Genomic DNA, 72,089 nt, shown 5'->3' on the forward strand with positions numbered 1-72,089 from the left:
GACCACCGCTGCCGTTCGCGCTGGCAGCACCAGAAGTGCCGAGTTCACCGGCATTCATCGTCTACAAGATCGGTGGCAATCCTAGTGATTACCAGTTCTTGTATGAGGCGCCTAAGGAGATCCCGCACGGATACACGTGCACATATGTGCCAGACTGCAGTAACTGGGCACTCACGAACCCGTCTGCAATAGCAGGGACTTCTGGAACAGCAGGAGGGGCTTCTGGATCAGATCTTGAAAAGCAGGCGTGGTTAGCTAAGTATGCCACTCCAACAAATCTTCAAAGCTCAACTCCTGCAGCTAGCTCAGATCTTGAGAAGCAAGCGTGGCTAGCTAAGTATGTCACTCCAGCGAATCTTCAGAGCTCGACTCCTGCAGCTAGCACTGCGGATAAGATCAGTACAATCTTGAGAGACCAGTTCGGCATGGTGCCGAAAAGGAGGGCAATCGGCTATTCCAAGCCATACCCCAACGAGTACGATTTGATCCCACTACCACCCAAATATCGGCTCCCTGAATTCTCCATGTTTAGTGGGTCAGATGGCTCCAGTTCAATCGAGCATGTGAGCCGATATTTGGCGCAGTTGGGCACGATCTCAGCATCAGACGCACTACGCGTGAGGTTCTTCGCACAGTCCCTCACAGGATCGGCTTTCGGGTGGTACACTTCGCTGCCACCAGATTCAATCCGGACTTGGAAGCAGATGGAAGAGCAGTTCCACATGCAGTATCACTCAGAGGCTTCCGAGGCTGGCATTGCCGATCTAGCACAAGTACGACAGAAGCGCGGAGAAACAGTGTCAGAATACATCCAGCGCTTCAGGACCATCAGGAACCGATGCTATTCGGCTCGTTTGACTGAAAAAGAAGCAGTCGAGTTGGCGGTAGTAGGTCTCGCATCGCCGATCAAGGATATGGCTTCCCAAGCAGAGTACGCTTCATTGGCGCATATGGTTCAGAAACTGTCATTATATGAACAGCGCCACCCAGAGTTGTACCAGGACAAGTTCAAGCGTGCGGTAGTCCTGGTAGAGACAGAGGAAGATGAAGGCTCTGCAGGAGATCAAGAGGTAGCAGTAGCTGAATGGACTCGGGGGGCAAGCCCCGTGTCCTGCAAGTGGGTTAAGCCACAAGGTCCTCCAAGAGGGTTTGACTTCGACGTAAGTAAAGCTGAAAAAATTTTCGACCTCTTACTCAAGGAGAAGCTGCTAAAGTTACCCGAAGGCCACAAGATCCCCACGGCACAGGAGCTGAACGGAAAGCCATACTGCAAGTGGCATAACACGTTCACCCATACCACCAACGACTGCAGGGTGTGGCGTCAGCAGATCCAAATGGCGATAGAACAAGGGCGTCTAATTTTCAGCCAGTACGCCATGAAAGTCGACACGCACCCCTTCCCCGCCGTTAACATGGTGGAGTGCGCTTACCCCGGGAGGTGCTAGCCAGGTTTCTCGTTCAGCATTAACATGGTCGGGCCTGTGCACCACTCTGGTAAGGACAGAGATGAGGGCAGCTGCTCTCGTGGTAAGGACAAAGAGGATGCCGTTCCACGCGATCAGTCCCGACACGATGGCAAGCGCTACATCACAGAGGGAGAAGTGAAGAATGTGCGATATCAGCGACCTCTCTCTGATCATCTCCTCAACAAATATGAGCGTCAGTATGACCAACGCCGGCGATACAACGACGACGACGAAAGAGATCGTTGGTCTAGCAGGGACAACAGGAAATATCGTCGGCATGATATAGACGATGTAAGATATGAGCGCCATGCCAAGGAAAAGTCAAGAGAGCAGGATGATGTGGACAGGCACTGGGATTGTCCCTTCTTCAAACACTGCTGGGATTCAGGAATGAGCCGATTGCCCACAATCGGCAACTGCCCAGAATGTAGACAGAAGAAGAAGGGCACGGGAGACGTGTCAGTATTCAAGCGTCTAGGACCTCTCCCATCTCGGAACAAGCAAGCTGAGTCCTCTCGGGTGGAAGATCTCGAGGAGTTAGAAGACGAAGAAGAAGAAGAAGATAAATACCACCGTCCAAGGTGGTGCCCTGATGGACTCAGCCACTCTCAAAAGCGTAGAGTTCAGCGACTACGTTGCTTGGAGGAAGCCGAAAGGTTATACCTGCATACGTTGAGGAAAGCGCGGCCTGATCTGGCCGCGAAAATTCAGCGAACTCTGGACGAGGAGGGTCGACCACAGAAGAAAGAGTGGCGCCCCAAACAAAAGAGAGCCGATGATGAGACATCGGCTGGCACAAACATGGTGTTCATTCTTCCGGCGGAGTTTTGTGCCCCTGGAACCGAAGAGGCACCTGTGGCACAACTTGACTGCGGCCCAAGGCCGGTTATCTTTGAGAAGCCACGAGAAAGAAGTTACAGACACCTGAAGGCCCTGTACTTACGAGGTTATATCAATGGGCAGCCGGTCAACAAGATGCTGGTCGACACCGGAGCGGCAGTCAACATCATGCCATACTCCATGCTACGTCGTCTGGGACGCTCTAGCTCGGATCTGATCAAGACCAATGTCACATTGAGCGATTTCAACGGCCAGGCATCAGAGGCACAAGGTGTTCTGAACGTGGATCTGACCGTAGGAAGGAAGACCATCCCTACGACATTCTTCATTGTCGATAGCAAGAGCACCTACGCTGTCCTGCTAGGGAGAGATTGGATCCACCCCAACTGCTGCATTCCATCCACGATGCATCAATGCTTAATACAGTGGGATGGAGATGAAGTAGAGATCGTCCACGCAGATGACTCAGCCGAGATCTCAACGGCTGGCATGAACGTTTGGGAGACGGCAGGCCAAGAGCCACTCTCCGGCATCACTTTGGACGACTATGAGCGCATCGACGTGACAAAAAACGGGGTGAGGCTGGTCTTATCCACCGGCCTGATCGTGTAACAAGAGCAAAGGCTATGGACGTACGTGGCAAGGCCGATCCCTGCGATCGGCCCCAAAAAATAAAAGGTGATGATCTTGTCTCAAGCATGTCACGTAGTCGTAGTAAAGCACGAACAAGATGTAAACCTTCATTGAGCAATGCAATCAAAATGGGGGCCGATTCCAGCAATCGGCCCATACTATCCTCGCCATACGTTTTGCCTGTGTTCAGCGTCGATCTAACAGGTGACGGAGAGCTAGGGTATGGGTTTACATCGTCTGATGAGCTGGAAGAAGTCGACATTGGTCCTGGGGATAAGCCACGACCAACTTTCATCAGCAAAAAGTTAGATCCACATCTCAGGAGCCAGATGATAGCTCTGTTAAAAGAATACCCAGATTGCTTTGCATGGGATTACACAGAGATGCCTGGGTTAGACAGGAGCATCATTGAGCATCGGCTCCCTCTCAAGAAAGGATTTCGGCCGTTCCAACAACGAGCACGTCAGATGAAGGACGAAATTCTGGAAGAAGTCAAGAAAGAGATCGAGAAAATGTTGGCCGCCGGGTTCATCAGGCCATGCAGGTATGCTGAATGGATCTCCAGTATCGTACCTGTAGAGAAAAAGAACGGCCGATGGCGTGTGGCCATAGATTTCTGAGATCTCAACAGAGCCACTCCAAAGGATGAATATCCAATGCCTGTGGCAGAAACATTGATCAATGCAGCTGCTGGCCACAAGGTGTTAAGCTTCATGGATGGCAATGCCGGCTACAACCAAATCTTCATGGCTCCAGAAGATGTACACAAGACTGCATTCAGAGTACCAGGATCGGTGGGCTTGTTTGAATATGTGGTCATGACTTTTGGGCTGAAGAATGCCGGTGCAACATACCAACGAGCCATGAATTACATTTTTCATGATCTGATCGGCAAGTTGGTGGAAATTTACATCGACGACATGGTGGTCAAGTCTGTCTCCATGGAAGGACACTTGGATGATTTGCGACGCATCCTAGACCGAACTCGAAAATTCGGCCTAAAAATGAATCCAAAGAAGTGTGCCTTTGGTGTGACGGCAGGTCAGTTCCTAGGTTTTTTGGTTCATGAACGAGGAATTGAGATCGGCCTGAAAAGTCAGGAGGCAGTACGTACCATGCAGGCGCCTACCACGAAGAAGGAACTCCAACGTCTTATCGGCAAGATCAACTTCGTCCGACGGTTCATCCCTAATCTGTCAGGACGAATTGAGCCGTTCATGGCGTTGGTGAAGATCAAATCTGATGACGAGTTTCACTGGGGGGCAGAACAACAGCGAGCGTTTGACGAGATTAAGCGGTATCTAACAACGCCGCCTGTGCTAGTTCCACCTCAGCAAGACAGGCCGTTCTATATCTACTTATCAGTAGCTGACACGTCCATCGCTTCAGTGGTGGTGCAACTCTATGAGGGTGTTGAAAAGGTCATTTTCTACCTCAGCAGAAGGATGTTGGATGCAGAGACAAGGTACCCTGAGGTCGAGAAGTTATGCCTCTACCTATTCTTCACCTGCACCAAGCTTCATCACATCCTTTTGACGGCGGAAATCATCATCATATGCAAGTCAGACGTTGTCAAGCACATGCTGTCGGCTCCTGTTTTGAAAGGCCGACTTGGTAAGTGGATGTTTGCGTTATCGGAATTCGATCTCCGGTATCAGCCTGCGAAAGCAGTCAAGGGACAAGCGTTGGCCGATCTTATAGCTGAACGGATCAATACTAATATAGCAGCACTATCTGTACGTGCATGGGCTATGTTCTTCGATGGATCAGCTTGTGACGATGGTTGTGGCATCGACATTCTGCTCGTGTCGCCTCGGGGGGCAACATTTTCTTTCTCCATCAGGCTATCTACCCCTTGCACCAACAATGTCGCTGAGTATGAGGCGATACGCAAGGGAATGGAGTTGCTTTTGGAAGCCGGGGCAGAAGCGGTGGAACTTTTTGGAGACTCGAAGTTGGTGATCTCCCAGCTCACGGATGAATACAAGTGCGAGAGTGAGTCACTCTTCCCTTATTGGATGGAATGCCGCGAGCTGATGGTGAAATTTCAGTACATCAACTTCAATTGGGTCCCAAGATCTCAAAATACCGAGGCAAACGATCTCGCACAGATGGCGTCAGGCTACAAGGACATACCAGACGGGTCAGAAGTTCAGGTGCAGTTCCTAGAACAGGATGATTGGAGAGCCGATATCTTCAATTACTTGAAGGATTCGGCTCGGGGGGCACCTAAACGGATAAGGTACAAGGCCATGAAATATGTCCTTATAGGAGATGACATGTTCTACAGGACGTTGGAAGGGTTATTACTCAAATGCCTGGGACCAACTGAGTCTAATCGGCTCTTACATGAGGTGCATGAAGGCGCCTGTGGAACTCACCAATCGGCTCATAAGATGAAGTGGCTGATCAGGCGATCAGGGTTTTATTGTCCCACCATGCTTGAGGACTGCTTCAAGTACTACAAAGGATGCCAAGCGTGTCAGATGTTCGGGAAGATTCAGATGGTACCCGCATCAGCAATGAACCCCATCATCAAGCCTTGGCCATTTCGAGGTTGGGGCATGGATATGATCGGCAAAATCCATCCTGCGTCGAGCAAAGGCCACGAGTGGATTTTGGCCATTACGGATTACTTCACTAAATGGGTGGAGGCCGTCCCTATGAAGAAGGTAAAATCAGAAGATGTTATCAAATTTGTGAAAGAACATGTCATTCATAGGTTCGGGATTCCTCAAACCATCACGACCGATGGAGGTTCGGTCTTCATCTCTAAAGAATTCAGAAAGTTCTGCGATGACATGGGAATTAAGCTGATCCGATCATCTCCATACTATGCTCAAGCCAACGGGCAAGCTGAAGCGTCCAATCAGAGCCTGATCAAGCTGATTAAGAGGAAAATTGACGAGAACCCTAGGGTTTGGCATGAAACATTGTCAGAAGCTTTGTGGGCCTATCGCATGTCATGCCATGGAGCTATAAAAACTTCGCCATACCAGCTCGTCTATGGGCAGGAAGCCGTATTACCTTGGGAAATTACGGCTGGATCGAGACGTGTTACGTTTCAGAATGACCTGACAGCTGAAGAATATGCAGCCCTGATGAGTGATACTATTGAGGATGCAACGGAACTTAGACTTTGGTCCTTGGAGAAGATTAAAGAGAACAAAGCCAGGGTAGCTCGCGCATACAATAAGAAGGTGAGACCAAAGGAGTTTCAGGTTGGTGATCTAGTATGGGAAGCCGTGTTACCATTAGGAACTAAGGATAAAGCATATGGCAAATGGTCTCCTAATTGGCACGGTCCGTACAAAGTCGATCAGGTATTGAAGGGCAATGCATACATGCTCGAGCAGCTGGACGGTGTTAAATTCCCAGTAGCCGTCAATGGTCAACACCTCAAGAAATATTTCCCAAGCATGTGGGACGATGGACAGTGAAACATGGGGGCCGATGTATAAAATCGGCCAGTAAAATTTTTTTTATATGCAAATCACAGCCGATGCACAGACATCGACTTTAGGAACATGGATACCAGTACAGCCGATGCTCGGACATCGACTTTAGAATAATAAAAAGCCGATGCATAGTCATCGACTCTAGAGGAACAAGCTCAGTTGAGCAGGTTAACAGATCAGTTTTAGGCCAGAGACCAGGGCATTTGAGATGTTTCTCCCATTGGACTTGGTGAGGAGTTGAATCTGCGTGTTTGAGATTGGAGGATGGCATGGACACGGATTGGATCTGTTTGACCGTGTGAATAGGCAACTGATTTGGCCTAAAATCGCGTTTTATGGAAAAGGCCGATGCCCTGACATCGGCTCTTTACGCGTTGACTTCGTTTGGCAATCGGCAAATTTGACGAGAGAGCAAAATCAATAGAGGAATATTTTCTTCATTAATAAGGGGGATTTCTTACAAAGAAAGAGCCGATTGCTCAAAGGAGGAAGAACAAAAGAAAGGTCTATTGACCAATCTGCTACTACTACTAGACCTATACTAGTAGACGCTACCCTATGGGCCATCGCCACCTTCGTCGTCGCCATCGGAGCTCTCGTCGGCGCTGCTGCCGGCGGGCTCCTCGTCGCTGCTCCAGTAGCCCTCATTGGGGGCCTCCTCCTCTTCATCGTCGTCGTCGTCGTCATCATCATCCGACCCGGCGCGGAAGCGCTTCGCCGGCGGGTAGTCCTCGAGGGAGTCGTCGTCCTCCTCTTCTTCCTCCTCCTCGGAGGAAGTGTAGTCGTCCCAGGAGAACGAGTCGTCCTCGCTCTCCGCCTCCAGTTCCCCATCGGCAAGGGACTGGAGGTCCTCATCTCTGCTGGTCAGGGACTTGTCGTCCTCAGACCAGACAGAGGAGTTATGCTCCTCCTGGTCCCATTCTTCGGGGGCGCGCTGGTTGTGCGCCGCCGTCAGAACATACTCCGGTGTGGGCTCGCGGGAGGAGGAGGACGAGGAAGAGAAGGATTGGGAAGAAAGATCCGACGAGGTGGAGGAGGAGGAAGAGGACGACATTGCTACAGGAGAGGGGGGATTTCTGGTGCCGATGGCTAGAACAGAGCAAGGGGATGAAGAGGCGAACTGTTTGGTGCGGTTAAATAAAAGGGGATATAGTGGATTTAATGCCACATCAGTTTCCGAGGAAGTGGTGCCAAAAGAAAAGAAAAAAAACAACTGTCAAATCACGCGGAGAAGTTGAGAAGGCAAGGCATCATGATTAAGGATACTGCGGTGGTTTTACCCTGCCACGACGTGACCCAACGAAGAAAAGGCAGAGTGGTTTTGGAATTATCATTTCCAAAACCAGGGGGCATGTGTTATCACCAGAATTTGACCGGATCAGAGGTGGGCCGTGATCAAGATGGGCTTGAAGAATGTACACGGAAGATATACGTGAATCGGCCTTGTACACGAAGTTTGGGCTAGTTTGCCCGTGTATCTGTAAATATAGTAGGATACGTGTCGGTTAGGTAGAATTTGGCTCGTACACGGTTGGGATTATTCCCACGTTAGAAAGTCTACGGACTATAAATATGTATCTAGGGTTATTGAGAAAGACAACAATCACGTTCACAACAAACCAATCTAGGCGCATCGCCAACCCCTTGTTTCGAGGGTTTCTTCCGGGTAAGCATCATGCTGCCTAGATCGCATCTTGTGATCTAGGCAGTATACGTTTATTCGTTGTTCATGCGTTGCTCGTGCTGAAGCCTTGTTGATGGCGAGCAACGTAGTTATCGTAGATGTGTTAGGGTTAGCATTGTTTTACCTTTATACATGCTTTTATCCATGCTATCCATAAACATCTAGCCACCCTTGTACCGATCTGAGGTGCAAGGGTGGCACCCTGCTTAGTCATTGTTTAGTAGATCCGATCCGTTACGATTGCTCCTTGTTCTTCAAGGATTAGTTTAATATCTGCATAGTTAGGCCTTGCAAACGGGTTGAAGGATCCAGTAGCACGTAGGGTGTGGTTTGCTAGCCCTAGATAAGATGTTCCGAGAATCAACTCCATGTTGGTTTTTAGGCCTTATCTAGGGCTGGCTTATTATCATCTTGCGTGGCTGCCAGGCTCAATCACGTGTAGGATGTTCCGATTATGTGGTGAAAACCCTAAATCGTTGTAGGTCGTTTTAGCTTTATATTGATCAAGCAGGACCACCATGTGATCGTAGACCTCATACGAATCATGGGTGAATCGGCTCCTTGAGCCGATTCACAGCACAACCTGAGAGCCGATCGAGGCTCGTATTTAATGTTTACGTGTATGCCATGCAGGAAACTAAGCGAAGCAATCCATCACCTTCCTGACCAGGTATAGGTCAGGTGGCACGCCCTTGCACCAGCATCGGTACGTGCGTGCCGGAGCTTTGCGGGCCGTCGCACGAGGGACCAGGGCCTACCGCAGTTCTGGGAGCCTCCCGGCTCTACGTGTTGCCCGTCGCTACTCGCCGGTGGGTTTCGGACGCCAACAATGAAGATAGATTGAAACACATAATAAGTTTAAGTTAAAAGTACATAGGATGAATATTGAAGTAGTTCAATATAAAAATATTAAGAAGATGTTCTTTTCATGTGAAGGTTTAACAAGACTTGAGTGTATTTGACACTTCATGAGTAAAAACACATGAGTGATTTTAGATCACGAATAATATGTACAAAATCAGATGTCCTGTGCTCTAAAGAGTTAGGAGCATATACCAGAGTTATTCATGTGATGATCATTGGACAACAGTAAGAATATCCCTGAGTGCTTTAGAAGAACCAAGGGTATATAGTTTTGTATGGAGTAATGACAAACAAATCGTTGTAAGGTGTTACACCGATATTAGTTTGGTCACATATAAAAATGAATTTCAATCTCAATTAGGCTAAGTGTTGATTAAAAGGTAGCACAATGAGCTAGAAGATGTCTATGCTAGATTTAGATGAATTCTAAATATTTTGACGGATTCTACAGAAGTAGGCAGAGTATATCATTGTTTTGACAATGATTGAGGATGTTAAGTCGAGAAGTTCTTTGAGAACTTGGTGTAGTTTCGATAGTGTCAGAACTTTGAAGCTATATTGTGTGTGACAATATTAGTGACATATTTCAGACCGCGGAATTAAGGTTCCACCAGAAGACCAAACATATTTAATGCCAACTCATTTGGAAAATGAGTGATGTGTGAAGACGCAAATGAATTGCAAAATACATACGTTTCTGACCATGTCAGATCCGTTGACTGAAACCTCTCCCGTGAGCAAAACATGATAAGCACCATAAGGCCAAGGTGTTATATCTTTACAAATGTAAACTAGATTATTGACTCTAGTGCAAGAGGGAGACTGTTGGAGATATGCCCAAGAGGCAATAATAAAGTGGTTATTATATATCTTTATGTTTATGATAAATGTTTGCATACCATGCTATAATTGTATTAACCGAAACATTGATAGATGTGTGTAATGTAAACAACAAGGAGTCCCTAGTAAGCCTCTTGTATAACTAGCTTGTTGATTAATAGATGATCATGGTTTCGTGATCATGAACATTGGATGTTATTAATAACAATATCATATCATTAGGTGAATGATGTGATGGACACACCCAATTAAGCGTAGCATAAGATCACGTCATTAAGTTCAATTTGCTATAAGCTTTCGATACATAGTTACCTAATCCTTCGACCATGAGATCATGTAAATCACTTATACCGGAAGGGTACTTTGATTACATCAAACGCCACTGCGTAAATGGGTGGTTATAAAGGTGGGATTAAGTATTCCGAAAGTATGAGTTGAGGCATATGGATCAAGAGTGGGATTTGTCCATCCTAATGACGGATAGATATACTCTAGGCCCTCTCGGTGGAATGTCGTCTGATTAGCTTGCAAGCATGTGAATGGTTCACAAGAGATGATATACCATGGTACGAGTAAAGAGTACTTGTCGGAGACGAGGTTGAACGAGGTATGGAGATACCGATGATCAAACCTCGGACAAGTAAAATATCGCGTGACAAAGGGAATCGGTATCGTATGTAAATGGTTCAATCGATCACTAAGTTATCGTTGAATGTGTGGGAGCCATTATGGATCTCCAGATCCCGCTATTGGTTATTGGTTGGAGTAGAGTCTCAAACCATGTCTGCAGAGTTCACGAACCGTGGGGTGACACACTTAAGGTTTGATGTCGTTTAAGTAGATATGGAATATGGAATGGAGTTCAAATGTTTGTTCGGAGTCTCGGATGGGATCCAGGACATCACGAGGAGGTCCGGAATGGTCCGGATAATAAGATTCTTATATAGGAAGTCATTTTCCAAGTTTGGAAATGATCCGGTGCATTTATGGAAGGCGCTAGAATGTTCTAGAACCTTCCGAATGAAATCACCATGGAAGGTGGAGTCCCGGTTGGACTCCACCAAACCCAACCAGCCAACCAAGTGGGAGGGTGGAGTCTATGGAGGACTCCACCTCCTTGGCCGGCCAAAGAAAGGGGGAAGGGGAGAGTCCATGTCCCTCTAGGTTTTTTCCATATGGCATTTTTTGAATTGGGGTCTTATTCAGATCTTTGGGCAAACCCTTGGGTGTTCCACCAATATAATGAGGAGGCGAGGGAGGGGGCAGCCAAAACCTTGGCTGCACCACCTAGGGCTCCCATGGCCGGCGCCCTAGCCCCCCTTCTCTCTCCAAACCCTAGCACACCTCCCTCCTCCACCTCTCTCCCGTAGTGCTTACGGCGAAGCCCTGCTGGAGATCTCCACCGCCACCGACACCACGCCGTCGTGCTGTCGGGATTCCGAGGAGGATCTACTACTTTCGCTGCCCGCTGGAACGGGGAGAAGGACGTCGTCATCAACACCGAACGTGTGACCGAGTACGGAGGTGCTGCCCGACTGTGGCACCGTCAAGATCTTCTATGCGCTTTTGAAAGCGGCAAGTGATCATCTTCTGCAACAACGAGATCTAATCTCGTAGGCTTTGGAAATCTTCGAGGGTTAGTCTCATGATCTTCTCGTTGCTCCCATCTTCTTGATTGGATCTTGGTTTGGTTTTCGTTCTTGCGGTAGGAATTTTTTTGTTTTTCTATGCTACAAATCCCATCAGTGGTATCAGAGCCGTGTATATGCATAGATTGTTTGCACGATTAGAACACAATTGTTTTGTGGGCGTTGATGCTTTGTTGTCTTTAGTTCGGATACTTTGCATCTTGATCTGAACGGAGCCAATGCCCACGATCTCACGTGGCTTGTTATCTCCCATACGCACAACATCTCCACTCTACACAAACTCATAAGAACTGAACTAGTCTTTGTTACAGCAGATATGAAACGAACATGCAGAATCAAGGATCCACTCACCATTACCAGAAACACAACCAACAAACACAACTAGGCAATCTCCATTAGAATTATCAGTGGAAACAACAGCAGCCTTACCATCACCCTCAGATTTGTTTTTCGGTTGGTAAGTACCGTTTCTTTTCTCTTTGTTCTGCAACTTCCAGCAATCATCAATATTGTGGCTAGTTTTCTTACAATACTTTCAGAACTTACCATCTCGTCCCTTGGACTTTGAGCGACCTCTGCCGGTCTTGCTCTCATCTTCACTTGCCATAGAGAAAATCTCGTGGTATAATCGAACTGCGGTAGATCGAACTTCAAGGAAGACATGTCGCAAAACCCTAGATTGAAGCACGGGCTCTGATACCACTTGTTATAAAAGCGAAAAGCAAATAACGAAGAACGACAAAGATGAACGCATCGGAGACACAAGATTTAACGTGGAAAACCCCTTCCAACACAGAAGGGAAAAAACCCACGGGCTCCAGCCAGCAAAACTTCACTATATCGGGGAGTGTTTACAAACGTTGTGGGTTATCTTATAATCTGGTCAACCCTAGCCGGCGGCTTACAAGATGTATATATAGGCGCTGCCAACGACCCGTACCGTGCCGCGGGGGGCTGCCGCGCCCCGCACCCCCTTCGCAAGCGTCCCTGCAGAGCACGACCCATGGGCTAACTTCAAACTCCACTACGCTTCGGCCCCAAACCTACCGGCGATGAATTTGGATCACAATATAACACAGGGTTTCACCCAGAGCAGCCTGGGTGATGAGACGAAGGCTGAACAACGATGCCTTCAAGAAGGTAGCGACGAGCAGGCGCCACCATTGTTCGCCACAACCAAAGTCGGGCTCAGTTTTCACCGGCAGTGATGCCTTCCCACCGGCTAGATCGCCACCAACACGAGGTCGGTGCCGCCACCATCACCGGAGCTGTTGCACCATGATGCCCATCCACACCATGGCCATGGCCACTTAGCTCATCAACACTGGCACCACCATGGTACCAGGCAACCTTCGTAGCCAGGACGAACCACCCCACCTCCTATAGCCATCGACGCTCACGCTGGCCATTGCTATAGGGGCGGCATCACTGGGTAGAGTGAGCCCCCCACTGCCGTATGCACCGAGATCGCCTCCAGGGATCCGCAGAACCGCACCACCAAAACTTCGCTGCCCACCCGCCGCCTCCATATGAAGGGGCACCACCCATAGAGAAGGACCCCGATACCGCCGTCTGCTGCGTGGCCTTTTCCCAGCAGCTTCCTCCGGCGGCGGTGAGGAATGAGATGGGGAGGGTGGCGGCTAGGGTTAGGTGGAGGGGTCGGGAGACGGGGAGCTTTCTTGATTGGGATATCTTATGCATGATTACTAACTATGATACCACCACTAGGCATCTAAACCTAGTCACCAAGTAGTTATAGTTTGCCTATAACCTACAGTAATTAAGTGACAACACTGTTACAATTCCCTTCTTAATTTACAGAAACTCAATTCGGCTCCCGGGTGCGTATGATCCCTCTACCATAAAAACATATTTCCAAGTGTTAAAAAAATTTGATAAAAAAATTTACATGTACATCTCCATAATATATGTGTATTCGTCAAGTTCCACGAAAAAATGATATTTTTTGTAGTCTAAGTGAAAAAGAGAAAATTTATCTTGTGACAAGTCTTTGTTTCAGCACCTAATTTTGTCTTTTTTACACACGCCACATGACATGTCGATTTTTTATGAAACGACTTTGTGAGCGTGTAGCACATGAAGATGTACGTGCGAAATTTTTATTTCAATTTTTTTGACATTTTAAAATAAATCTAACATGTATTTCAAAATAAAGGGAGCATATGCTCCCATGTGCCAAAACATCACTCCCATTTACTTATCCTTACTACCCCTTCTTCCTACTACTCCCGGTAATCTAGTATCTTTTTTTTGCATGGTAATACGATTCTCATTGATAAATAAAAGATGAGATACTAAGTACGTATACACCGATCTTACAGATCTGGAAAGATAGGATAAACCTATGTGACAAACCAACGCCTATCCATCTTCTTCGGCACCACCGTAGCAGCCACTAAGGAAAAAATGAACAGATCACCTCTTCACCTGAGCTCGACGCGGCTCCATCGCTGATCATCAGCTTTTCGAACGTCCAATGTAGTTTGCCATAGGACAAACCATTGCTGTTGAAAGAATCAGACCAGAGCAGCATGTCCCTGGACACACCATCGAACTTCAGCACTGGCACCCACTCACGACGATGTCGGAGTAGGGAACTAGAACCATCAGCCTTCAACCACGAACCCACCACAAGATGCACCATCTTCCAGCTGTCACCAGTGCATACCACCGTCTGCACGTACTCCTGGACGAATCCTCTCTAGTATCTAAAAGTTCACTCCTAGCACTAGGCAGTAGGGACCCATGTATTTTCCCTTTGAGAAACCATCAACCGATGAGGTTAATGCATGAAATCAAAACAAGAATTGACACAGTATGCATGAAGGGAAAGTGCTTGCACACCAATTAAAACAAAGACGATCAGAACACACAGCGCACGCTCATGCATGAAAATTAAGAGAAAATTAGTCCAACACAATCACGAAAAAAATATGTATTTAGAGTGATGGACATATCCTCATTGCGAGACCGATCCAGAGCTAGTAAGCAGTGTACGATTAACACTTCGTAGATGAAATCTACGGGATGAAGTTCTTATATATGTAGTCGAGGCAAACAGATTTCACATCATATGCTAGACAAATATCTAAACACTTACCCTAGACAAGTGTAACACTGATACAAACCTGCCATTTATTAGCTCCTGGTCAGAGAGATATTTGCTTAATTCTTCAGTGTGAACCATATGAATCAAGCTACATAGCACAATCTTAATTTGTACCCATCGATCAGTTCGACCAATCCATTCTACATAATTAAGCCAACGGCTTGATCATCGGAATTGTTAGTACGGCGGCCGTGCATGCTGAGCTTGAGCCCATGCAAGCGCCTCGTGTCCGAGCTGCAGCCCGGCGCCGGCGCCCCCTGGCATCATGTTTGGGGGCAAGCTGCCACCGAACATCGGCATCGCCGACGGATCCACCGGCATTCCCCCCATCAGTGGAGGCATCGGCCCTCCAGGACCTCCACCTCGAGCTTCCTCCTCCTCGGCCTCCTCGTCCAGAGGCAGCCTCTCGTAGGTGGCGTTCGCGAACGTCGACGCGATCACCATGACCGGCCCGGCCGCGGTGAGCGTCCCGACGACGCTGCCGCCTACTACCTGTCCTTGCCCACCCGCCAGGTACACAGTCAGCCCCGTCGATCCCGGCGGCGCGGGGCCCGGCAGGAAGGTGCCGGTGAGGGAGAGTATCTCGAAGCGGCCGCGGAGGGCTACCACGGCGCCGGGCGCCGCCGGCTGGCGCAGGGCGACGTCTGTGACTGTGCCGGCCCCGCTGAGCACGCACACGCCGCGCTGCCTGCGGCGTGCGAAGTGGGCGATGGACTCAGCCACGTCGGCCCCGCCGGCAACCTCCATCACGTGGCTGCGCAGCGCGTTCGGGCTGTCCCGCGTGATGAAGATGGGGGGCTTCGGTTTGTTCTTGGACCCAGCCGGCCGGCCGCGGGGGCGACGGTTGCCGGTCACCACAGCGCCGCCCGTGGGCTCCCCGGTGCCGTTCTCGCCGCGGTCGTCGTCGGGCCCGCCGCTTCCGCCGCTCAGCTCGGTGCCTTCGATTTTGGACGGCGCCGCCATCTCCTGGCCGCCCAGGTGATTGCTCAGGCCGGCCGGCGAGCCGAGGGAGGGCTCGGCGGTCACCGGCAGGCCGAGCCGGCCCTCGTCCCACCACCTGTTCGCCAGCTTCTCCTTCTAGGGTTTCTTGCCACAGTTGCTACTGCTGGCCACTAAATTCTTCCTCAGCAATTGCTGTAGCTTGGGAAAGACACAGCTGCTAAAACTCTATACTTAGATCTGTGTGTGCCTTTGACCCTTTTCTTGTTTCTTGCTCAGCTCCTTTGCAAAACGAAACATGCAAGTTGCAGATGACAGAAATAAGCAAGAGAAATTAAGGATAATAACTAACCAACAAGCAGCTAGCTAGCAAGAGAAATTAAGCAAGAGGAACGAAATATTAATTTTGCTCCAATGATCTGGGCATATGAACGAACTCCAAGAACTATATAGCGGTCGATCCAGGACACTCTTAATTTGCCACCAGTTTTTGGATAGTTTCATGGAGAATTCAGCAGATAACAAAGATCAAATCGTACCTTTTGTGTTCCGGAGCTGAGTTTGCTTAGCAGCCGGCCGGCCGATGATAGAAGGGCTAGCTGACCCGATAGAGACGACCTCGACCCCCTCTTGTAACTTTGCTGCCTGCTCTCTTCAGTTTCCTCCTTACTTTGATGTTTGAGTGCTTTATATGGGGGAGAAGACTTAGCCAGCTACTGTGGGATGGTGAGGTTAGATTAGAAAGTAGATTAACTATTATTTGCATTTGTTCTATTCCAAGTTGGTACACACATGGAATATGTGTACAAGCATGAAATATAAAAAGAAAAGGAACAGGAGAAGGGTGCAAAAGGCTATGTTCACCTTTCAGAGGCTACACCTAAATTGTTTATAGTGGTAACATGATGGCTGAACCCACCAAAAATATTTAGTTAATCACCCGCTGTTACATCTATTGTTTTCTTGTCCACGCTGACTCGTTTCCCTTGTATATGTGTTCAATATATGGTTATAACACTCAAACAAAAAATGGTTATGTAGATGTTATATAGAGGAAGAGATGATGAAGTTTAACCTACTAGCTACCTCAACATCCAGATCCAGGATAGTTGTTTCTGCGGAACCTCTTTGCATAAGATGTATGGTTTGTGTCCGATTGTCATACCATACTAATTGTGAGCCATGCATGATAAAATGATGATTCAATACATCTGAATGGCCGGAAAAAAAATCGTATGGGAATAGTCATATACATAGAACTACTCTTTTTTGTCCTTCTGATGTTATGTTTTGGTATGCACATTTACAGACTACCTCACTTAGATACCAAATATACCTCACTTAGTTTATTTCCCAACATGGGTGGCTGCATAATCGGAGGATTGAAGCCAACGAAGCGTCATAGTAGTTGGCCTTTTCTTTATATCACTCTATGTATCTTTTTATCGATGATTTGTGGACCTTTTAAACGGCTTTGTGCATCCTAGTTATGCAGAGGCTGGATGTATTACTTAAAACCTTATAAGTAATAAAGCGCCCCTTATCGAAAAAAAATAGTCAATTTTCGTAAAAGCTACCCTTTACCAAAAAGAACCGTTTACTTAATGTATTTTTACTGTGATCCTTTACGGGGCTGGCCTGACATAAATTAGAGTGGGGACATAACATATGACAAGGGCACATCTAGTATAAATTTACATAATTTAAAGCTTTTCTTGAGATATGAACAAAACATATTGAATTTGAAAAATCAAGTGTGGCCCTTAGTTTCACTTGGGTTCGCCCCTGATTCTTTATATGCAAATCTCAGTAAACTCTAAAAACCATCTAATAACTTAAGTAATGTACGGTAGTTGTTTTGTAGCATCAGCTAATTAGGTAGTGCCTAGTGCTCCTACATAGAAGGAGTATTTGATTTGCTTTTTTTTAATGGAGTATTTGATTTGCTAGCTCTCCAGGGTCTACACATTTTTGTTTTTACCTAAGGTCGTCCTCAATCATTGGTTCTTAGCAAACTCTTATATACAAATGGCTGAGGCCGTACTATTAGTAAGGAGAGGAAAGAGAACAACGTTGTATCTTAACTAAGTAACTAACATGAGGCTCTAGCATGAGATCATAGTTAAAAAAAAACTTATCCAATCTTGTTCAAGCATGATCACTTAAAACACAATGCATTTTTAGCCGTATCCTAAAATAGACCACAACCTATAACAGCGTACTACTCTCTCTGTTCCATATTAGCATATAAGGCTTAGTCAAAGTCAAACTTTATCAAGTTTGACCAATTATATATAAAATATATTATTATTTAGAAAGTAAAAGTAATACCATTAGTACCGTAATACAATGTACTATCATATTATTTAAATTTAATTATATGTATGTTGATATTTTATCATGGATAGCTGGTAAAATATTACAGAATTTGACTTTGATCCAATCATATATGCGAAGTAATATGCAACGGAGGAAGTGAGAATCTCCCCGTAAAGAAAATAGAGTACTAAGAATCAATACCGCAAATTTCATTTGCTGAAAATGAGATTTTGACAGCTCCTTTTTCGGAAGAGGAGGTGCATGAAGCAATCTCACAGATGGAACTTAATAAAGCTCCTGGGTCGGATGGTTTCCCGGCGGAGTTTTATAAAAAGTTCTGGAAAGTAATAAAAGAGCACCTAATGGTGTTATTCCATCAATTTAGTAAATGGGAATTGCCTCTTTACAAACTGAATTTTAGCGTAATCACATTACTTCCCAAGAAAGAAGATGCGGTCCAGATACAACAATATAGACCTATATGTTTATTAAATGTGTGTTTTAATTTTTTTACTAAGGTTGGTACTAATAGAATCACGGGGATTGCCCCAAGAATCATAAAACCAACACAATCCGCTTTCATGCTGGGTAGAAATATTTTGGAACGGGTGGTCATTCTTCATGAAACAATACATGAGTTACACAATAAGAAAATGGATGGAGTTTTGTTTAAAATTGATTTCGAGAAAAGCATATGATAAAGTGAAATGGCCCTTTTTGCAACAAACATTGAGAATGAAAGGTTTCGTTCCGGAGTGGAGTAGACTAGTTCAACAGTTTGTTCAGGGGGGAGTGTAGGTGTTAAGGTAAATGATGACATTGGTCATTATTTTTAGACAAAAAAAGGGTTGTGTCAAGGAGATCCTCTATCTCCAATGCTTTTTAATATTGTAGTGGATATGCTTGCCATCCTAATTGAACGAGCAAAACAGGATGGTCAAGTTGGAGGACTGATCCCGCATCTTGTTGAGGGTGGTATCTCAATATTATAATATGCTGATGACACGATCCTTTTTTAGAACATGATTTACAAAAGGCGGTTAATATGAAATTAATTTTATGTTTTTTTGAAGAGCTGTCGGGACTTAAAATTAATTTCCATAAAGTGAGATTTTTTGTTTTGGAAATGCCAAGGAATAGGAGGATCAATATAGACAAATCTTTGGATTTGACGTTGGCTCACTCCCCTTCAGATACTTGGGTATTCCTATTCATTATAGAAAACTAAGGAATTCTGATTGGCATCGAGTAGAAACCCGATTTGAGAGCAAGTTGGGATGTTGGAAGGGGAAATTACTGTCCTATGGTGATAGGTTAGTCCTTATCAATTCAGTTTTAACTAGTTTACCGATGTTTATGTTGTCGTTCCTACAGATACCTATTGGGGTAAGGAAACTCTCGGATTTTTATAGATCTAGATTTTTTTGGCAATCTGATGAACAAAAAAAGAAATATAGACTCACGAAATGAAATATTGTCTGTAGACCTAAAGATCAAGGGGGTTTAGGTATTAAGGTGCTCGAAATTAAGAATAGATGTTTATTAAGTAAATGGATTTTTAAACTTCTTAATGAAGAAGGAGTATGGCAAAAATTGCTACAAGATAAATACCTAAGACAGAACACCCTATCTGAGGTGCAGGCTAAGCCTACCGATTCGCCCTTCTGGAAGGGGTTGATGGGGGTTAGGGATGATTTCTTCTCCAGAAGTTTCTTCAAAGTGGGTGATGGAACGGGTACACGTTTCTGGGAAGATGTTTGTCTAGGAAAAGCTCCCTTAGCTCAGCAATATCCGTTCTTGTATAATATTGTACTTCACAAAAATGTAACAGTGGCTCATGTGTTAGCTCAAACTCCGCTGAATATTAGTTTCAGACAGGTGTTGAATGGCAACAAATGGTCCTCTTGGTTACATTTGTGTCGTAAATTAATGATGGTAAATTTGAATGAAGAAAAGGATATTTTTGTCTGGAATCTCACACAAAATGGTTTGTTCACAGTCAAGTCTATGTATGAGGATATTATTAGTGACCATACCCCTTTTTTGAGAAAGTATCTCTGGAAGGTTAAAATTCCTCTAAAGATAAAGATTTTCATGTGGTTTATGAGTAATAAGGTTCTATTAACTAAATATAATCTTGCTAAACGACACTGGAATGGGTGGACGAAATGTGTCTTTTGTGGTGACGAGGAAACGATTCAACACCTTTTCTTTGAGTGTCCTTTAGCAAAACTTCTTTGGCGTATTGTTAATTTCACGTATGATCTTCCACCTCCAACCAATACTACTAATATGTTTGGTAATTGGCTCAATGGAGTAGATAGGCAAACTAAGGCTTTAGTCCGGATTGGGGTCTCTGCCTTATGTTGGTCTATATGAAAAGTCAGAAACGATATTATTTTTAATAATAAACAAAATTTTCACTTCTTGCAGGTTATCCATATGGTGTCTCATTGGGTTCAGCTTTGGGCCCTCCTGTCACCGGAAGCACAGAGGGATGCTATGGTTTCTGGATGCACACGACTCCAGATGGTCGATCAGGATATTTGGTGCCAGGCTGGCTGACGTCACTCATACTAGGAGACTACTTTGATGTGTACTGAGAGTAGTTCATATTTTTTCGCGGGTTGATTTTTGTATTAATTCTTGACGATGCTTGAGTTGTAATAACACTTCTTAATTTAAATTATATTAATAAAAGGCCGTGTGCATCATCATGATGCAGAAGCCAAGGTTATATCCTCATTTCGAAAAAAAAAAGAATCAATATATTAGGAACTGCCTAATGATTAATGAGACGCTCACTGGCCATGGATTTGTGCCCTAGCTCGATCAGATAATTGAGGTTAGTGGTGATGCATGTGCCTTTTAGTTTCCTATCAGCTTTAGGTACGTAGGAAGAATGAGGTTTAGTACGCGTTGGAGATCAGGGGTTGGGTTTTCTGCGCATCTGTCGTGTAGTGGGTTGGTGAGTGAACATCCATATGTATGCTAGCTTTCTACTATTAAAAAGCCTTACATTTCGAAACGGATGCAATACAATTAAACTGATAAGCACTGTGAAATTCATGCACGGCGACTTCGTGTTCCAAATGGGCGGTAGGTCTCAATTGGCGTTATCTCTTCTCCTTCGACGTGCCCGGTCTGGAAGTTTTATTATATTGCCTAAACGAAATTGCATTCTCTTCAGCATTGAAGAAGTGTTGATGAGTGAATTATTTGTCCAATGTTGACCTGTCAACGGAGGGCCGTCTTCTCTTCAGGTTAGCGCTAGAATTAGTGGAGCAGCACTTAATTAATCAGGGACGAATTAAACAAAGGAGGCTTGAACCAACGGTCATTAGGGTCCAATCATCCGTAAATGTCAAACGTACTACCTCATTATATAGTTAGTATATAATGTCTAATCAGATTGGATCACTTATATATAATAATATGCCGTGCATCCAAGCTCCGGCACATCACTTATAGTCCAATCATTTCCATGAATCTTGATGTTTTTTTCAGAGCAGAACATGTTTTTTAATTAGTTCAATCAATCAAACTACGACGGCTAAACACTGAATTTCTTAAGTTCAACTGGAAAAAGACAAACCTGTTTGCATAACAAGCTCATTTGTACGTACACTTATCAAATTACAGGTAGTAGTACAAATTAAGCGGCTTCGAGGACAATGTTATCCTCATGAAATCGATAGCTGAGGAACACATGCTCACATGTGAGTCCTTTTCTTTGGAGAGCCCCCAAGCTAAGCTAGCCTAACATGCTAGCTACTAGCAACACCTGTACTGATCGTGTGTAGGCTGCAATGGGCAGAAGAAAACAAACGCCTAGCTACGCAGCTAGAGTGATTAGTTTACTGGTTAGGACCATACAAAGCTCCTAATGATGCGTGCAAGGGGGATCAAAGATGTCTTAATTAGCTTTAATGACAGCTCCCAGTAGCAGATTATAAAAGGGCACAGATTCCTGTGGCTGGCTAATGGTGGTCCTGTCTTGGCTTTGTTTGATTAGGACCTTTGTTTAATTGTCTAATGCAGGTTTCAAGAGAGAGCTCTCCAACTAATGTCATCCACCACTTATTTAAATTAGGTACAGATAAGCTCTGTCAGTGACAGGTGTCGACAGTAGGCAGATTAGAGTACTACCTCTACGAGGTATTATAAGAGCATATACAACTTGAAATAGAGGCCGAGCTACATGTAATCATTTATATTTAAACACTCGTAATTTTTATTTTACTATTTTTTAAAAAAATCTGAAATAAAATTCTAGAGCTAGCAAATATTTTGTACTACGCACATGTAAAATCTCAAAGCAACCCACTTTGTACTCTAGGCCTTAAAATGACAAATTTTGACAAATTATATAGTGAATTTTTTGTGTAGACTAGAATATAAAGTAGTTCCTATTGAGACTTTACACGTTTATATTAGAGATCATTGGCTATCTCTACTATTTTTCATGATCGGTAGACATGATCGGTCGATGGCGGCGCTCTTGCGTCGTCTTCCCTCTTGAGGGCATCGATTTGGAGCTGCCTAGGTCGAAGGGACCCGTGGAAGATGGTTGGTGTTGGCGTCGTGGGCTGCGTGGCAACGATGACAATGGTGAGCGGATCGGAGTTGCGGTATGTCCTTCGTCACCCCTACCATGATGGTGAAGTCGGAGCTGCGAGGAGACTTGTGGCAATGATGCCACTTGTTTGGTGCTTGCGTTGGTGCAAGGCGTGCAACTTTCTCCTATGAAGGTCACGGTTGGAGTCGGAGCTGCCTCCTCCTCGACGTGCTTGGGGGTCGATTGTTTGGCATAGGCCCACTTGGGCTCCGATGTCATTTGCGGCGAAGGTCTCGGTGGTGGTCGTCTAAGGCGAAGTCGGAATCGCTGGCTCGTGGAGGAGTGATGACGATGACGCTCGATGGCATCCTCAACGATGGCTTTCTTCTCGATGGCGTGTGTGCTTTGTGTGGGTAGCCAGGTTGGCCGAGGTGCTCAGTGTGCGTTGTTGGTTTTCGCCCAATTTTCTCCTAAAAATTGGGCACTTTCTTCTTAATTAATGGATGAGGTAAAGCTTTTGCCTCCGTTTAAAAAAAAACTATTTTTCAGATTTTTTTGAAACTTAAAAATGTGATTTTGAATAAAGGGCTATATGTAGCCGGCTTCCGTTTAGCCACCCTCCATATACAATGGTAGAGAAGTCCTCTTAAGTCTTAGCCCTCCATATAATCTAAGAAGACGATAGATTTAAGTCACACAATACATTATCTCTTATTGTCATCTCTTACAATTAATAAAAAATAATTAATTTATAGTAAAAAATTGTGTTGCTAAGGGAAGATATGTGGTACAATGGAGAAAATAGACTGGAGCGTCTCTAGGTATTGAATTAAAGAACGGGTTTCGCTTTGCTTTGGGGGGAGTCCTGGTGGGGAGATATGCTAGCAGGTAATGGCTCAGCTTCTACTTAAAAAGCGTTTTAAGTCTTCTCTTATTTTTCAAGAGATCATCCTTTGCTAAGAGAAAGCATCTTTCTCTTTCTTCATTCTCTCTCCTTCAGCTTAGCAAAAATCTAACACAACAACTTTAAGAAAAGACTGACTTCATCCTTTTGTACATGTCCTAAGACCTGAAGGCCAATTAGCTAGGATTAAGAAAGTAAATTACTCCTTATTTTTAATTAGTGTACGCATCAATAGTTTTACATGAATGAGAGAAGAGAGAAAACAAAGAGGATGCACTATGTTATATTGTGATCCAAATTCCAAGAAGAGGCTAACTTCTGACGAGCGGAGCGAGGCCCGTCGCCGGTAGGCTTGGGACCGTCTACATATATTCCCTGTAAGCCGCCGCTAGGGTTTTGTCGCATCATTGTACACCCACGGCGTTTGTAAACACCACCAAAATAGTGAAGTTTTGCAGGCTGGCGCCCGTGGTTTTTCCCTTGTGTGTTGCAAGGGTTTTCCACGTTAAAATCTCGTGTCCCCTGCAGTGTTTTACTTTTCGTTCTTCGTTTATTGTGCATCTCAATTATAACACACTAAATGAGAAAGGATAATAAATAAGTCTCCTTATAGTCCCTAACGGAGAAAATAGAGGGTGTAGCCACATGTATAATAGTGCAATGTCAACTTTCTCTGCCATGTAGTACAGATCTGCGAGGACTAGAAGTGTACTAAGAGGGGAGGATATCAATACGGATAATCGTGCTAATCCTCATGTACCATTGTGCCTATTTATTTATTCGTGCCTCTTATTTATTTTCTGGTGTGACATCCATCACTTGCAGTGCTATCGAATCGACTAGCATCACATCATCCAGCAGTGCTTCTTTTGCTGCAAAGCTTTCAAGATCAGAGTGATTATTGATAAGTATAAACACCTCCCGACAGTTGTGAATGGTCAGAAGGAGTTGGAATTGGAGATGAAAAGTGAGAGTAGCTAGTGGACTGCTTATATAGGAGCGACTACATCCACCGGATAACCTTAGCATGACCGAATTGTACTTAAACTGTGTACGTACGGGCTGGAGGACACATTACCAAAGTTGTAATAATCTATTCTACACTGTAGGAGCTACTACTAATCAAGGAGGAGCACACAGTACAAGTTAAGTTGGCCATGGCACCTGGGTAGGGCGTTTTTAGTCCCGAGCTCAGATGAGCCCTTTTTATGGACCGTCCATTTGTACTGGGATGTGTGCACGTCAGGTCTTTCTAGGACAAATACGACGCGCAGAAAAGAGTGAGAGAGATATGGTAGAAAGGGATACGGTGGAACAAGGCCTGACGGACGTGCAAGAGGCGCCACGAGAGGAGCATATTGATCAGCCTGCAGTGGCTCGACCGCGACAACTTCAGAACTTCTGCGGCCTGCGGGTTGCAGGGCGGCCAGGATATGGCAGCCCGTGGTGGTTGCAGCTGCATGGCATGCGCTGATTGGGGTGGCTTCGCGTGCCTGCTGCTGCTGCATGGTTTGCGTATGAAGTCTCCCTCCACATAAATGATACAGTGTTGTGTTTGGTTCGTTTAGGGCATCTCCAGCGGTGCGACGCATTTTGGACGTCCAAAATGTCCGCGGGCGTCCGTTTGCGTCGCCTGCCGGACGGGGAAATGGTCGTGTGTCTGTTTGCGTCTGGGGTTGGCTCCAGCGGCGCGACGCATTTTGGGCGCAGGCCGGAATTCAAAAAACATGAAATAGCATCGACTTTGCACGAAATTACAGCCGCAAATTGAGGGCTGAAACAAGTTCATCACACTTTGCAGCTCGTACGGCGCAAATTGGAGCAAAAGGGGCACAACAAGGCCTGAACAGCAATAAAAAAAAGTCCAAAAGGAGGCCAAGGTGTTGGGCGCATGGCGCCGGCGCCGGCGATCAGGCGTCTCACGCGCGGATTTCGGCGCGCCTCTTCATTAACCATGCCCTGGTGTCGTCGTCGACGCCGCTCAAGTCGGCAAGCATGATCCTTGTGTCTTCTGCACGCAATTTGGCCTCGGCGTCTGCCTTTTTGGCCTCGATGTCCAGCCTTTGGACATCGAGGACCTCCTTGGCGAGGTTCTGGTAGATGGCAGTTGCGGCCTCTTTTTCCAGACGCCTCTTCTCGTCCCTAGCAGCCATGGCGGCACGGTTGTCGGCCATTATCTTCTCCATGCTCTGCGTCAAAGCAATGGCGGGTGCGAGGGTTTGCTTCGCATCCATGGCGGTAGCTGCGGCGGCGAGGACGTCCATCGCTTCTGGCCTGCTCGCGTCGGTCTAGTTTCCAATTTAGCGCGGGGGAATGGCCATTGGCTGGAATAATATCGCCCTCCAGCCACTGACGCGCGGGTCCTACGTCTTTTTCGGCGGACACTCAGAGCGACCGCCGAGCGTCCGCCGCGACGCAAACCTGGCGCATATTTGGGCCAGGTTTGCGTCTCCGCGGACGGCCCGGTCACTTTGCGTCGCCCCGCTGGAACAGGCCCCTGACGCATTTCCGGTCACGGCGGACGAAAACGGTCGCTCAGCGACCATTTGCGTCGCGCCGCTGGAGATGCCCTTAGAAGGCATGGCAGCAGCAGGCATTGATATTTCTGTTGAAATGGGCCCAGTGAACTGTCTTCCAATAAAAAAAAGCTACGACCAGAATACATGGCAGAATACGTGTGTTGAACGCCATTGGTCTACAAATCATGAGCATCTACGCTCGAGATCAGAAACGAATTTTCGATGGCACCTGTTGATTGCTTGCACCCTAAAAAAATACTTGTCTTCATGTCACGTCAGGCCATTTTTTTCGGAGAGAGGTCAGGTCAGTTTGGACCAAACATAACAACAACAACAAACAGTAAAAAAAAAGATGAAGTTGTGGCTCTGTTTGGGGTCGTCGGGTTAGGCATGGACACAGTTTCCCTTCGGACGTCGAGTCGCCATCACAGTAAACGCAACGCAGCAAAACACCACGACCGTTTGACATTTTGCATCCCACTTGCATCGCAGCGGAACCAGACAGCACCGAGCTAGTAGGACAAAGAGTATCTCCCGCTGCCGAATTAATCTGATACCATGCATGCGATTTCTCAGAAAGAACAAGGGCATATATCACCCTCATAGCGAATCCTGACGGAATTTGGTGCCGATGCGGCAGCACCAACAAGGGCATATATCACCCTCATAGCACATCTTCGATTTCAAGGCTTCAGAACATCTTCAAGTGTGTCTGGAGAAACTGTGCGTGGCATGAGCAGCACTTAGCTTTATGATCGACAGTTCGAGAAGATCTACCAATGTAAATCACACCACATAGTCAGGCAAATATAGTGATATACACTGCATGCGCATGCGCTGCAAGCAACATGACCAAGCTACCGAAATGAAGGACCAAGCTATGCATCTATTTGGTCAGGTAGTATAGAAGCAAGAAGACGGCAATGAAGGAGGCCACCATGGTAGCCATTCTGCGACTTGATTTTGTCTCGAAAACCTATCACGTAAAGTTCTTGTTGAGGATAACAAATAGTGAAAGGGGTAGGCTGATCTGCAGAGAGGGACATGGATATACTTACCATCTTGAACTTGTCCACAGTGCCAGAAAGAAATCCCCTGGAGGTGTCCATGTCATTACCCTAAACAGCAAAGAATGTATCAGGGTGTCATACTGCTACTGAAAAGGAAAATAGTCATGTTAGGGGAAGCAAGTACCATCCGGTCCAGCATCCGGTTATGATTCTCCACTTCTTCATGAATATCGCCTGTCAACTGAAAGGACAATAGATTCAGAGAACCCAGTGTTAACACCTAGCACCAAAGATTGAGACACATTTTGATCTGGTGCATTCACGGAATCTTCACAGCCGAATGATGCACCACAGAATGAGATCAACATCCATATGAGGTGCCAACCAGATAGCGAAATACACCAATAAGTGCAGTCTCTAAGATCTAAATGCAGTATGTATTAGTTAATCCTATATCACAGATAGATCATGTATCTTGTGTCCTAGTAGTCCCAGCAAGAAGTAGACTTATAAATGAGATCTGTGTCCTAGTGTCCTAGTAGTCCCAGCAAGAAGTAGACTTATAAATTTTGCTTTGGTACAGTTTCTCTTTACTTTGGTCTTTTATTTTCTTTTGCTTGTTTTCGTTTTCAGCTGGATGTACTTGGTTTGCGCCATCTCGGTGACCCCTTCTAATGAAAATGACATGCATTTCCATGCATGCTCAAGAGTAAAAAAGATCTGTTCAATTTTTTGTAGATACCAGTCATAGATGCCTTGCCTAACAATATGCAGTGTACTATTAGTACAGTTATACAAAAGTGCAAACACTCATTCAAGCTAAGCCTCAAAACTAGTCAATCTAATAGTTGGTACATACACTGTAATTTTTAGCAAATGTCAAAGCTTTACATCTTTCTACCATCTTGATGAAAGTTTCCTTTGTTGCTGCAGGACATATAATTAAATGGTTAAAGTCAATTCTGAGCAAAATTGCAACAAAGCATCTCCACTAATGTAGAGTTTGGCCCTTTGTAGTTTCCACTGGGTCTCCTGTTCTTGCTTTCAAAGGTTCTAAAATCATGGTGGAATGCTGACTCTATCATGTAGGCACCATAATTAATTCACTGTGTCAAGCAGGCATCAGAAGAAATGAAGTACAGCTTACATACTCTTTTGAGAATGCTGACTCTATCATGTAGGCTGTCCACAGCTTGGTCATTCTCATGCTCATTAATTTCACGAGACGAGTATACCGATCCTCTGATACCACCTTCTTCAATACCATCAAATAAAGCACTTCTGTGGCTGCGAAAATCCCTACAAAATAATGAATAAACACCCATTACTTCAAGTGCAGATACTTCGCAACAACGCAACTGGTTGTGTCTGCTACCCCATGCTGAGAATTATCTGGAACTTCATTTTTATTAAATCTTCATGGATGTAATGAATGCTATAACATGAAAACTAATCAAAATTTCGTTGTATCTGGCCTGTTTGTGTAGAAAGTCATTTGATCGACTCGAATGATCAAACAGAAGGAAAATGAGTCATATATATTGGGAAATGGAAGAACAACCCTGTTAGTCACTGAAGAAAAGGGTCATGCTGGTAAGCATGCTAGTTAGAACTAAGACGAGTTTGCTGGCATAAACTTCTATCTTGGTTTACACACAAAAAAAACAAACATATTTTTGTGGAAGGCATGAGCCGTATGGATTCTATTAAGAATAAGAGTAGGTAGCCATGCCAAGGCCACAGTAAGGCTAAAAATGGTAGGCAACTACTCACGCCGCAATTTTCATAGGGAGCTATGACTAGTAGATCAAAACTATTTGAATGTGTCAGTTAGTATGAGGATGCTTGTGCCAGTAGTTGTTTTTCTTGCCCAGAGAAGCCATTAGTTGGTTTTGGCATGGAACCAGAGAAAGAATATGAAACAATTACATAGAGTGAGACCGACAACACTCCATGTTCAAGAATATATCCTTGAAACAAAGAAAAACAACATAATCAAAGAAGCATGAAGAATTCAAATTGTTCAACAGAGATGTACTTGTTCCCCTTCTAATTTCTTGGCCAACTCCTTGGAGCGGCCCCTCCTTTCTTGTGCGTCATGTACTTGTAACTGGTTGTTTTTCTACTCTAGTTCAATGAGGCACAAATCTTTAACGTGACTACGAAAAGGAATTACAGATATGTGGTAACAGAAGATGGAAATTCATTAACCAGCGCTACAGAAGTCACAAACTCATCGGTAATATCCGGCATACATAAAGGAGCAACATTCAGATAAGTTCTTCAGTTATTCGATGCCCAGTTCCATGTTACCATCTTTCAGTAAAGCATACAACATTTCGGCAGAGCATATCAATCTAACGAGGATGTAAACCACATTGCATCGGGTTGGCACATAAATGTTGAGCCGCATCGGATTGCCACAGACATGCCCTAAATGTTGCGCAAACAAAACCTACCACATTCCCAACCGCAAAATTGCACAGACATAAATCAACCATAGCAGCATCCAGCAGTAACAATCCGTTCGCTAGCGAACAACGGCGAGGCACAGTAACTGTAGATCCTCGGGGTTCAAGATCCTCACCTCCTCGAGTTCATCGAGATGAAGTGCGCGCGGTTCCAACCCGACCGACAAGAAGGATGTAATCTTACTAATTAAACCTGTGAAATCGCACAAACGAAAGTTAACCAAGGGAATAAGCGAATCAAACGCGATTTCTAAAAGGAGAAAGTTAGCCACGGATTAGGGAATTCTCGCCGCGGAGTCAAACCTTGCGGGGAGAGGTCTGGCGGTGGCGGTGCCGGTGCCGACGAGACGAGGAGGGAGATCTCAGTGGAGGTGGAACAGAACTGGTACTCCCTTTATTGAAGAGTAGTTTTTTTCTTTTTCTTTTGAGAACTGGTAGTGCCTCTCACACACACACCTTCACGGCCCTAGTATATTGTTGGCCCATTACCCGTTGTTTATCAGTTATTACGGCCCATCCCTACCTTCCTGTTCGGCCCGCAGCACAGACGACGGCCATGGCTCCGCCTCCGGTGATCGACGGCGCCGGAGGAGAGGCCAGGCAGCTTGCTAAGCCACCCCCAACGCTGCCCGACGCCCGATGGAAACTTCCAGGTACGTTCACCAATCTCGTAAACACGTACACCGTTCCGTTACGACGTATTAGTCCCCAGTCTCCATGCACAAGACCTGCTCGACGATGGGCGCAAGGGCCGTATGCTGCCTCAAGTATCACATCATCTGAAGCTTTTAGCATCCTTCAGCTTTACTCATTTCATCGTGATGGATTTTTTGTTGTTGTTGCAAATAGCAATTGCTACTCCATGACTGCACTTGATGTGCAGTTACCTGCCCAACGGCCAAGGCTAGCTTTGTTTTGTGCAAACGATCTCTCACCTGTGAAATGAGAAAGCAAAGGCGCTCCCCAACTACTGCTTTGCATACTGTTATCATTATCTTGGTCCCCTTCTCTCGCATTATCGAAGCGAAAACCTCAGAACACCTATGTCCCGTCTTCAGTTCTCGGCATTCTACGACGAACTCACGAACATCTGAAGTAGGAATTCCAAATAGAGTGAATTATGCAACATGACATAATGTAATGAACGGGAGTAACTCATAAAGCTGAACCCTGCTGATCATATAAGCAGTAGCACATAGAGTCAAAGTATATTGCAATTTAAGTTGAAACGTGTGTTCAGACTTCAGACAAAGGGGGCAGAGGAACTTGAAATAAACCTGGTTGATTTAATGACTGCTCAATTGTTACTTACTCAGCAGTGGATGAAAATCTGCCTCCATGTTTCTTGTTTTATCATCTCGACTTTGAGGCGTCATTTATTTTTGTAACAAGATGTGGATTTGTGGCTGTATTTTAGTCTCAGAAATAACAACTTGACACAACCACTGGTTTATCCTTTAAACTAAGTAAAGAAGTTGCCAAGGATGTTTGCTTCTAACACTGAAAAGCCTTCTATCTACTGAGTTCCACTTGCGGCAGATATACATCTCTTCACCTCTAGTAGGCCGAGCATCCAACTTCCAGATCAAAACCAAAATTTAGTATCACTTAAAAAATGTACTAGTAGGTTTATCGTTTTTTTCCATGTTGTATTATTTCACTGTAAAATTATTTTCTGTGGGTCAAAATTCATGTACTGTTTATGCTCCCGATAAATTTCAGTACTACTGCAGAAACCATATGTCATATTCACTGACTATGAACGTGCAGCTTGAGTTGTAGACATTTTCAAGAGCAAAATTACTACATCATCACTCTGCTTGTTATAGTAATTCAATATCTGTATTATAAAACTGATTCGCACTAAGTTATTGTTACAAAAACTGTTTGAATCCTTCACGTAACTACCAAAACGATTGTCTTGTCATGCCTGGTTGAGATAGGCGAAGGCTACTGACTGAAGGTCCTCCATGTCATGGTATCCTTGCACAGAGCAAGAAGGATTGGTGCTGCTGTAGTCAGGCATGCATAAATCTGTCTCATACCCTTGCGCAGATTGGTCTGAGGTATAAGTGAAGTGCTCAGTTGAAGAGTATAACTGATCCTCGTTCTTTATTGAAGAATTACTTGGCATTGTTGGATGGAAAAGGAGTTGTTCTTCTTGCTGGTAGTGACTACATATGTTTCCACAGTTGTTCTTTTGATGTCTTGAGATCGAAGAATCATCTCGGTGCACCTGTGGTGACTGAGCTTTGAGAGACTCCAGTTGTGCTTGCAGATTGACCACCTGTCAAAATATATCAAGGAATGCGAATTGTCAGTCTTACCTTTTTTTTTGCAGTGTATGCTGTGAGTTATTTTTTACATGAACTATCTAAATGACTAATAAGGCTATGCATGATAACAGTATGATAGTTCATCTTACAATTTTGCACTCGATTCATTGTTGTGTATCAGGCACAATTTTCACACAACTTGTTCTTATGATCCTTCAAGGTTTAAACTAATTTACAATTAGTAGCTGAATTAACCTTAAATACTAATATAGAACCTGCTTACCTGCTGTTGCAGAGAAAATATATGCGCAACGCAGCCATATATTGGATCACAGAGCCTGGCCTGTGCCTCGTATGACATGGTGACTGCAGCCTCGCAGCGATCACTTGCAGGGAGATGTGTGAGGAGCTTTGAGGCATTGCTCGCCCCAAAGACCTTATGGATGGCAGCAAAGTGTGCAGCTCCTTGCTCATGGGAGAAGTATGGGGCGAAGACGCAACCATTGGCACACTTCCTGCGCAAGAACTTGCAGGCACCGCACGGTGAGCTAAGTCCTGTCATCCCTGGTTTGCTTGTTTTTGCTGGTGTTGGTCTTATTCGTACTCCCTGCTGCTTATGATATATGAATCATCAGTTGATCATTCTCTCCCATTTATATAGACAGCCCAACACTGTGATTGGCCTAGTCTGTCAAATAATTAATTCATCTTGGTTTCCCTAGTGGACTGCAAGTTCCATTATTTTAAGTTTGCTCTTTCTAGTCATTACTTGCTTGTTTTTCAACTCTATATACTTACACTAACGACATAAAATTTAATGGAACATTTGTTTTACTGATCGCTAAATGCATATGTAGTCCGCAGACGGTACTCTTCTTTAAGTGGCATGTTAAGCATGTGTTTCTACAAGTTCAGTCAGAGAAGAACACATATTTCAAAATAGATGGAATAAGAGAGATATTATGTTAGTAGGAGGGTGTCAAACAAAAATATTTGGTATAGAACTGTACTCATATCAAAGTGCGTGTTAGATTGTTTGGGCGTCTTGCCCTTAATGTTTGTCAGAGATATGCCACATGATTAGGTTCAGTAATCAGTTCCATCAATCTTATGTGCCACCTATGTGACTTAACAGGTCGATTCTGTGGATCTCTATTCTACTCTACTATGTTTCCTTGTGCCTAAAGCATACAGAAAAAGTTACTTTTGTGCCCTTGCAGGTGGAATTCTTTGTTCCGTTTCCATGGAATTATAGTAGTAACAGCAGTTACCTTATAGAGTGTTTTTCTCATCAAGGCTCCACTGATTTCGTGAACTGATCAGTCACTTCTCTTCTGGTTCTTTAGCATTTATGCATTCCTCCATCAATGCATAGTACTTCAATATTGGCAAATAACAACACTAAAATCTTTAATAAGCAGCATACCCACATTAAGTTTTTACTTTACAGATAATTATAAGTATACAAATTGAAAATAAGTAATCTGTAGTCACTACCTGCCAAACCAATGGTGTGTATTTGCTTTTAGTGTCTTTCTCTTCTTCCCAACTAAGTTTTGCTGTATACCAAGCAAATCACAATTAGTGGTGCTCTGCTCTTCCTAATGTCGATCTTTTCGCTGAGCTGGTTCTATTATTTTTCTTATTCCTAATATGTTGCAGTACTGGTTATTCGAGTTTAATTATACTTTTAGCTCATATTGATTAGCTTATCAATGAATGTTGAATTAAGTTTATTTTCTACCAAAAAGAGAGCATAATACTTGGTCTTTTTGATTCAATGATAACCAGAGTGAATGAAAACTTCTCTACATACTTGACAGCTGATGTACAGCTCATAAGTCAGTGTACTTTATTGGTAGTTGATTTGACACGTATTGTTGCTGGGTTGGTTGACAGGGTCCATAAGGGAAACATTATTTTGATTGGTCTGATTAAAGTTGGTCTTTCTAGGTATTTAAATTTTTACTCATTATCCTGTACTCACAGAACGCCCAGAAGTGCAAGACCCAAAAAATATGGCAATCTGCAACATGTACTATATAAAATTATTATCTGACGATATATTACTCAAAGCTTGGCAAAACAAAATGCTCTTAAACTCAACATTTAGCTTACATTGCTGCATAAATTACCTCACAACATGAAAAATCTCATCTGTTCTGTTTATTTTACCTTACCCCTTCTTTCTTTAAAGCACTGTTATGCCTTAAACTCAATACTTAATTTGTTTACCGGAAGATATTTGTCCAAATTTAAGATAGTGCCTCAACACGAAGTTTTTCATTCAAATGAAAAGAGTCAAAAGACCCAAAAATTCAAAATAGATATGCATACATATATGAGAAGAGTCAAAAGACCCACGTGCAACTCTTTTCCCTCAAAGCCCAAACTGTATGTTATTATGTGTGCATGCATCATCATGTTCTCTGGAGTTCAGAGAAGGGCAGGGAACCAAGTGAAGTGGTCAGTGAGTTGGGAACTTAAAAGTGGAACCGTTGGAAATCATTTATTATTTCTGGAGCTTTATGATTACATGCTGATCTGTTAGTACCATATGTGATTAGTTTAATAATTCATGATTACTACCATCATATGCATCATGTTTTCTCATAAGGTGGAGGCATTTGGGTCCTCCATGACTAACCATGTCCCTGTTGGTGTGTGAATTAGATGGGAGAGAATGCTTATGTGGGACATCATAAGTTCATAGCACGCGTTAGCAGTTAGAAACCACCTAATGACATTTACTATATTACGAAAAATTAGTCGATAGAAGGGTAACATACTAGCCTATCCCAACTTGCTTGGGACAAAAGACTCTGTTGTTGATGTTTGTAAAGGTAACAAGATGGTTGATTATGAGTTGTAATCTTCCACTCCGGCCCTACCAGTTAAGCTGAATGGCTTGAGTTGTATGTGTATTCTGCTGTAACTATAAGCTGATTGTTAACAGATATGGTTCCTCTTATCACGTTTTTCCATGGTGAGAAGAGAAATCGGCTATGCATTATCGAACTCACCAATCCAAAATTTCACATTACTTGTTACTCCCTGAGTCCCTGTCCCAAGATGTAAGACGTTTTGGCAAGCAAAAAATTTAGCTTGCCAAAACATCTTAAATTGTGAGACAGAGGGAGTGAAAATTACACATTGCCGCCATTGCTATGTGAAGAGTGAAATTTGCAATACAGATAGTCAGAATAATACCATAATAGAATAACGAGCTAACAATATCATCGAAATTTATTATTCTTGTCTGAATTGAAATGTGAACGTCAGGTGCCGCTCAATGCTCGTTTCACGGAATGTTGTTGGTGGTCAAATTTGTCACCATCCGAAGATGCACTATAGGACAAGAAAAAGAGAGAAATATTGTAAGCTAGAGTTAACTGTACGCACACACGAAATTAACTAGCAGTTGTGTAGCAGATGATTTGTACTTACTTGAAGACCGGTCAAGTGTCAAGATGATAGACAGATCACACCCACAGTGCACGTGTGTGCATGATTGCTATAGTCATTCATTCAGAAAGGACATCCGTTTGTCTTGCACTCTTCATTTGACTAACCACTTCATGACTAAGATGGGAGTAATCTGCAATTAGCCAGCCTAAATTTATGTTTAGCTGTAAGTATGTGCTTATATGAGTATCACTGGTCTTTGTTAAGACTGATGGCTGGTATGTCATGCTGATCATCTCCTTGTCCAAAATAAATTCCTCAACCTCTGCATGCAGGGCTCCACCTGAGGCACATCTTGCAGAAAACAAGTGTTCGTGCCTCAATCATCCTTGCCGAAAACCAGGAGGCAGTTCTTCTCCGGCTCCTCCATTCCTCTCGCTGGGTTCAAGCTATACGTATGTGCTAGTTGTTTCCAACCGTCCGATCACACATCTTGCTGTCCAGATCGATCTATGAGATCTGCATACTCTTGGCACCGACCTGTTATTACTGCTTCCTGGTCGCACACTCTTTACTCTTTGCTTGTTGCAGGGAACACCTCAGGGCCCCCTTGACTGCCATTGCCGGAGGAATGCAAGCCACAGCAAGGTCAGGTCGTTTTCGTCCCTCTAGCCGGTGCATTGCTGGTTTTTACACGGCTGTCTAATTGGCGCCATTACTGTAAACAGGTGAGCTAGTATTTACATTTTCAGCATAGGACAGAGACATGCTTGCTTGACTTACATGGAGGCATGAGCTTGAGGGGCTGATTTGATGCCTCCTTCCGAACCCCATGAGCTCGAGAGGCTGATTTGATGCCAAATATTATTTCATGTTGGTGATGGCGATGGAGCAACCTAGCTTGGATTCAAGTAGAGCTGAAGACCACGGCACATGCGGCATACAAAGAGCTCAAGTAAGCTACTTGCGTTGCATTGCCTGCATTAATCCATGCCGCAAGAGTGGGTAGGTCTCTTTGACTGGCCATACCATGTAAGCATCTTGTGGGCGTTTGCTTAGCGGCTCAAGCAACCCGGACGCATGCAATCTTGACTGGCCATATATGGGCTGTAGACACTAACTGCTTCTTGTCCCGCTGTGGATCAACAGCAGCAGCTCTGACCTCCCTAGCCTAGTCTATGTTGTCCGGTTGCTCGTAGTGTGATTATGTGACACTTGAAAGCTAATATATTTCTTATTTATCATCTGTTAAGTTGTGGGCAGTGTACACGTGGAGCTGGAGAACTGAAAGTGCTGTGCAAGAACCAATGCATGCTGCTTGCTGGAATCCCTGTGAAGTGCAGAACCGATACCCCTGATGATAATGGACAGCTTGTTTACTTCTTTTTTAACAGGGACAATAGTTGTTTACTGTCTTCGTTCTTCCTGTTATTTGAGGACCGTGTGCCTGCCTAGAAGAATTGTTAGGCAAGATATGACTGTTGGGTTCGTGTTAATTCTCGCCATTCTCGAATCAGTCAAACTGTTTGCTGAATGATGTTGCTTCCAGGTAACTGCAAACCGGGTTTTGCCGAATAGCTGTGCGCTCTCTCTCTCTAATGAACTGAATGACAGAAGATCTACTGTGTATTACTGCCATTTTGTGTTATCCTCTGAAAAAGGCAGCACAAGCGCACAAGGGAATAGTTCAAGAATCTATACGTAACATTAGTTCAGCCCATCAAACATTAGTTTATGTGGGCTCATTAATATATGATCTCAGTTGGCAAATCATGGAGAATGCTCCCTGGTGCGGGCAAACTCTATTTGCCGCCTAATGTGACCTGCGTTGAGCTCGGCTCATACGGCCGCTCGCGCTGGGCCAGCCCATTTAGCGTGGCAGTTGTTTCCAGCTTCTGTTTTTTCGTTGGTTTTTGTTTGTTTTTGGCTTAAAATGTTCATGATTTAAAAATACTCAGATTTTGAAATATTATGTTTTAAAAATATCAGATGGATAAATTATTCACACTTTAAAAATATTCATAAATTTAAAAATACCTATATTTAAAATAAGGCCCCGCTTGGTTTCCTATATTTTAGTCAAAATCAGGGGTAATTATTATGGACCTACCGAGTCCACACTAAAACCGGCTCCGTTCGGTATTAAAAATGGCATGACAAGAGGGTCCTAAGTTTTCTAAAAGAAGTTCCTTTTATTGTACATCATTTAAAAAAATACGGTAGGGAAAATCCCTAAAGCAATTTTAAAAAAATTATAAGAATCCAAATTTGCATCTTTGAGAACTTAAACCTAAGTGTCTGAGTTCATCTACTTACCAAACCAAATGAGCTAGACTCGCATCTTGTTATTGTGCCTCATTGGGAGCGGCCCATGAAGAGAGCACCGCACACAGGACGCTATCCCTCCCGCCTTGAGTGGTGAATAGTAGCATCCCAGCGTGCGTGATGTTGTGCACAAGTTTCACTTAAGAGTTCAATGTTGTGGGCTTGGCCCTCATCAACAACTTAAGAGTTCAATGTTGTGGGCTTGGCCCTCATCAACAACTTTGTTAGTTTTTGTTGCCGTTGTTGTTTTTCTTTTGTTTGATGAGGACTACTTGTTTTGACAAAGATTAGTTATTTCATCATTTTTTATTTTATTTCTTGTTACCCTTAGTTCTACTTTTTCGCATGTTTCTTTCCCATTTCTTTCTATTTTCTTCAATTTTTCTGTTTCATATGTTTCGTTCCATTTTTTGTATTTCCCTTTTCCTTTTCATTTTAAGTCAGATTCATATATTTGTCATGATTTTTATTTTCTTGTTCCATTTTTATATTAAAATGTATTCCTCTTATAGTAATGAAATATTTTACGAGCGCTAACTTTTTCCACATTTTAGCTGTGATTTGTTCCACAGTTGATGAAAGTCTTGTTTCTCTTGGTATAACACTGTTCCAGTCTAGCGCGAGAGCTATATGGATATGAATTTATTGAGCGTGCAAAGGTGGATGAACAAATTGGAGGGGTGGTTCCCTATCCTATGGATGGGGGTCTATCTATTATTCAGTACGACGATGATACAATTATTTTTATGGAACACGACTTAGATAAGCGAGAAACCTGAAATTAATCTTATCAACTTTCGAACAATTATCTGGGTTAAAGATAAACTTCGATAAGAGTGAACTATTTTGTTTTCGCGAGGCCCGGGACGACGCCGACGTATATGCCGAACTTTTTGGTTGTGGTTTAGGACAGTTTCCAATTAGCTACCTCGGTATCCCGATTCATTTCCGGAGACTTACTTTAGTCGAATGGAAACACGTCGAGGAGAGATTGCAAAAGCGTCTCAGCAGCTGGAAAGGAAAATTACTATCTCTGGGAGGGAGGTTGGTGCTCATAAATTCAGTCTTGACAAACATGGTAACGTATATGATCTCCTTCTTCCAGATTCCCAAAAGAGTCTTGCATCATCGTCATTATTTTCGATCAAGATTCTTTTGGCAAGAAGACAGTGAGAAAAAGAATTATCGTCTCACTAAATGGAGTGTGGTTTGTCGTCCCAAGGACCAAGGAGGGCTTGGTGTTCATGACCTAGCTTGAGGTCAAGAATAGAACACTGCTGGGTAAATGGCTGGCAAAACTTCTTACGGAGGATGGGGTTTGGCTAACTATTCTGCGAAGAAAATATATTGACTCAAAAGCGATATCTCAAGTTATTGGATATCTGGGGATTCTCACTTTTGGGCTGGCCTTATGGCAACAAAGAAATACTTCTTCTCATATGGTTGTTTCTCTCTCAAGGATGGATTAGAGATAAGATTATGGGAGGATAAATGGTTGGAAAATACCATACTTTGGAAACAGTATCTGGCTTTATACAATATTGTGCGTCATAAAGGAGATACCTTAGCTATGGTGATGGGTACCTCTCCACCTAGCGTGGCATTCAGACGAGATCTCATTGGGCCGAGGCTTGCATGTTGGGATGCATTGCTCCGGCGCTTGGCTTTTGTCCAGTTGTCGCAAGGCCCTAATGAGTTTCGATGGAAAATAAATGAGTATGGTCTATTTTCTGTGGATTCGATGTATAGAGCCTTGCTTCAACCAATTGAGCCTATAGTCAATAATAATATGATCTAGGAAATGAAGATACCGCTAAAAGACAAAAGTATTTGTGTGGTACTCTCGCAAAGGGGTCATTTTTACCAAAGACAACCTTGGTAATTGCAAATGGCACGGCAGTAAGAAGTGTGTTTTTTGTCATCAGGATGAGACAATTAAGCACCTCTTCTTTCATTTTCATTTTTCTAGATCTATATGGGCAATCATCCAAATAGGTTTTACCTTATATCTATCACGTAGTGTTACCAATATATTCGGTAATTGGCTTAATAGGGTGGATCATATGTTTAAAATGCTTATTAGGGTGAGAGCGCTTGACGTTATTTGGTAGCTATGGCTATATAGAAATGACAATGTGTTTAATGATAAAAATTCTACTCTTTTGCAGGTTATCTACCGATGCACATCTTTGCTTCGTTCATTGTCGTCTCTGCAACGTATGGACAACAAAGACCTGTTTATGGAGGTGTCTAAACTATTGGAGTATACGGCGAAAGATTATATTATCAACATGGGTAGCTGCATAGTCTTCGGATTGGACCACCTTCCCCTTAGGAATCGATGTATTGAGCCATGGCTTATGTATCGAGTCCCGTTTTATGTGCTCAACTTACAGTGTCCGTGCGGTTATGTGCATCGTTGTTATGCAGATGTTGAGTGTAATACTTAATACTTTTAAGTAATGAAATGTCCTTTATAAAAAAAAGCCATTGCCAGCCTTACCTCCGAGGCCAACACCTCTGACCTTTAAACTCTGAACTCATTTGCCAAATTCTCCTTTTTTTTTTTTGTTTTTCTCATTTTCTTTTGAGCTGGAAAGTGAAAACTGAATTCCCACAGCAGGAACGAAAGCCGGCGTTTGGTTTAGCCAAAGCACTCGAACTCATACGACCTTTGTCCCTTTTCATCTTGTTCTTTGAAAGATGAAGCCTTCATGCTCGTCTATGTGGTTTCCTTGTGCGTTTTGTTGGCGCTTCCTTGACTATTAGCCGATTATCATGTGTTTCCGCGGCCGTACCTCCTCCTACCTTCGCACCCAATCTTTATTTTTGGAATTCTCCTCAATTTATCGTCTCAAGGAATTACGGAGAAAGTTTGAGAATGGTGTTTTATCTTTAGGAGAGTGCAAAGGCTTTGAGCCATCTGTTTTATCTTTCAGATACATTTTTTTTTCCTTTTCGCGGGGTGTTTCAGATACAGTTAGTCGAGCCGGTACTAGAGTACACATGGACATGGTATGGTATTGGTATCTAGTCAATCAATAGGAAGACTGATTCCATTTACTTGCTCAGCATCACTGACTGAATATCAGTTCGTTCCGAGTAGAGTGGAAAACTGGCTAAGCGATCACGAAAACAGAGAAAAAATCATAGAGGGTACGTAATGTGCCAGCTGATTGAGTATATCATCTAGTCTAGGTTCAACCAGAGTTGATCTAAAAAAAAAAGGTTCAACCAGAGTAATGTACAGTTGGGTACGAGGCACAAATGTCAGATGGGCAAGATGGCGCTTCTGGAGCTCCGGCTGTGGCCGTGACCGAAGGAGAAGAAGGATCGCCGCAACCTCCCTGACGATTGCCGGCTGGCGGGGGCGCTGCTCTCCCCTAATTTGCTGCCGTCCTCCGAGAGAGCGGCGGAGTGGTGTGGCTGCCGCAGGGCCTTCTGCAGAGCGAGGTAGAGGTGCTTGTCGTTGCACGAGTCCATGGACATTGACCTTCTCATGGGCTGCTGCTGCACGGCGTCCCTCCTCGGGTCAATGCACTCGTCGCCCATGCTCATCCTGCTGGCTCTGCCTCTGCCGATGCGGCTGCCCCTGCCTGCCGGTGACGGCGAGGCGATATCGATCACCACGGCGTCGGCATTGGCGGTGGACGCGTCTGCCTGGAGGACGGCGACGACGTCGATGTGGTTGATTGTAATGTGGGGCTGCTGGCGGACGGGGTCGGAGACGGCGGCCCTGCAGAGCGGGCAGTTGGCGGCGCCCTGGAGCCAGGCGTCGATGCAGTCGATGTGGAAGGCGTGGAGGCAGGCCGGCAGCCGCCGGAGCCTCTCCCCGTCCTGGAACTCGCTCAAGCACACCGCGCACTCGCTCGCCACCTGCAGGGGCTGTGGGCAGGACGGCTGCTGCTGCTTGCGGTACCTGAGCGTGGGAATCCGCCGTATCGCCGCCTCCTCCATCCCGCGGCGCGGCGCGGGCTCCGGAGCGTAGACGACGTGGTGGTGGTGGTGCGTGGCGACGACGACGTCGTCGTGGATGTCGCGGCGCCAGGAGGCGAAGCCGCACCTGGTGAGGAAGAGGTAGTAGGAGAGGAGCAGGAGGGAGGTGGCGAGGATGCCGACGACGGAGACGGAGAGGATGACGAAGCTGTTGCCCGGGAACTGAGGTGTGCCCGGGGCACCCATCGAGCTCTCACTCACTCAGAGCGAGTGGTGTTGCAGCTTCAGATCGAGCAATGCGGGTCTTTGACGTACGATCGAGTGCCTGTGAACGGGGTTGAAGACGACTAGACTAGAAGAGAGAGTCTCCATATATATCCCGCTCCATTGACGAGTGCCGGGGAAGGAATCCGGTGTGGCAACGAGCTCGTGCCAGTCAGCGACAAGGCACTGCGCGGAGCTGGCAGTTTCCGTGTTGCTTTGACCTTTTTTCTGGCGACCAACTGAAGAAGGTGGGAAGGGAGACTTGCTGGAACACTCACACACACAGACCTCTGAGCTACTGAAGGCCATTGCCGCATGGGTATTTGGGTGGGAAACGAAACCAGTTGGGATGGATTGGTCAACACTGATTAAACAGCTGAAAAGTTGATAGTACTAGCTACTTAGCTAGCACAACGCGCGTCCGAGTCAAGAGAAGGAGCGTGGAAGCGAAGGAACAGACACCGCGCGCGCCACCAACCGCAGCACGCAGCGATCGCATTTCGCTCGCGGGCCATCATCATCGCCGACCGTTTCGGGTGGAGTCTGGCAGATGGGCCCGTCGGACCATTACTACATGATACAGCGTGTCTTTGCCGGTGCTCGGCTGGTCAACGGAGCCACACTCAGACTCAACTATCCCAATTCCCAACCCACCACCAAACCCTAGCGTGGCTTCACGTGGATAAGCTAGGGGTCGGTCGGAACACGGCGGCCATGCATGGTCGGATTTCACGGTCTAATTTGAGGCAGATCCATCATACTGACACATCCACGATCCACATGCTGCTGCATACATACACAACGATCACTCGACCGAACACAGCCCAAAGGAATCTAAAGGTATAATTGTTGCACCCCCATGGGGATCTCACATCGATTTGCGATTCTTGACCGTCGGATCTTCACATCGATACAATCTTGTCCGTTGTTTCTGGGCAGAAAACGAGTGTTCGGATTGACCCTCCTGCTAGCTAACCCCATGCAACAGCGGTGTGTTACCGGCCAGAGTCTGCACGTGGGTCCTACTTCTGTCTGGGCCGATTTTGTTCGGTCCGGCTTGCTTTCACTCATGGAAAAGATCTGCACCCGCAGGGGTAGATTGGGTATTTCCTCGCACGGTGATCGGATGAGACAAAACTGCAGCCCGTGGTTCACAACCCTAGCCATTCGTGCGCTCTCTCCCCCAATCCCCTCTCGTTTGCTTCTCCCCCAATTTCCTCATTCTTCGGCCGCCGCCTCCGCTCCCAGCCGCTGCCTCCGCTCCCAGCCGCCGCCTCCCCATCACCCGCTCCACGCCGTCGTCGTCGTCCTCTCCGGCGAGCCGCCGTCGCCCGCGTCCTCCCGCTTCGGGTCATCAAGACCAAGGACGAGCGGTGAGCCAACCAAGAAAGAGCGGCTCTGGCTCGCATGGCCGCGCTCGCCTCGTCTTCATCGGCTCCGGCGAGGCAGGGCGATGGGTGTCGGCCGCGATCTTCCTCGGCGGCGCGCTGGCCGTACCTCGCCGCCTCTCACCTTTTCCCCTCGTCCCCACAAACGCATCTCTCCTCGTCGCCCCTAACCCTGGTTCATGGATAGGACAAGAGCTTGTGATGCGGGCTTGCAGCAAGACTCACTGGTGACGGATCTTAGGGGAGCAGGATGAGGGAGGTCGCGGCTGTGGCGGGAGGGGGACGAGGTGGCCAAGCTCGGCAGGGATGGGCTTCCACGGCCACCGTCACCACCAGCGCCGCCACAAACTTCTCCTCCACCCGTTCGCGAGAGGAGCGCTTGGTCAGTTACTGGACATGTACCTCCAAGTTTTGTTATAGGTTGTCTCTTTCTATCCTCTCCCCTCTCTCTCTCTGATTCACTCACAAATAGCTCCTTGTTGTTGGAGCTCACGGGTAATAAGCCAGAGCTAACCTGCTCTCCATGGCAGGGAAAAGGATTCAGCTGGTGGGATGTTGGGCAAGATTCAAATCCACTCTCATTTGCTCGTCATGGCGCTAATCTTACTATTAGCGGCCTAATCTCGCTATTTGTTGCACCGTTATAGCGTTATAGCGCGCTAAAAAGTTATGGAACTAGCGGCAGCCCACGAGCCCCCAATTTCAACCTAGCTCAACTCAACCCCAGATCGTCAACCAACTAGTTGCCACTTTCGACCCCCCACGCGTCGCAGCAGTGGCAGCTACAGCAACAACACCACTCTCCTCCAGCTCTGCACGACCGCCTCTACGTGGCACATCCCGACAAGAATCACTAGGAGGATGCGCGCCTGGAGCAGGAGCTCGATCTTTCCTGCTCTTCGCTGCCAGGCCACCATCTCTTGCGCAACATGCTATCTAGTTTCATTCTTGTAGGTTATCTTACAACTTGACTAGTACCGGAAGGTAGTTCAGTAGTGGTAGCTGTAGCCCGTAGACACCAAGATTTCGATCTATAGTTTTTAAGCTATGTACTTTAGTTCAGCGACGTAGTTCTTGTCTTCATCCTGCATGTTTTGTCTCTATGAAAGGAAGGGAAAACGTGTTGATATAATTCAGTCAAAACAAGTTGATTAGTTATGCTCTCGACAATTTTTTAGCTGATGAAATCTTTGATATACATGCTATACCTGTCAATTTTTTATTTTTTGTGAAACGCTATTTTGAAAAATAGCGTGCTATTAGCACATTATAACTTGCATAGCATTTAGAGAAGGACCACGCTATTTCATTTAGTGTGCTATTTGTTTTCCTTGGTTTCAATGTTGTGTGGGTGGATCTGATCATGCAATGCGTGTCGACATTGAGGTATCAAGTGTGGTGTAATGGTGTTCTTTTTAACTCTATTATTCCTATAAGGGTGCTCCGTCAAGGGGATCCCCTTTCACAGTATTTATTCCTTCTCTGTGCTAAAGGGTTGACTAGCTTAAACAATTACAAAGAAGAACAAGGAAATATTATCAGTGTAAAGTGTGCAAGGAGGCATCAGCGATATCTCATTTGTTTTTTGTCGACGGTTTTCTGATACTCATGCAAGCTCTAGACATGTATTGTAGTCCTCGGGTCATTTGGTGACCGAGGCGAAATCTAGCATTTTCTTTAGTCCTTGTATGCCAATTAAGGTGAGAGAGGAAGTTTGTACTACTACCGGTATATTAACTGGAGATATCATGGATAAATATTTATGGTTGCCGCCAGTTCTGGGGGTGGACCGGTCTAACTGCTTCCGGCATCTGATAGATAGAGTCGTCAAGATATTAAGTGGCTGAAAGGAGAAAATTATTCTCTTCTTTGGTAAAAGGATGTGTTACTGAAAGAAGTTGCGCAAGCTTTTACCGGCGTATGCCATGTCTGTATTCAAGCTAGCCAAAAAAGTATGTCAAGGGATAATCTCTGCAATGTTCTAGCACCGATGGGGAGATGATGACCACCAAAAGAACATGCATCGGTTTGTATGGTGGAAGATGTCTACAACGAAACATCAAGGTGGTATGGGGTTCCGTGATTTGCAGAGTTTCAATTTAGCTTTATTGGCTAACCCACGTTGGATATTACTTGCTGCACATGAGTCATTATGTTCTTCGGTTCTCCGAGCTAAATACTTCCCTAATGGTGATCTCTACTAGACTTCGCACTAAAAAAGGGAAGTTCATATACGTGACAAAGCATGTGGGCGGGTAAAAGAGAATCTATATGGCGTCTGGGAGATGGCTACAAATCAATACATGGGAGGATTGTTGGACACCTAGCAGCCTGAAAAATAAGTTGATGACAAGAAGGGGAAATAGTTTTGCACTAGTATAGATCGGGCCTTCACACATGGCTGAAATGGCCCGTCGCACACGGTATTAACCTAACCATCACAAGGCGAGGATGGGCGATATGCCAAAACAAAGCACACGGTTTCCGAAACCGTGTGCGACGGGGTCCAATGTCGCACACGGTTCATTAAGTGAAATTATCTACGATAGGCTGGTCCGTCACACAGTGCTCCCTTTTCGACAGTCAACAGACTGAACTATTGCAAACGATCGATGTTGTTAATTTAGGCGTATGCGTTCCACAGAGATGACGTTTATTTTAACCAGCCATTTGGTTTCTACCAGCATATGTTATGTGTCGTGGGAATGTTGTCAGATAACCCACGGTGAATCGATTCAACAACCACTAGGATCATTTAAATCTAGGGATTTCTATTTTCGTGCCCCTGGTTCGTTAGTTGTACTCAGTTTTTCCCAGTCGCTTAACTTTTCCTCAGTTTTCCCCTCCCTCTAGTTTGAAACCCCTCACTGACACTCGGATGGGAGGGTTGCCATCTGGTCAGAGGCCTTGACCGTTACCGGTGACGGCTAGGGAGCCGCGGTGGTTGTGAATTGACGGTTGCTTTTGAATGGTGTTGAATGTTGACCCAATGAGACACGTCGGACTGGCGGTCTCTCACTCACCCAAAGCTTTCCCCTCCGCCCGAGACTGGAAGAGCTCACACACCGCCCTCCGCCGCCATGCCGTCCTGCCCTCCTACCTTATGGCGTCGACCGCCCCCAATCTGCCCCCGCCCCCACCACCACTCCCGGGAGGCGGAGAGGGCTCCGCCTCCACTAGATCTACCCCTGCCACGATAGAGTTTGTACAGCCGTCTGGTGTGCCAATTATGCCCCTCAACCACGGAGAAGACTGGGAATCGGAGGGATCTAACGCATGGATTCCATCTAGGTAAGCATCGTCTGCCTATGTGAATTAACAGTAGGAAGTTTTGAGCGCGAATCGTTGTTGCTCAACTAACTGCATTGCTTTTCGAATAGGATTGATCCAGCGCTAGCTTTTCGGCTGGTGGTTAGGCTGATACTAGCTTTTTGCGTGATTCTGAACGCTATGTAATGGGATTTTACATCCCAGCGGTGGTTGCAACCACCATCTCGTTGAGGGATTTGAAAGATAACATCTGCGCTAAGTACCCCTGGGGCGCTCACAATTCAGTTGATTTCCAATATTTCAACAACACGAAGGGAAGATATGTTCCACTAATTTCCGACGGGGATCTGAGAATTCTTTTTGCTTTGAATGATTCTTGCCGTGTCGGTAAAATTCATATCCATGTGCATAGGGTCTAGGCATCATCTGGTGTTGGGGCACCATCAGGTGGTCGGGCATCATGTCTCTCTACTGTTGCTTCCTCTGCTAATCGTGTGCGCCGCCGCGCTCCTTGTAGGTCCACATAAGCACCATCTGTCCCCAGTGCTAGTGGTAGCTAGATCGTTCCTGCGGTCGATGTGGAGGACGATGCAGAGATTGAGGATTCGTCTCCTCAAGATGATGAGGATGAGTTGATGTTTTCTTAATTGGTAGATCGATGCAGTAAGCATGCAATGGAGGATCAATACGTGGAATATATTGCACAAGGTGCCAGATTTGATGACACTGATGATGCAGAGAAGGATGAGAACAATGACAGCCTTGTTTTAGCAGATTACGAAGGTGATGACTTGCCAACAATTGAGTGGAACAGGGAGGATCCTCAGCTTACAGAAGGCACCGTATTTCAAACGATGATGGACTGCCGTAATGCAATTACTACATATTGCATTCTCACCAAGAATGATTCTGAGGTTATTAAAAGTGAGCCAGGTAGGTTCACAGTTAAGTTCCCATACAAGAGGTGTAGGTGGAGGCTGCATGCATCCACAATGCTCAGAAGCACCGTGGTTCAGGTACTACACCAACCAGTTGTGTATTTTATATCACGGTGTAAAATTTGCGAACTGTTACTGGCATCCTTATCATTATGTTTCAGATAAAGAAGAACTCGATCGACCATACTTGTCCACCTCGAGCGGGAGCGCCAGGGGAGAAATCAAAGCTAGCGAAGACTAGGTGGTTGACAGATGCAATCATAGATTGGCCGAGAGAAACTCCATCACTTGGTCCAACAACACTCATAACCAAGATATCTGAGAAGTTTAATATAAAAATACCTTACACGAGGATGTTCTATGCAAAGGAAATGGCTCTTGACAGTATCAATGGTCCATGTAATGAAAGCTTTCAGTTGCTTTACACTTTCAAAGCTGAAGTGGAGATGGCTAGTCCAGGCAGTGTTGTAGCGATAGACAAGCATACAGTTCCCTACAAATTGAAAAGCGGGAGGATAATGCAGAAGGAATGTTTTAGAAGGGATTTTATTTGTTTCAAAGCTTGTTGGAAAGGCTTTCTGGACGGTTGCAGGCCTTATTTGGCCGTGGATGCAACAGCTCTTCATGGTAGGTTTAAAGGACAGCTAGTTGCTGCTACTGCAGTTGATGGACACCATTGGATGTTCCCTGTTGCTTATGGAGTTTTGGAGGTTGAGTCAGAGGAAAGTTGGACTTGGTTTCTGCAGAATTTGCGCGACCTTATAGGTCAACCACCAGGACTTTTTATCCACATAGACGCTTGCAAAGGTTTGGAGAGTGCAGTAGAAGCAGTATTCCCTGGAGTGGAGCATAGGGAATGTATGCGACACTTGGTACAAAATTTTACAAAGAAATTCAAGGGTAAAGTTTTTACTGACAACCTATGGCCATCTTCATACACATGCAACAGTAGGAAGTATCTGTTTCATTTGGATGTGTTGTATAAACAAAAACCTGTGGTGAAGGATTTCTTGGATGAACATCATGGTAGGGTGTGGTCAAGAAGCCAATTCAATAAATTTGCAAGGTAGACTATGTAACAAGTAACATTGCGGAGAGTTTCAATGCAAAGGTCAAGTCATTGAAAGGGCTTATGCTGTGGCAAATATTTGATAAGATTAGGTAGATGATCATGATAAAGATCGATCTGCGTCATGGAATTGCAGCCACACAATATCTTGCCATCTAATGCTCCCATCTTTGATCAAGTCTTTGCAAGCCAGGGCAAAACAATTGAAGATGAAATGCATCAGAAAAGGAATGGAGGCTGAGGTAACCTACACTGACAGTAAAATAGGCAGTGGAGGTATCCATTGAGTTTGGTTGATAGGACATGCCATTGTAGGCGATGGCAGATCCGTGGGATACCCTGCATACACGCATTGTTTTTCATGAGTGTTATAGGGGGTGCAGAAGGTGAAGTTGATCAGTATGTGTCAGAGTATTTCTGTGTTGCCAAATTTAGGGCTGCATATGCTATGAATGTTCCTACTTTGTTGGGAAAAGACCAATGGATGAAAGTCGATCTAGGCTTCAAACTGTACTCTCCAGTTTTGAATAGACCGGCAGGTAGGCCGAGGAAGAATAGGTTCAGAGCTAGTGCAGAGGGTGGTGCACCAATTCAATGACGTAAGAGCAAATGTTGTGGAACCCCTGGACACATTGCTAGAATTTGTAAAAATCCAGATGACCTAGCTTTTGGAATGGAAAATCAGGTGGGAGCAGCAAATGCAGAGGAGAATGAAGCATCAATTCAACATGAGGAGATTGAAACAATGAATCGAGAGCTGCTTAAACCGATGGATTGAGAGCTGCTTGAACCGATGGGTCGAGAGCAGATTGAACAGATGAATTGAGAGCTGTTTGAACCGATGGATCGAGAGCAGAGGGAACAGATGGATCGAGAGGCCGTTGAAGCAATGCATAGACAACTGAGTGAAGCAATTGATCGAGAGCTGGGTAAACCGATGGATCAAGAGCAGATTGTAGAAGCAAGGGAAGAAAATGCATTAGAAGAAAGAGCACAAGCTTCGTATGATATGGTTGTCTCGGTCTTGGCACAACCCGAAGAGAAGAAGAAGAACAAGAAAAAGGGCAAAAGGAAGGTAGACACCGGTAATATCCCTGGTAGGGTTACATGGAGTAAGGTGGTAGACCCACCGTGTCGACACCCAGATTTTTAAGTCCAGATGCCTATCATGCCATACATCGCAATCCCAGGAAGATTGTTGTTGCGAGACATAATAGTGGATATCATAAGTCATCATTCATTACAACCCATAATCGTCTTACAAACTTAGATCACATGATCCAATATTACACAAATAGTTGATCTAATTATCAATGAACACAATACATAGCGGAAGTGTAATAGAAGGGGACTATCTCGTCCACAGGCCAACGCTTGACTTCAGAAGATTCCTAGTTGGTGTAGACGTCCTGCTGACCGTCATCTTCGTACTGCTGCTCCTCTTCATAGTCTGGCCATTGGAATAGCCAGGGACACAGCCGTGGGTACTTTAAAGTACTCGCAAACTAATACTAGTGTAAGTACTATCAATTCTAGTAATGTGGTGCTAAGCTCTAGTTTTCTTTGCATAAAGCCAATTTTAGTTCACAAGCATTTGATAAAGGACTCTTCATGTGCTAACTAACTCAAGTGGGAACATTAGTGTCATTCCCCCAACTCAGTTGTGATTCAAGTCAAGTCACCATTCAATTCATCAACCATTTTCAAGAAAATCTGACAACGGTAACAGTATGGCCGTTCCAACCGTCCGTAACCGTGGACACGGCTATTCGAATAGATTTACACTCTGCAGAGGTTGCACACTTGTGCCACAACATTTGATTACATCCGTCAGGGATAACCCTGAATCATCGTAACTCAGTACGCAGGTCATCAACCATAACCTTTCACTTACATACCCTAGTATAGGTACCTCTCCCCATGAGCTTGGCCTCCCAGTGAAGACAAACCGTCAGCCTGGGAACTGCACAGGGCTTCGGCCGTACATTCACCTCAATTCACATCATTTCACTTTCAAACGGAGGCAGCCTCGGCATAACCCCTATGATGCTTGTTCATAGGGAACCCATACTAAGATGCATAAACTTCCAGTTAAGCCCTACCCATAATCAGGTATTGTGGGGGTACTAAATAATTGGAAAGGTATCGCATCCAAACCAACATCAGTTTTTATCAAATTTCACCATGTCATTCTAGTCATATTCACCTTCAAACTCTTTCAATGGGATGACTCATCATTCCAAGGTTTCAATTTCATTTCAAATCACAAGTTCCCATCTAGAGTAGTCACTGTTATTTGTTAGCACTAGCACTAGTCATGAGGGGTGCTACTTTGCTCATAAGCTTCTTAGGCTAAGTTTGATACTCTTGCTCTACTCTATACTTAGACCAAAGTTAACTATAAAAGTAAGCTTTAAATAAACCAAGTAGAAAACTTGTAAGGTAAAAATAAACTTGGGATGGGATTATTGAACATAAAGTAAAATGGAAAGGTGCCTTGCTCAAGAGAGCTTTGCACTTGCAAGAATATTAGCTTGCCTTGGTTGGTGTACTGATCAAAGTGGTCATCCTCTTCCTGGAAGTAGACATCCTCCTCCTGGTACTCCTCGGTACTAGCGTCTAAAAGAGGATACGAGGTAACAATCACCAAACAAGGTTCAAGAGCTAGACTAAGCACACAATGGCTTCACACAAACTATTCTAGTATCATGACACACATAACATATTGGTTGAGTTGGTTTTCTTTCTTTAAGAAAAATAATTTCCTCTCATTACCTATATAGATTAGAGTTTCTATTTAGTTCTTGGAGGAAATAATTTCCTCTCATTGAATCTTGTTAAGATTTAATTTCATAAAATGAGTAATGTATGAACCCATGTTGACCAAGGTCAACCATTCATAATCCTCATTTGGGAAATGATTTAAATGAGGTAGAATACCTCATACCATTTAGCAATACCACTTATGATTTAACATCACCAAGTAATTCAATGTGAGAGTAAGTAGACCAAGGTCACAACCTCATATGAAGTTACTTGGGATAATATTTAAATGAGGTAAAACACCTCATATGATTTATTATATAGCTTTGGACAATATCACTTAACTAGAAATAGCCATATAGTCCTTTATTTCAACTAGGCCATGATCACACAAAGTAACCATGCCATATTTTTACATAATCAATTAGAGTATGTGAAATGTGATCTATGAGAGTTGAAATTAACTCAATAGCATTTTTGGTTGATTTTTAAATAATGTTTGAAGTTGCAAAAGTCTCTGTCTTGTTATTTTTATCACATTATTTCTACAGAGAATCTCAAGATGAATCTAGTGTAGTTGTGTAGATCTTTTTACTAGCTTTCCAATTATATGAAATTCACCAAGTTTGGCTGAGTCAAACTGATTCTATTCAATTTTGAAAACAGGGCTAGTAATGAAATTTAAATCAAACTGGAAATACGAATTTGAATTCGTGGGCTCGCGCGGGAAAACTACTGGGCCGAAACTGTTTAAACGCTCAGAATCCAGCCCACCACGCATCCACTACGCGCGGTCTGCCTGACCGGTGGGCTCCACCCGTCAGCCTCTGAAAAAACGTGAAGCGGTACGGGGGTTTGTGAGGCGTAGGATTAGATCAAGATCTAACGGCTCTCGTTCGTCGTCGTTGCCGGCGAGAGGAGCTCACTGGTGTGGCGAGGCTAGGGGGTCGGAGGGCTCACCGGGGCTCCAGCGAGGGTTGGCAGTGTGCTCGAGGAAGGTGTAGACGACGGCGAACTCCCTGGTACCGGCGGCGTCTCCGGGGAGGGCTCCAATCGACGGCGAACTTCCACGGCGGCTCACGGCAGTGATGGTGCAATTGAGGGGCTACGGCGGCTAATGTCGATGGGAGAGTGGTTGAGGAGGTCAAGGGAGATGAGGGGAGTGTGGTGCTGTGAAGAAATCGACGTGAGGTGGTCTCCTTTTATAGGCACGGAAGGGTGCCGTGGGTGCTGCGGCATGTCGACAATGGCACGGGCTCTCCAGCGGCGTAGGGAGGTAGGCGAGGGCGGCGTCCTGTTCCGCATGTCCAGGCGGTCCTCTGGGTGGCGTCGGCTAGGCTAGGTGGTGCCTAACTTGGTCGGGGGCAGGTGATGTACTGCGCGGCCGTGGCGGGATGCGGTCGTCGTCTCCGGCAGTGGCAGGCGCGAGTCGGCGTTGCGAGCGTGTCTGGCGGGTTCCTGGTGCGGCGAGGATGCTCAACGTGAAGAGAAGGGGGCCAGGGGTGGCGCGAGGCGGCGAGGCGACGCGTGCACTGCGCGCGTCTGTGGGCGCATCCACGCCATCGTCGGCATGGCCCTGGGCGTCGTGGGCGCGACGCGTGCTGCCGCTGTGGCTTCCTCTCCGACAATGGCCAGCTTAGGTGGGTCCAGGGGAGCAAGGGGAAGCTAGAGGACATGTTGGCTAGGGTTGGAGGTGAGAGGAGAGAGGGGAGTGTGTCCATGGGGGACATGGCCGGCATGGCCATGGCTATGCCATGTTGTGCCTTCGTCCTAGGGTTTCAATGCTTGGGTTAGGGCTAGAAGGGACCAGGGAACATGGTGGAGACAAGTGGTGAGCAGGGTTTGGCCAAACACTATTGAGAATAGTGATTTTGGATTTGGGTTAGATTTGATCACCAAGTTCTTGTCAAATTTGCCTCATGCAAGTAAAGTTGAAAATTTGGAAAGAGATGGATTGGACTTGCTTCATATGACCAGAGACACACAAAGGTGGTGGTGGCATTCAAAAATAAAAAGAATTGCAAAAGTTGCAAAATGGGATGATCTTAGTTTTGCTTCAAAGTCTCATCTTGGCTTCAGCATAACTTTTGATCTAGGATGAATTTGTACTAGTGGTCTTTACCAAAGTTGTTCACCTTGATGTGTACTTGGATGAGGTGCAAAGGGTTGGAATTGTTTGGTTTGAAAAACTCATAATACAGAGGCTCAAAGTAGGCATCAGACTAAAGTTGGCAGATTTGACCATTAGTGCATGTGAGCACAATTTGGTTTCAAATTTGATTTGATTTGAGTTTGTTTGATTCCAAAAGTGTTAATAAGTGTTGAGTAGCATAATACAACTAATGGTGCAAGCCAAAATGGTCTAGGTTAAAGATTTGCAAAAATGGCATAAACCATATGTGAGGGTTTTGTGAATTTTCCATTTTCTTTATTTTCTTATTTTTGATTTGCTTAGTGATCTTCTTATGATCAAGTTGGGGTTTTAGAATGTAGCACCTAAGCACATAAGTAATCATCATGGCATCTCACACAATAATGCACAAATCCTATGCATGGCACTATATGCAAATAAAAGTTTTTGTTGGTTCTAAATTTTGGGTATTTGGAATTCCTCTTCTTCATTGATTTGAAATTTGAGATGTTACAAACCCTTCCCCCTTACAAAAGATCTCATCCCGAGATCTTAAAGAAAACTAGGTACTAAAGAGATCTGGGTATTCCTTCTTCATATCGTCTTCTCGCTCCCAAGTGGCTTCATCTTTGGTATGGTTGCTCCATTGAATCTTCAGGAATTTGATACTCCTGGCGCGGGTGGTTCTGAAAGCTTCTTCCAGTATGCGAATAGGCACTTCGTGATACGTCAAGTCCTTGTTGATGTCCACCGATCTGTGATCAATGTTCTTGAAAACCTCGGTCTTCTCTGGCACTTCTAGACACTTCCGGAGTAGTGAGATGTGAAACACGTCGTGCACAGCCGACATTTCTTCTGGTAGTTCCAGTTGATAAGATACTTCTCCTCGGCGGCTCAGAACTTTGAAGGGTCCAACATATCGGGGTGCAAGCTTACCTTTCAGCTGGAACCTCTGCATTCCTTTCAGGGGGATACTTTGAGATAGACAAAATCTCCGATCTCAAAGGTCATCTCTCGGCGTCTCTTGTCGGCGTAACTCTTCTATCTTGATTGTGCCGTCTTGAGGTATTCGCGGATCTGGTGCACCTTTTCTTCCACTTCTCGAAGAACATCTGGTCCAAAGACTTGGCTCTCTCCGACTTCGGACCAATTCAGAGGGGTACGACACTTCCTTCCGTACAGAGCTTCAAAGGGGGCCATTTGTAAGATGGCTTGGTAACTGTTGTTGTACGAGAATTCTACGTAAGGCAGGCAGTCTTCCCACTTGGATCCATATTCCAGTACACAGGCTCTCAACATGTCTTCCAATATCTGGTTGACTCTTTCAGTCTGTCCATCGGTCTGCGGGTGATACGTGGTGCTGAAATTCAGTCGGGTTCCTAGTCCTTCATGCACTTTCTGCCAGAATCTCGAGGTGATGTGTGATCCTCTATCTGACACAATTGACTTTGGGGTTCCGTGCATGGCGACTATTCTGGAGATGTATAACTCTGCTAGCTTTGGGCCTTGGTATGTGGTCTTGACAGGGATGAAATGGGCTACCTTGGTCAATCTATTGACAACTACCCAAATAGAATCATTTCCTTTGCTGGATTTGGGCAAACCTGTGATAAAGTCCATTCCTACTGAGTCCCACTTCCATTCTGGAATCTGTAGTGGTTGCAGCAAGCCTGCGGGTCGCTGATGTTCCGCCTTGACTCTCTGACAAATATCACACTTGGCGATGTAGCTTCCAATTTCTCTCTTCATTCCATGCCACCAGAATTGTTCCTTCAAATCTTGATACATCTTGGTCCCTCCGGGGCGAATGGAGTAAAGGGTGTCATGGGCTTCTTTTAGGATGACTTGCTTTAACTCAGAATCTGCTGGCACACATACGCGTCCTTTGTACCAAAGAACTCCTGCTTCATCTTTGGTGAATCCAGGTGCTTTCCCTGTAGCTATCTGGCTCTTGATTCCGTCAATGCTGGCATTTCCTTTCTGGGCTTCTTTGATCTGGCTCATCAAGGTGGGCTGAAGCTCTTTGCTGCCTAGGAATCCTTCACTAACTAGTTCAAGTCTAAACTGTTCAAATTAATGAAACGGGCTGGGTTGCTCTATTGCGATCATGGAGTTCAACTAGCACGACAGTCTACTCAGGGCATCCGCGACCATATTGGCCTTGCCGGGGTGGTAGTGAATTTCCATGTCGTAATCCTTGATCAATTCTATCCATCTGCGCTGCCTCATATTCAGCTCCTTCTGGGTGAAGATATACTTCAGGCTCTTGTGATCCGAATAGATCTCGCATCGATTACCCATGAGGTAATGACGCCAAACTTTCAGGGCTAAGACTACGTTTGCAAGCTCTAGGTCATGGGTGGGATAATTCTGCTCATGTTGCTTCAGTTGCCTTGACAGGTATGATATCACCTTGCCTTCTTGCATCAACACACATCCAAGACCAATCTTGGAGGCGTCGCAGTAGACATCAAAGGGCTTGGTGATGTCCGGCATGATCAAAATTGGGGCTGAGGTCAATCTGCTCTTTAGCTGCTGGAAGCTCTCTTCATATTTATCAGTCCATTCAAACTTCTTGTCTTTCTTCAATAGTTGGGTCATTGGTCTAGCTATGCTTGAAAAGCCTTCGACAAATCTGCGGTAATATCCGGCTAATCCAAGAAAAGCGCGGACCTCGGTCTGAGTGGTTGGGGCTTGCCATTCTGTAACGGTCTTGATCTTGGCGGGATCTACGACAATTCCTCATGCGGACAAGATACGTCCCATGAATCCTACTTCCTTCAACCAAAACTCACATTTGCTGAACTTGGCATACAACTTGTGATGTCTCAGGGTTTCTAGGATAATCTCCAAATGTTGCTCATGATCTTCTTCGGATTTGGAGTAGATAAGGATGTCATCGATGAAGACAACGACAAACTTATCTAAAAAGTTCATGAAAATCTTATTCATGAGGTTCATGAAATAAGCGGGGGCATTAGTTAATCCAAACGACATGACGTTGTACTCATACAAGCCATATCTGGTGGTGAAGGCAGTCTTGGGGATGTCCATTGCACGGATTTTCAGTTGATGATAACCAGTCCTAAGATCAATCTTAGAGAATACTTTGGCACCAGTCAACTGATCAAACAGGTCTTCTATCTCGGGTAAGGGGTATTTATTTTTGATGGTGACATCGTTAAGCTTACGATAATCCGTACATAAACGAGTGGCACCATCCTTCTTGTCCACAAACAAAACTGGTGATCTCCAGGGTGATGCACTTGGTTGAATCAAACCTTTGGCTAACATATCATCAAGTTGTTTCTTCAGCTCCACAAGTTCTGTTGGGTTCATGCTATAGGCTCTCTGGGCTATAGGTCCTGTTTCGGGGATTAACTCGATGATAAACTCGATATCCCGATCAGGGGGCATACCGGGTAGATCATCCGGAAATACATCAGGGTATCGACAAACGACCCTGATCTGATCCAGAGTTGGCTTTGCTACACTTTGGTTGCAGGTAAACTTTCTGGGTAACCTTTCAGATATGTGTTCTACTAACACACCGGTGCTACTAGTCATGGTGATGGCTTTCTTGGCACAGTCTATCAATCCATGGTGTTTTGACATCCAGTCCATACCCAGTACTACTTCCAAACCTTTTTTTCCCAGAACAATCAAGTTGGCATAAAAGTCTACTTCATGGATTCTGATAGGCACATCTTTGCAAAATTTTCTAGCTTTGGTGGTTGAACCAGGTATTTGAACTATCATGACATGCTTCAAACTGATGGGTTGAATTTTACTAGTGCATGCAAAGTCTTCAGTGACAAACAAATGCGATGCTCCAGAATCAAACAACACTCTTGCAGGTACTGAGTTAACAGAGAACATACCCAGTACAACATCTGGTGCTACTTGGGCTTCTTCGGCGTTCATGTGGAAGAGACGGCCGGTGCGGTTGTTGGGGTTGTTGGGGGTGAACTTTCTGCCGGTGGAGACACGGCGTTGCTGCTGAGCAGGTGCAGCGGTGTTGGTGGCAGTCTTGGCTAACCTCTTGGGGCACTCATTTGAGTAGTGTCCCACCACTCCACACTCATAACAAGTGATGGTGGACTTGTCTTTGGGGGCGACGGGAATAGCGTTGCTCCCAGTCCTCGGAGCAGTGTTGGTGTTGTTGTTGTTGGGGGCTCTTGCCAGGCGCGGTTGAAGTTGTTGTTGTTGTTGTTGTAGTTGTTGTGGCCTCCTGGCCTAGGGTTTCCTCCACTCCGGTTATGATAACCCGGACGTGAAGTCTGCATCTGGGGCTTGTTGTTTCTTGGGGCAAAACCTCCGCTTGAGCTGGGGCGATACTTCGGAGTATTGTTGGGCCCACTCTGGTGCATCATGCGGCGTTTGCGGTTCTCATTTGCTTGGTTGAGCTTGCCCTCAATCTGGATGGCGGAGTCCACCAAGGCTTCAAGGTCGGCAAAGGGGATGTTGACTAGCACAGTCTGCATTTCGTCGTGCAGTCCGTTCAGGAATCTCTCCTGCCTCTTCTCGGTAGTGTCGGTCTCGTCGGGGGCGTACCTTGACAGTGTGAGCAACCTGTCGCGGTATTCCACCACCGACATCCTTCCTTGCTTGAGTTCTCTGAACTCATCCCTCATCTTCTTGATTAGACCTGGGGGCACGTGATACTTGCTGAACTTGAGCTTGAAATCTGCCCAAGTCATGATCTGACCGGCGTTCATGGCACGGGTGCTGGTCCACAAGGCTCGGGCTGGTCCTGCAAGGTAATGGGTTGCAAACAGGACCTTCTCCGCGGCTTCTACTCCCGCTACTTCCAAGTTGTTCTCCATGGTCTGGAGCCAATCATCGGCATCGAGTGGCTCTTCGGTCTTGCTAAACACCGGAGGGTTGGTGTTCTGGAAGTTCTTGAGTTTTGATCCGGGGTGATCATGGTTTCCATGGTCGTGGTTGTTGTTAGCAATCTATTGCAGTGCAGCTATGTTGGCTTGCCTTTCAGCTCTTTCATTCTCTCGATCTTCCATCAGGGTCTGCAGCAGTTGCATCATGGCTTCTTGGCTGGTGTTTTGAGTCGGAGGGGCCATCTAAACATTGAGATAGATCATGAGATAAGAGGGAATTTTCTATGGCTCATTTTGGGGTAAATTAAAAAAATTAAAACTTGAATTCTTTTGATGTAGACAAACACACATTCATTCATTCAAACATCACATATTACAAGCTAACACTTCCATGGTTTTAAGAACCATTTTTTCTCGCGCTACGATACAAGGGACGGGATACAACTCACACCTACATAAGTGATCTAGTGCAACTACTCCTCATCATCCACATCGATCGGGACGAAGTCATTGGCTCTGGCCTCCAGGAACTCGTAGTCTTTCTCATCAGTGTACTCGTCTTCCTCGAAGTCATCATCGTCACCCAGGAAGGCTCCTCCTCCCTGAATGTCTTCACCTTCATCTTCCATCTCTCTCAGCTGGTCCTCTTGGGCCTTGACAGTGGCCTCCAAGGATGCTATCTTGGCGCGAAGGCGCGCAATGGTAGCGTCCTTCTTGGCACGCTGCTGGCGGAGTGACTTGCGGTCCTTTGCAAGCATCTTGATCGCATCGGCATGCTGTGCTAGTGCAAGGTGAGTCTGGTTGGCGTAAGCGTGGGAGTTGTCCAGCTCCTGCTGAGTCTGGTACAGCATAAAGTCCAGGTGCTCAGCGTGGTGCCTCAGCTCGGGGTGGGGCTGCAGTTCCATGGGAACTCCCATAGCATCACGCCTGACGAGGTGGGCATATCGAGACGCTAAGATTGCCACCACGTTCTGCCCGCACAGACGGGCAAGTGCTTCCTGAAGAGCACGAGCGAGTCCGTCCAGCTAGTTGCTTTCCCTGAAGGAGAAGAGGATCCTCTCAGAAGTGGGAGGCTCCATCTTGCCCCTCAGATCAGCGGTGATGATCCACTGAAGCTCCCCTCCGGGCTGGTCGTTCACCTCGATTCCGTGGAACTCCGGGTGCGGGTGTCCCAGGAAGTCAGACAGGGCATTCAGGTCATGCTCGAAAATCAGACTCCCGCCATTCCCAAGCTGGTAAAACTTGGTGTTGATCGGCTCCATTGGCTCCATCTGAAAGTGAATTGGATGAGTAAGTTAGAGAAGTGAACAAGTGTGTCAAAATTTTATGTAGATTCATAAGGAAGAGCATGATTCATCAATTTGAAAAGATTTCAAGGAAAAGAGTGTGAATAATTTTTCATAAATATTCCTTTTATTTGGTTTCAAAACTAAGTTTTTCTGAACGTCCATTCTAACTAGGGTCTTCTAAGGTCAAACAATGGCTCTGATACCAACTTGGCTATCCCAGGAAGATTGTTGTTGCGAGACATAATAGTGGATATCATAAGTCATCATTCATTACAACCTATAATCGTCTTACAAACTTAGATCACATGATCCAATATTACACAAATAGTTGATCTAATGATCAACGAACACAATACATAGAGGAAGCGTAATAGAAGGGGACTATCTCGTCCACAGGCCAACGCTTGACGTCAGAAGATTCCTAGTTGGTGTAGATGTCCTGCTGACCGTCATCTTCGTACTGCTGCTCCTCTTCATAGTCTGGCCATTAGAATAGCCAGGGACACAGCCGTGAGTAATTTAAATTACTCGCAAACTAATACTAGTGTAAGTACTATCAATTCTAGTAATGGGGTGCTAAGCTCTAGTTTTCTTTGCATAAAGCCAATTTTAGTTCACAAGCATTTGATAAAAGACTCTTCATGTGCTAACTAACTCAAGTGGGAACATTAGTGTCATTCCCCCGACTCAGTTGTGATTCAAGTCAAGTCACCATTCAATTCATCAACCATTTTCAAGAAAATCTGACAACGGTAACAGTATGGCCGTTCCAACCGTCCGTAACCGTGGACACGGCTATTCGAATAGATTTACACTCTGCAGAGGTTGCACACTTGTGCCACAACATTTGATTACATCCGTCAGGGATAACCCTGAATCATCGTAACTCAGTACGCGGATCATCAACCATAACCTTTCACTTACATATCCTAGTATAGGTACCTCTCCCCATGAGCTTGGCCTCCCAGTGAAGACAAACCGTCAGGCTGGGAACTGCACAGGGCTTGGGCCGTACATTCACCTCAATTCACATCATTTCACTTTCAAACGGAAGCAGCCTCGGCATACCCCCTATGATGCTTGTTCAGAGGGAACCCATACTAAGATGCATAAACTTCCAGTTAAGCCCTACCCATAATCAGGTATTGTGGGGGTACTAAATAATTGGAAAGGTATCACATCCAAACCAACATCAGTTTTTATCAAAGTTCACCATGTCATTCTAGTCATATTCACCTTCAAACTCTTTCAATGGGATGACTCATCATTCCAAGGTTTCAATTTCATTTCAAATCACAAGTTCCCATCTAGAGTAGTCACTGTTATTTGTTAGCACTAGCACTAGTCATGAGGGGTGCTACTTTGCTCATAAGCTTCTTAGGCTAAGTTTGATACTCTTGCTCTACTCTATACTTAGACCAAAGTTAACTATAAAAGTAAGCTTTAAATAAACCAAGTAGAAAACTTGTAAGGTAAAAATAAACTTGGGATGGGATTATTGAACATAAAGTAAAATGGAATGGTGCCTTGCTCAAGAGAGCTTTGCACTTGCAAGAATATTAGCTTGCCTTGGTTGGTGTACTGATCAAAGTGGTCTTCCTCTTCCTAGAAGTAGACCTTCTCCTCCTAGTACTCCTCGGTACTAGCGTCTAAAAGCGGATACGAGGTAACAATCACCAAACAAGGTTCAAGAGCTAGACTAAGCACACAATGGCTTCACACAAACTATTCTAGTACCATGACACACATAACATATTGGTTGAGTTGGTTTTCTTTCTTTCAGAAAAATAATTTCCTCTCATTACCTATATAGATTAGAGTTTCTATTTAGTTCTTGGAGGAAATAATTTCCTCTCATTGAATCTTGTTAAGATTTAATTTCATAAAATGAGTAATGTATGAACCCATGTTGACCAAGGTCAACCATTCATAATCCTCATTTGGGAAATGATTTAAATGAGGTAGAATACCTCATACCATTTAGCAATACCACTTATGATTTAACATCACCAAGTAATTCAATGTGAGAGTAAGTAGACCAAGGTCACAACCTCATATGAAGTTACTTGGGATAATATTTAAATGAGGTAAAACACCTCATATGATTTATTATATAGCTTTGGACAATATCACTTAACTAGAAATAGCCATATAGTCCTTTATTTCAACTAGGCCATGATCACACAAAGTAACCATGCCATATTTTTACATAATCAATTAGAGTATGTGAAATGTGATCTATGAGAGTTGAAATCAACTCAATAGCATTTTTGGTTGATTTTTAAATAATGTTTGAAGTTGCAAAAGTCTCTATCTTGTTATTTTCATCACATTATTTCTACAGAGAATCTCAAGATGAGACCAGTGTAGTTGTGTAGATATTTTTACTAGCTTTCTAATGATATGAAATTCACCAAGTTTAGCTGAGTCAAACTGATTCTATTCAATTTTGAAAACATGGCCAGTAATGAAATTTAAATCAAACTGGAAATACGAATTTGAATTCGTGGGCTCGCGCGGGAAAAATACTGGGCCGAAACTGTTTAAACGCTCAGAATCCAGCCCACCACGCATCCACTATGTGCGGGCTGCCTAACGGGTGGGCTCCACCCGTCAGCCTCTGATAAAACGCGAAGCGGTACATGGGTTTGTGAGGCGTAGGATTAGATCAAGATTTAACGGCCCTCGTTCGTCGTCGTCCCGGCGAGAGGAGCTTACTGGCGCGGCGAGGCTAGGGGGTCGAAGGGCTCACCGGGGCTCGATCGGGGGTTGGCAGTGTGCTCGAGGAAGGTGTAGACGACGGCGAACTCCCTGGTACCGGCGGCATCTCCGGGGAGGGCTCCAATCGACGGCGAACTTCCGCGGCGGCTCACGGCAGTGATGGTGCAATTGAGGGGCTACGGCGGCTAATGTCGATGGGCGAGTGGTTGAGGAGGTCATGGGAGATGAGGGGAGTGTGGTGTTGTGAAGAAATCAACGCGAGGTGGTCTCCTTTTATAGGCGCGGAAGGGTGCCGTGGGTGCTACGGCATGTCGACAATGGCGCGGGCTCTCCGGCGGCGTAGGGAGGTAGGCGAGGGCGGCATCCTGTTCCGCGTGTCCAGGCGGTCCTCTGGGCGGCGTCGGCTAGGCTAGGCGTGGTGCCTAACTTGGTCGGGGGCACGTGATGTACTGCGCGGCCGTGGCGGGTGATGACCCACAAGTATAGGGGGTGTATCGTAGTACTTTTGATAAATAAGAGTGTCGAACCCAACGAGGAGTAGAAGGTGTTGACAAGCAGTTTCGATGAAGGATTCACTGTAAATGCTCACAGACAAGTATTCAGGGGGTTTTGATATAGCAGATAAATAAAGTATGATTAAGTAAAATGCGAGAGTAATAATTGCAGCGAGTGGCCCAATCCTTTTTAGCACAAAGGACAAGCCGGTTTGCTTACTTATAATGACCAAGCATTCTTAAGGACACACGGGAATTTAGTCTAGTGCTTTCGCTTCATATAGCTGATTAATCTTCATTGTTTTGATAAGTGTTGTGTGGGTGAACCTATGCTAATGCACCGCCCTTCCTAGGACTAATACATACTTGTGATTATACCCCTTGCAAGCATCCGCAAATACAAGAAAGTAATTAAGATAAATCTAACCACAGCCTTAAACTCTGAGATCCTGCTATCCCTCCTGCATCGATATACCAACGGGGGTTTAGGTTTCTGTCACTCCGGCAACCCCACAATTAGCAAACGAATACAAGATGTATTCCCCTTGGCCCATAAAGGTGAAGTATCATGTAGTCGACGTTCACATGACACCACTAGAAGAATAACACCACAACTTAAATATCAAACCATTGAATATTACTCAATCATAATTCACTACTAACATTTAGAATTCACCCATGTCCTCAAGAACTAAACGAACTACTCACGAGACATCATATGGAACATGATCAGAGGTGATGTGATGATGAATAACAATCTGAACATAAACCCTGGTTCAATGGTTTCACTCAATAGCATCAATAACAAGTAGTAATCAATACCGGGAGAGTTTCCCCTATCAAACAATCAAGATTCAACCCTAGATGTTACAGCGGTGACGATGTGCAGCAGTGGAGATGGCGGTGATGATGATGGAGATGATGGTGATGATGATCCCAATGATGTCCAGCTCGATGACGGTGACGATGGCGTCGATTTCCCCCTCCGGGAGGGAATTTCCCCGGCAGATTTAAGCCTACCGGAGAGCTCTTTTCTCTCTGGTGTTTTCCGCCCCGCAGAGGCGGCTATGACTCTTCGCGACTATCCTCTGGAGCTTAGGTTTTCGGGACGAAGAAGTACGCGAAGGAGAGGCGGCAGAAGGGGGCTGTGGGCCCCCTCCCCACAAGGCGGTGCGGCCAGGCCAGGGCCCGCGCCGGCCTATGGGAGGGCCCATGGCGGCCCTCCTCAGCTCCTCCTTTTGGCTGGCTTCATCTTCGGGAAAAATAAGATCCTCGGTGTAATTTCCGTCAATTGCTGATCTTCAGAAATATTGCATTCCGACGGTGCTTTTTCCAGCAGAATCCTGACTCCGGTGAATGATCCTCCAATAATCATGAAACATGCAAAATAGATGAAATAACATAAGTATCACCTTTAAATATGAAATATATCAATGAATAACAGTAAATTATGATATAAAATAGTGATGCAAAATGGACGTATCAACTCCCCCCAAGATTAGACTTCGCTTGTCCCCAAGCGAAACTGAACTCAGTAAACAAGACCACATGTTTATGGAGTGAAGAGTCGATAAATAAAATACGGACAAGAAGCATCATATCAATTCACACAAGATATTCTAGTGAACAACTTCCTCATATAATTCAACTTGAAACAAGTAGAAGGTAATCACAAATAAAGGTGCATAGGAAATCATAATTGGTGATGGCAAACTTTGTTCTTGGTCAGAGAACAGTTAACATGTTGTACTTATCTATCGAGCAGTGCTCTTATATTAAAGCTTGTAGCAAAACTTGCATACTCAATCATAATAATCTCCTCATAATCATTGATAACCTTCAAAGCTATATTCATTCAGATAAAACTTGTACTAAACAAGGAAGAATAAAAGGCATGATTAAATAGATCACAGTATAAATGGTTTGATCACAACAACTCAATTGCTTGCTTAAGATAGAGGGAAATAGGTTTACTGACTCAACATAAAGTAAAAGATAGGCCCTTCGCAGAGGGAAGCAGGGATTAAATCATGTGCTAGAGCTTTTTCAGTTTTGAAATCATATAGAGAGCATAAAAGTAAAATTTTGAGAGGTGTTTGTTGTTGTCAACGAATGGTAGTGGGTACCCTAACCCCCTTGCCAAACAGACTTTCGAAGAGCGGCTCCCATGAAGGACGTTATCTCTACCAACAAGGTAGATCATCCCTCTTCTCTTTTGTTTACACATGTACTTTAGTTTTTTATTTATTTATGGGTGACACTCCTCCCAACCTTTGCTTTCTCAAGCCATGGCTAACCGAATCCTCGGGTGCCCTCCAACAATCTCATACCATGGAGGAGTGTCTATTTGCAAAATTAAGTTGCTTACGGATGAATCAGAGCAAAACATGTGAAGAGAGTTATTAATGAAAGTTAATTAATTGGGGGCTGGGAACCCCGCTGCCAGCTCTTTTTGCAAAATTATAGGATAAGCGGATGTGCCACTATCCATTGGTGAAAATCTGCCTAACAAGATTGAAAGATAGAACACCACATACTTCCTCATGAGCTATAAAACATTGACACAAATAAGAGTAATAACTTTTGAATTGTTTAAAGGTAGCACATGAAGTATTTACTTAGAATGGCAGGGAAATACCACATAGTAGGTAGTTATGGTGGACACTGATGGCATAGGTTTGGTTTAAGGGTTTTGATGCACGAGAAGCATTACCTCTCAGTACAGGTCTTTGGCTAGCAAGGTTGATTAGCAAGCATAAGAGTTGAGGGAAACAAACAAATATACATGTGATAGAAACAATCATGCATCTTCCTTGTAAGCACAAACATTTTTAACTTCAGAATACTAAGCTAAGAGCTAACAAGAAAGAAAGATAATGAAATAACATATCTACATGTATTTCCTCTTTTCTATTTAAACTTAAAGTGTTGTTGCTATTGACCAATGCTAAGTTTGCCAAAACCAAATAGATTTACACAATGCTCCCAAAGTGATACCAATACTAACAACAAGATCAATTATATAATAGAGATTGCAAACTAAAATAAGATGTGCAATATGTAAATGATAAGACCTCTCATTAATATTCCAATACGATAACTCACACCAAGGGATACATAGATAACCAACTAAAGAGAGATACTTCCACACTGCAACCCATCTTATATGATAACTTCCCTACTCATGATATGACACTACTTGATAGTAAAAATGTAAAAGATATTGATGATGTGATACCGCGGCACTCCCCCAAGCTTGGAACAAACCAAGGGGGTGCCAATACCAATGTTGAATTACTCCTTCGGAGGTGGTGGTGATGAATTCTTCCCATCATCAGACTTCCAAGGAAGAGGCTCTCCATCAACAAACGACATCTTGGTCTCAGGAATCCTGGAACTAGCAGCATAGCTTATGTGTTTAAACCTGCTTTCATACTCACAGTTTTGATTCTGAACATCATAGAGTTGAGCTTGGAGTTTGTTGGTGGTGTCGTGAAGCGAGAGGATGTCGTCCCACAGCTTTGCAGTCTCCTTCTTATGTCCATCAATAAGTTCAGACACAATCTTGTGGAAGATGTCCACTTCACGCTCAGCCATCTTCTTGTAGTTGAAGACCTCTTGTTCTAATTTCTCCATCCTGTCTTCCAAGCTTCCTTCTCCTTTAGGACCCCGGACATCTTCAATCTGCAATTCTCCATCTACGAGCAGCAGTTCCTTCGGGTGCATCTTCAGCTCGTTCATGTACGGGTTGACGACGTCCTCAAAGAAGCTTTCCTTCGGAGTCCCTGACGAAGACATGCTGGCTCTAGATCCGAAGCAGATCCTGGCAGAAAACAGCTCGAAACAAAACACGTCGAGAAAACGATATACGAACATCCAGGGGTCCGGTGGATTATATAGAAGACATTTTTATGACAGAAGGAAAGTACCAGGTCGAACCAGAGTCGGAGAGGGACAACGAGGAGCTGTCCTCATAGGGCGGCGCGGCCAGGCTGGGGCCCGCGCGGCCTATGGGGGCACGCCCTCGTGCGTCTCCTCCACCCCGTTTCGATCTCGTAATTTTTCATATTTTCCAAAAACAGCAAAAACATTGTTCGGAAAGTTAAACGCGGACTTTTCATTACCAGTACTGTTACCTATTCAAAGTCGAACTCTGCAGAACTGTCAATTTGGCCTTTGATGAAAGCTTCCGGAGTCATCACTCGAATAACATCAACGTCTTCATTATAAGAATCTCCAAAAATATAATGCTTGAGTCTTTGTCCATTCACCACTTGTGTGGCATCGCCTTGCAGAGAACTAATTTTAATTGCCCCTGAACGATACGCCTCCACAATGACATATGGTCCTTCCATTTTGAGAGTAATTTCCCTGCAAAAAATCTGAGACGAGACCGATACAATAGGACTTTATCCCCAACATTAAATTCTCTTTTGATAATTCTTCTATCATGCCATTTGTTAACTTTCTCTTTAAAGAGTTTAGCATTTTCATAAGCTTCACTTCTCCATTCATCTAGAGAACTCAATTGTAGCAATCTCTTCTTACCGGCTAGTTTAGGATCTTTATTTAGTTCTCTTACAGCCCAATAAGCTTTGTGCTCTAGTTCTAAAGGTAAATGACAAGCTTTTCCATATACCATTTTATAAGGTGACATACCCATGAGATTTTTATAAGCAGTTCTATAAGCCCATAGTGCTTCCTTCAATTTACTAGCCCAGTTCTTTCTAGATTTATTAACAGTCTTTTGCAAGATAGATTTAATCTCTCTATTTGATAATTCTACTTGCCCACTAGTTTGAGGATGATAAGCGGAAGCAATTCTATGATTAATACCATATTTAGCAAGAGTTTTTCTAAAACCACCATGAATAAAATGAGAACCTCCATCAGTCATAAGATATCTAGGAACTCCAAATCTAGGAAAAATAATATCTAAAAGCATTCTTAAAGAGGTCTCACCATCAACACTTTTTGTGGGTATGGCTTCCACCCATTTAGTAACATAATCAACAGCTACAAGTATATGAGTGTTACCTTCTGAAGAAGGGAAAGGTCCCATGAAGTCAAATCCCCAACAATCGAATGGTTCAATAACAAGAGTATAATTCATAGGCATTTCATTGCGTCTGGAGATATTACCAACCCTTTGACATTCATCACAAGATAAAATAAACTTTCTTGCATCTTTGAAGAGAGTTGGCCAATAGAAACCTGGTTGTAGAACCTTTTGCGCGGTTCTATCTCCGGCGTGATGTCCTCCATAAACACTACCATGACACTTACTCAATATCTCTTGTTGTTCATATTCGGGAACACATCTACGCAGAATACCATCCACTCCTTCTTTATATAAGTGTGGGTCATCCCAAAAATAATGCCTCAAGTCATAAAAGAATTTCCTCCTTTGCTGAGCTGAAAAGGTTGGAGGCAAGTACTTGGAAACAATAAAGTTAGCATAATCAGCGTACCAAGGACTATCTCGCGAGCTCACCTTTATTACAGCCAATTGTTCATTTGGAAAACTATCATTAACAGGAACAGGATCATAAGCAATATTTTCCAATCTTGACAAATTATCAGCAACAGGATTATCAGCACCTTTCCTATCTATAATATGCAAATCAAATTCTTGCCAAAAAAGCACCCATCTAATAAGCCTTGGCTTAGCATCTTTCTTTTGCATTAGGTACCTAATTGCAGCATGATCAGTATGGATAGTAACTTTAGAATCAACAATATAAGATCTAAACTTATCACAAGCAAAGACTACAGCTAATAATTCTTTTTCAGTTGTAGCATAATTTCTTTGAGCAGCATCAAGAGTTTTGCTAGCATAATGAATAACATTCAATTTTTTATCTACTCGCTGTCCAAGAACAGCGCCTACAGCAAAATCACTAGCATCACACATAATTTCAAAAGGTAAGTTCCAATCAGGAGGTTCAACTATAGGAGCAGTTGTTAAGGCTTTCTTTAGAGTTTCAAAAGCTTCCTTACAATCATCATCAAACACAAAAGGTACATCTTTTTGAAGAAGATTAGTAAGAGGTTTTGAAATCTTGGAGAAATCTTTAATAAATCTCCTATAAAACCCAGCATGACCAAGAACACTACGAATACCTTTAACATCCCTAGGATAGGGCATCTTCTCAATTGCTTCAACTTTAGCTCTATCAAATTCAATACCTCTCTCGGAAATTTTATGTCCCAATACAATTCCTTCATTAACCATAAAGTGGCATTTCTCCCAATTAAGAACAAGGTTAGTTTCTTCACATCTCTGCAAAACTTTATCAAGGTTTCGCAAGCAATTATCAAAAGAATTCCCATAGAATGAAAAATCATCCATGAATACCTCTACAATATTCTCACAAAAGCCATGAAAAATAGCAGACATGCATCTTTGAAAAGTAGCAGGAGCATTACATAAACCAAAAGTCATACGTCTATAAGCATAAGTTCCATAGGGACAAGTGAAAGTGGTTTTCTTTTGATCTTTAGTTTTAACAGCAATTTGTGAAAACCCAGAATAACCATCAAGAAAGCAAAAAGAGTATTTTTAGACAACCTTTCTAACATTTGATCAATAAAAGGTAAAGGGTAATGATCTTTCTTAGTAACCTTATTAACTTTTCGATAATCAATGCACATTCTATACCCTACAACTACTCTTTGAGGGATGAGCTCATCATTATCATTGGACACAACAGTTATTCCTCCTTTCTTAGGAACACAATGCACAGGACTAACCCATCTACTATCAGCAATAGGATATATAATACCAGCTTCAAGAAGTTTTAATACCTCATTCCTTACCACATCCTTCATCTTAGGAATTAGACGACGCTGATGTTCAACAATAGGCTTTGCATCATCTTCCATGTTGATGGCATGTTGGCAAATAGAGGGAGAAATCCCCTTCAAGTCATCAAGAGTATAGCCAATAGCTCCTCGGTGTTTCTTCAATATTTCCAATAACCTTTCTTCCTCAAACTCTGAAAGCTTAGAACTAATAATAACAGGATATATTTTCTTATCATCAATATGAGCATACTTAAGATTATCAGGCAACGGTTTTAAATCAAAAACAGGATCTTCCTTTGGTGGCGGTGTTGTACCTAAATCTTCAAATCTTGTTTAAGAATAGGTTGACGAAGGAAAATTTCATCAAGCTCATTCCTTTCTTCCCTAAAGACTTCACTCTCACTATCCTCCAAATGTTGCTGCAAAGGATTACTAGGAGCAAGAGCAATAGACGCACACTGTTCAACTCTAAAATCATTATTAGGCAAATCAGCTTTATAAGGAGTTTTGGTAAATTTGGAGAAATTACACTCATAAGATTCACCAGCAAATTTAGTCACAATTTTCTCTTTCTTGCAATCTATAACAGCTCCACAAGTATTTAGAAAAGGTCTACCAAAAATGATAGGACAAGACTTACTAGCAGCAGAACCAAGTACTAAAAAGTCAGCAGGGATATTTAATCTTACCACATAGAACTTCCACATCTCGAACAATACCAATTGGAGAGATAGTTTCTCTATTAGCTAGCCGAATAACCACATCAATATCTTCAAGTTCACAAGAACCAATTTCGTGCATGATCTCCGGGTAAAGCTCATAAGGAATGGCACTAATACTTGCACCAATATCGCATAAACCATAATAACAATGATCACCAATTCTAACCGAGAGCATAGGAACACTGATTTTCCTAGACTTATTAGGATGCGAAACAATATTAGAAGCATCTTCACAGAAAATAATATGACCATCTTCCACATTTTCAGTCACAAGATCTTTAACTATTGCAATAGCAGGTTCAACCTTTATTTGTTCTTTAGGTTCTATAGGTTTCTTTGCACTTTTATTGACAGCACTAGTTATAACAGAATACTCCTTCATTTTAGCAGGGAAAGGAGTTTTTTCAATATAAGCTTCAGGAAGAATATGATCAACGGTCTCAATTACAACACATTTATTTATAGATGAATCAGTTTTATCTTTGTACGGTTCATGATACTTATCAAAATTCTTCCTAGGCAATTCAAAATGAGAGGCAAAAGCTTTATAAAGATTTGCAGCGACTTGAGAATCAAGACCATAAGTAGCACTGATATTACGAAATTTATCAGTATCCATAAAAGCTTCAATGCATTTATAATCATAGTTTATACCTGACTCTCTATCTTTGTCGTTCTCCCATCCTTCAGTATTCTCCTGAATCCGATCAAGAAGATCCCTTTTAAACTCTTCTTTGTTGCGTGTAAATGATCCAGAACAAGAAGTATCCAGCAAGGTTTTATCTTGAAAAGAAAGTCTTGCATATAAATTATCAATGATAATACTACCAGGAAGCTCATGAATGGGGCATTTGAGCATTAAAGACTTCAATCTCCCCCATGCTTGGGCAATACTCTCTCCATCATGAGGCCAGAAATTATATATGCAGTTCCGGTCTTTGTGAATTTCACTTGGAGGATAGAATTTAGAATAAAATAGAGGCACAATATCATTCCAATCAAGAGAATCCTCATTCTTCAGTAATTTATACCAATGCGCCGCTTTACCAGACAGCGATATAGAGAATAGTTTCTTCCTAACTTCATCCATAGCAATACCTGCACACTTGAATAAACCGCATAATTCATGTAAGAGCAGTAAATGATCTCCAGGATGGACAGTCCCATCCCCTTCATAGCGGTTATCCACAACACGTTCAATAATTTTCATAGGTATTTTGTATGGAACCTCTTTCTCACCTGGCGCCTCATCCACTACCTTTGCAGTAGTAGTAGATTTTCAAAATAAAAATTCAAGAGAAGATCTCTCCATAATGAATTATAGCAGCAGGCAGAAATAAAATCAGCACGTACAGTAAAAGTTTCCCTTACCAATTCCACTTACCAATAGCGTTTCACTCCCCGGCAACGGCGCCAGAAAATAGTATTGATGACCCACAAGTATAGGGGGTGTATCGTAGTACTTTCGATAAATAAGAGTGTCGAACCCAACGAGGAGCAGAAGGTGTTGACAAGCAGTTTCGATGAAGGATTCACTGTAAATGCTCACAGATAAGTATTCAGGGGGTTTTGATATAGCAGATAAATAAAGTACGAGTAAGTAAAATGCGAGAGTAATAATTGCAGTGAGTGGCCCAATCCTTTTTAGCACAAAGGACAAGCCGGATTGCTTACTTATAATGACCAAACGTTCTTGAGGACACACGGGAATTTAGTCTAGTGCTTTCGCTTCATATAGCTGATTAATCTTCATTGTTTTGATAAGTGTTGTGTGGGTGAACCTATGCTAATGCACTGCCCTTCCTAGGACTAATACACACTTGTGATTATACCCCTTGCAAGCATCCGCAAATATAAGAAAGTAATTAAGATAAATCTAACCACAGCCTTAAACTCTGAGATCCTGCTATCCCTCCCGCATCGATATACCAACGGAGGTTTAGGTTTCTGTCACTCCGACAACCCCACAATTAGCAAACGAATACAAGATGTATTCCCCTAGGCCCATAAAGGTGAAGTATCATGTAGTCGATGTTCACATGACACCACTAGAAGAATAACACCACAACTTAGATATCAAACCATTGAATATTACTCAATCATAATTCACTACTAACATTTAGACTTCACCCATGTCCTCAAGAACTAAACGAACTACTCACGAGACATCAT

The 72,089-nt window shown here is 44.3% G+C and overlaps 4 protein-coding genes across 5 annotated transcripts; 1 reads left to right on the forward strand and 3 right to left on the reverse strand.

Moving 5' to 3' along the window:
• Nucleotides 1-14,573: 14,573 nt before the first annotated feature.
• LOC127323836 (AT-hook motif nuclear-localized protein 20) lies at nt 14,574-16,166 on the reverse strand. Its single transcript, XM_051351949.2, has 2 exons — nt 16,043-16,166; nt 14,574-15,785 (listed from the first exon to the last, which is right to left on the reverse strand). The coding sequence occupies exon 2, from the start codon at nt 15,525-15,527 to the stop codon at nt 14,742-14,744; it is 786 nt and encodes a 261-aa protein (XP_051207909.1). The 5' UTR covers nt 15,528-15,785; nt 16,043-16,166; the 3' UTR covers nt 14,574-14,741.
• A 10,293-nt stretch (nt 16,167-26,459) lies between these two features.
• On the reverse strand, nt 26,460-29,741 carry LOC127323939 (bet1-like SNARE 1-1). Its single transcript, XM_051352048.2, has 6 exons — nt 29,588-29,741; nt 29,401-29,477; nt 27,965-28,112; nt 26,998-27,054; nt 26,862-26,921; nt 26,460-26,779 (listed from the first exon to the last, which is right to left on the reverse strand). The coding sequence occupies exons 2-6, from the start codon at nt 29,412-29,414 to the stop codon at nt 26,690-26,692; spliced, it is 369 nt and encodes a 122-aa protein (XP_051208008.1). The 5' UTR covers nt 29,415-29,477; nt 29,588-29,741; the 3' UTR covers nt 26,460-26,689.
• Nucleotides 29,742-29,807: 66 nt separating this feature from the next.
• Nucleotides 29,808-36,499, forward strand: LOC139833188 (uncharacterized). 2 transcript variants are annotated; one of them, XR_011748462.1, is made up of 5 exons: nt 29,808-29,937; nt 31,856-32,103; nt 35,301-35,420; nt 35,557-35,920; nt 36,219-36,499. XR_011748462.1 is itself a non-coding variant. In XM_071823383.1 (4 exons), the coding sequence occupies exons 1-4, from the start codon at nt 29,924-29,926 to the stop codon at nt 35,577-35,579; spliced, it is 405 nt and encodes a 134-aa protein (XP_071679484.1). In that variant the 5' UTR covers nt 29,808-29,923; the 3' UTR covers nt 35,580-36,499. The 2 variants fall into 2 exon arrangements, 1 of the variants encoding a protein (XP_071679484.1); XM_071823383.1 differs by having other exon boundaries at nt 35,557-36,499.
• A 3,833-nt stretch (nt 36,500-40,332) lies between these two features.
• Nucleotides 40,333-41,741, reverse strand: LOC127323937 (RING-H2 finger protein ATL1). The gene has a single exon (XM_051352046.2). The coding sequence runs from the start codon at nt 41,470-41,472 to the stop codon at nt 40,561-40,563; it is 912 nt and encodes a 303-aa protein (XP_051208006.1). The 5' UTR covers nt 41,473-41,741; the 3' UTR covers nt 40,333-40,560.
• Nucleotides 41,742-72,089: the final 30,348 nt, after the last annotated feature.

This window comes from Lolium perenne, chromosome 7, assembly GCF_019359855.2.
Source record: "Lolium perenne isolate Kyuss_39 chromosome 7, Kyuss_2.0, whole genome shotgun sequence".
NCBI lineage: Eukaryota > Viridiplantae > Streptophyta > Magnoliopsida > Poales > Poaceae > Lolium > Lolium perenne.

Excerpts from the sequence above, each read along its gene's own strand:
- LOC127323836 (XM_051351949.2), bottom strand. The coding sequence starts at position 15,527 with ATGGCGGCGCCGTCCAAAATCGAAGGCACCGAGCTGAGCGGCGGAAGC.
- LOC127323939 (XM_051352048.2), bottom strand. Across the intron at positions 27,055-27,964 it reads GAGTCAGCATTCTCAAAAGA|TTGACAGGCGATATTCATGA; the intron begins GTATGTAAGCTG and ends TTGTCCTTTCAG. Across the intron at positions 26,922-26,997 it reads ACCGGATGCTGGACCGGATG|GGTAATGACATGGACACCTC; the intron begins GTACTTGCTTCC and ends TTTGCTGTTTAG.
- LOC139833188 (XM_071823383.1), top strand. Across the intron at positions 32,104-35,300 it reads GAACTTGCAGGCACCGCACG|GGCTCCACCTGAGGCACATC; the intron begins GTGAGCTAAGTC and ends CTCTGCATGCAG. Across the intron at positions 35,421-35,556 it reads TCGCTGGGTTCAAGCTATAC|GGAACACCTCAGGGCCCCCT; the intron begins GTATGTGCTAGT and ends TGCTTGTTGCAG.
- LOC127323937 (XM_051352046.2), bottom strand. The coding sequence starts at position 41,472 with ATGGGTGCCCCGGGCACACCTCAGTTCCCGGGCAACAGCTTCGTCATC.